The sequence below is a fragment of the Adelges cooleyi genome, unplaced genomic scaffold, assembly GCF_023614345.1.
Source record: "Adelges cooleyi isolate 19-005CV unplaced genomic scaffold, UGA_ACOO_1.1 ACOO_flye_CR_arks_rails_tigmint_CR_PRNA_23, whole genome shotgun sequence".
NCBI lineage: Eukaryota > Metazoa > Arthropoda > Insecta > Hemiptera > Adelgidae > Adelges > Adelges cooleyi.
The window spans coordinates 2,906,874-2,978,962 of record NW_026095893.1 but is presented as its reverse complement, the minus strand read 5'-3'; the positions used below and the strand labels follow the sequence as shown (position 1 = coordinate 2,978,962).

The following is a 72,089-nucleotide window of genomic DNA, read 5'->3' as shown; positions in this document are numbered from 1 at the left end:
ATTACCATGAAAAGAAGACCGCCGTCGCTTCCCGTCTTCGCCGCATATACGCCCGTCGTGGGAATCGGGCACATTTATACACATAGAACGATGCGGCTGCTTATGGAGGAACAACGCGTAGGTGGACGTACAAAACCAGAGCAGATCGTTCATATAATAATAATAATAATAATAATAATAGTAATAATCTCATATACCTACATACATTATAATATAGGACCGCACGTCCTGTCATGTCCCGAATATAGCTGAATAATAGACAAATAGTAATATAAGTAAGATAATTAATTTAGGGTGGTCTAAACAATTTTTTTTTCTGTTCTTCTCTTGACATTATGTTTATTGGAATTGATATTTGTTTTAATTTGTTTATAAATAATTTTTTTTATTATTGTAGAAATAATGTGTTATTTAAGTATATCAGATTTCTTCGCAAATAAATGAGAAATAAGTTTAAAATATTATGTTCAACCAATAAAAAAGTATTGTAGGGTACTATTAAGGGTTAATTTAATAATGTTTTCATACATTTTACTTTCTAAGGCCCAAATTAGTTCGATAATAGTAATTTTTGTAAAATAAAAAATACTTGTTTATCATTATTTTTCTACTGATGATTTTCTTGTACAAACAACATCTTTTTAAAATTAATATGTATACCTTAAAAAAATTAAAAACTAAGAAACAAACATTTTTTTTTTTTTTTGAAACTGAAGTATCAAAAAATAATTTTAAAAATCTGAAAAATAGGGTAATATTTTCCAATGAACATAATGATCCCAATGACCACTCTAATAATTATATAAAATATTGTGTTGTCAAAAGTTTAGGCATGTTGAGATGTTTCACGTCTCAACCGCAGCGAATTTAACAAATTCCGTTTGAGACAAATCGCCAATGCAAATCGTTTGGTCGGTTTCGTATTACAGCAACAACAATAATTCAATTTTTATCGATTAGTAATAATTAATATTAATAATAGTAGTTTTACTTGTCACGATTTGAACGTTTAAGAAATGGACATCCAAAAACATAATAACATATTTTGGATATTCGATTCTCAGTAGGTACTAAAATTTTAAACTTATCGCCAGTATACATAATCACAGTGTACTCTATAGTCTATATTATACAATATTTTTCAAAAAATATTGTAGTATAGTAATTATTATTTTAACGAAACGTTTCACACAAAATTGTAGGATGTCTCGTTGAAAAATATTGTTCTCATTTATAATAGCGTTAAAATGTAAACTAGATAGGTTTTACTAAATTGAGGTTATTCAAGTCTCCCTACGTCTTTTTGAAATTCTACTCGTACATTATTTTAATTTATATTTTTATTGAAAGCTAATCACTTACAACAAAATTAATATTTATAATTTATGAATTATTCAAATTGTTTGTTTTTGCAAAAAAAACAAATTTATAGTAAACGATGTTTTAATAAAAAAAATACTAATAGACTTGAGTTATTGATATAAGGCATTAGCCTGTTAATTTTATACTGCAGTCCGACTAAGATTAATCTATGATTTTGTTACGAGTAATTATTTTTTAAAGATAAAGTAATTTAATAATATTCGTACTACGATTAGCATAGATTAAAAAACAGCAAACTTGTAAATATTATTCCATAAATGTAAATTAAACGTACTACATGATGGTTTGAATGTGTTAAATTAAAAAAGCTGCTAACGTGATTTTACCATACTTTTTTTTACGATATTTTTAGTTTCGAATTGCTTATAATACCTAAAAAATATACATGTACAATATGCAATTTACACCAACCTAATCTTTCATATAATAAACATATGGGCTTATAAACTCAAAGTGAATAATATTAAATTTATTATTTAGCTTTGATGCGATTTTGAGAAAGTAGTTTAATCAAAATTAATTAATAATTTAAACAGTGTTTTGAACTTCTTAACACTTCATTGAGCGGATGCCCTACTCATGAAGTTTTTTTGTACAAAAACAAGGTAAATATTCTGTGTACAATGTTTCACATATTTATCATATATAAACATGATTTTGACATTATTAAGAACTAGAAAGATCACGATTTTTTTCCAATTTTTTTTTTTTTGGTTTACACTAAGTTAAAAAAACAGGGACCTGTCTTAAAAATATACATGAATCAAGATTGTGATAGTCTGATAAAAGAAGTGATTACTAATAAATAATTCTTATTACTAATATACAATAAATAATAAATATACTATGTAATTTAAGCTCTAAATTAGGTTTTTACGAAACACATCATCATACATCTATAAATAGTTTGACATGTTTCTTAAATTTTGTTAGTAAACAGAGTTTTAAGATGCTTTTAATAAAACAACAGTTTTAATATATTTTTATTTATATTTAAAGTAAAAAACACAACATTTATATCAATTAACTCATCTATTGTAGGTATGAGAAAAGGTTAAAATATAAAGCACAGAAATCAAATAACTTTCAAAACACGGTCAAATTAATATCTTACAAGCATTACTAGTTAAATTCCTTAATACCTACTAATGATTAAAAGTAATAAAACGCTTTCGATCTTTGTTTTGTTTTTCTCAAAATAAACTTTGCCGACAAGAGGTGTTTTTCCGCATCACATATTATGTCGTCGCCAATTATTCACATACGACTGAGGTAGAGGCGGCCTACATGTTAATACGACTACAGAACAGACATTTAATAATGGATAATAGTAGTATAGCTACAGTAGTTATAGTATAACTTACATGTATGGGATTTTCTTAAACCGGGAAAAAGGCGAGAACACAACAATATACGTCTCATCTCACGCGTTCAAGCAATGACGGCCAGTCCGGGATCCTAACCCGGTTGATAAAGTCCATGAGAACAAAGCGTTTTATTTCTACATTATTTACTGTACTCGCTAGAATGACGCGACTTGTTAACGCAAGACAACAGCCCGGACCAAATACAGCCGACTTGCATGCGACCGTCCGCGGTTTGGTCGGAAATGGCTATGTTGGCGACGAGACGGACAGCATTATATTATTATTATTATTATTATTATATATAGTTATACTCGAGAAACAATAGTATCATACAGCAAGGGACGAGCAGAGAGAGAGAGAGAGAGGACGCTCTAAGCAGAAGTAATACATTGGGAATAAATAAGACAACGGGCCTCCTCATTAAGTCATTGGCCACGCATACATACATACATACATATATTGTATAGTGTGTGCACTTAGCAGTCAGCATGGGTCTTTTACCGCGCGATCACGACAGCTATCGGTCATTTTATGTCGCGTCCTACAGGCCATCTCACCTTTGATGGAGTTCTGTTGAACGCACATAAGACGTTATTGCGGCACGTTTACGTTTATGGCCATTGCCTTACGTTATGTGTAACGCGCTTTGACAACCGTTGTTTGCGTGTATTTATATATATATAAATGTATCTCCTAAAGGGAAAAAAACTCGAGCACGACTCGAAACAGGCTTTTTTTTTTTTTTTTTAGAAGTAATAAAGTCATAAAACACGTGTAATCAACGCCGCCGCTGCTGCCGGACGGCCGCGCAGAGATTGTTACGCCGAGACCAAACTTGGAGGCGACTCTTCTTGGGACAATAGACAAACGTGTACCAATACCGGATCATTGCGACAAACGCGGTTCAAATATTTGCCACGTGGAAAAAACCAGCGCGCTCATATTTTATTGCCGAACAACAACTTACGGTTTACATAAGAATTTATAATAATGTATATAGACGTATATAACCTAATCAAAAAACAAGCAGCCAACACTTCGAGACAATTAATTCTGGCCAGCCGTGGCCTATAAGAGAATTATAAATTGGAAAGAAATATGCACGGTGATTTTAAAACAAAAAACCCGCCATCCGTCTAATCGATAACGATTATTTATCCGATGTAGGACATACCCGTGTATAGAATATAAGTCTGATATATTTAAAATTAAAACTCGACTTTATAGATTTCGTATTTAATTTATTTTCGTTACATATATAAATTATGATAATATCAAACTCGGAGTGCATACAAGGTAGCGCAAGTGTAGTCCCGACACCGTAATAGGATTTTTAATTTTAGGAGTTTGTGTGTTTTGGGAACCAAACCTCTATTAGGTATATTAATTGTCTATGCAGCGGATGTAGTATGTAAATTCGGAATAGAATTACTCTACACGAATCAATGAAACGCGGTGTTTGGTGATGTTTTTTTCTCTAAAATATTTCCATCGTATTAATATGATTTATATTCTAGAATTCGTTGCAAAACCGCTACTCCGTTTAACATGAAATTTCACGTTGCATCTGGACGGTATATAATTACCGGTCGGAGTCTTCGAATTTCATCCCAGTCCTGGTTTAATATAATTATTATCATTTATGCGCATTCACCTAAAAATGTCTATACGACCCAGTGCATTCAGTGTCATAACTCGTCGGGCTGCTCCCAAATAACTGTCAACCGAGATGAGTAGAAGTTCTCTCTCTCTCTCTCTCTCTTTAAATTATTATACCGACCATGTTTTCGGTTTCGTACTACATATTATTATTATCTTCAAACGGAACAAGTTTGTCGTACACTCTATTTAATCGGAGCAAAAACAAACCAGATCATATCGCTTGTCCGGTTTCACGAAATTTGCCGCTACCCCTCCTACACGCACAATCCTGTATCCTCCCTTTCTTTAACACCTTACCCCTACTTCGCCGGCCCGCATAGTGTTGATTTATAATTCAAGTATAATAAAAAATGTATGTGTGTTAGTATGTTTTTTTTTCACAGCCGGTACCTCACTTTTACTGCACCGTCTCGTTTTGTACCTCTACTCTTCGGGATTTTGTAAAAAGAACGGATTTGATACGATTTCTCTCCTGACTTCCGACAATGACTGGTTAAACCAAAGTGCGAACACGTTTGGGTCATTGTTTCGTTACCGTTTTTTGCAGATTCCAAATAACGGATCGTGAATCCACTATAGGCATTTTAAGGTTTTTTTTTTTACTGAGCGCTCTTTTATTGTGGGAAACAGATACGGTCAGCGACGGATTTTGTTTCTTGTTTTTTACTTATTTTTTTTTTTTATCATTTACCACGTCAAAGAGAAGCGTTTATCCGGCAGATTTAATTGGATTTCACGGAGGGTATACATAAGAAAAATGACACCGATGACAATAGGTTATATACATTATTATACCTAGTTTATGAAACACACAAAAAATCTGATATCAATAGATAACATGAAAACGCTATTGTGTTAATCCGCGGATTCCGCAAAGTAACCACGAATGCTTCTTCATGCTCTAAAATATATTCATCCTCGTCATCACAAAATATACGGAAAATTCTTAAAACAGTTCGCATCATTCGTTTGTGCTGGAATCATCCTAACGGTTGCTATTATACCCACGACGAACAAACATTTTTTAAATATTATTATTAGTTTTACAAGCGTGTTTATTTGATCGTCTTGCTTTAGAATAGTTGTCGACTGTTAAATTAAATATCGTTAAGAAAAGGGTTATATTTATACTTAAAATAATTTACTATCGTAATAACAATAGGTATATTATTAAAATGTGTGTAACAAAATGTAAAATAGGTTAATTTGCATTAATTAAAAATGCTGAACGTTAAAAAAGGGTAATTTCGGGACGCACTCGGGATATCTCCGTAATAATAATGAACAAAACTTTAAATAATAAATTATAAATCTGTGACTTAGGTCAAGAAGGGCCAAACGAGTAAAGAAATAAACATGTTAATGTTACCTAACGGTTTTCATATTGTGTAAAAAAAAAATTGACACTGCCAAAAAAAAATTGTTAAAAACGGATGAAGAGTTTTGTAAATAATTAACAAAGAGCCTTATGAAAAAGTAAAACTTTAAAGCTCGTTTGCCAAAAATTTACAAAAAGTGAAATTGATATTGAACTACAGTAAAAAAAAGTAAGTATAATTGTAACACTTAAATTATTATTAATTGTTTTAAAAATAGAAAAACATGTTCTCTTAAGATGTTGATATGCTTTATTTTTTTAGAACAAACTTTACAAAAAAACAATGACAAAGGAATAGTTTTTAACATTATAGTTGTTTAAGTTAAGTAAAACCAAAACAAATTTTTGATAAATCAATTGTTGGGACGAAAAAGCACGTATTATTTAGAACAGTCGGTTAAAATAATTGTATTGGAACGAAATCTTGGGTGGTCACGTTTCACAACAGGGGATCGTTTAGAACAATAAATTATATCGGTAGTTTTGAATTGAGATAGTTATATCCATTTGTCTTTAACGGGGTGTGTACTAGAAATAATAATTACGGTTGGAGCTCTTGATGACTAAAATCCATATATCTATTATATAACAATATTTACAAAGTAATTTATATCCACGATGCCAGGACTTGTATTAGGACATCACATTAGTTCGGTTTCGATAAAATTAGCCATACAAACACACAATCTTTTAACGGTACAGCGTGAAATTAAGTTATTATACCGTTTATTGATTCCTGATTGGCTCTGTAGGATGCTGACTTTGGTGATGTCAGTATAAATAGAAACTTTTCGTTTAGCTTGCTTACTCAATGAAACGTTCTGGACGGACGTCACATTTGTGTTTGTTTCATTCCAAATTGATACACACTATCAAACTAAATTATTAAACTCCACAGGATTTAATTTTTACGAAAGTTACATTTCAACGTAGTAGGTATGAGTTATGATTTGAGCGTTTTCGATATTTTTTAGGGCATACGTAAACTGCGCCCAAATTACCTTGTTTTAGGTAAACTGCGCCCAGATTATAATTTCGTTCAAAAAGGGTATATATGTAAACTGCGCCCGAGTTTTTATCAAGTGGAAAAAGGTTACATGTAAACTGCGCCCAGGTTCTTATCATCGGTGTGAAATGCAAACAGCGCCCGAATCAATAAAATCACAGAAATATTAATATATTAGGAGTGCTACCACTTTTATCGAATTGCATAAATTACCAATGTCTATGCTGTTTAGCCTCAGATAAACTAAAGATACACGGATGTCGCTTTCATCTAACACAATCGTGGAATAGAAATATCCAACAAAATGGCTTGAGTATTGACTATAAAAATAAGAACAGTGATACTAAAAGGGTGTTAGTTCATGCTACGGTGTACCATTTTTAAGGCCAGAAAGTTTATCTGAGTATTTTGTAAATTATTTAATGAAATCTAAGCCCGACGACGAAAGAGTGACACGGTTTGCGGATTATTTAGTAGATGTATATATATAAGTAAAGAGCTCAGTATCCACCTGAAATATGGGCTCAAGCTTCAGCAGAGCTAACTTTAACCACCAATGCATGCGAGTCATTCCATTCCCACTTTAATTCTAGCTTTTATACAACTCATCCAAATAATTTTATGCTTATAGAAAATTTAAAAGAAATTCAAATAGAAACATAAACTAAATTAAATAATTTAAATGAACCTTTTTAATTTTTAAGTTCTAAAACAAAACAAGAACATGAAAAATTACAAAGTTTTCATATCACCTTTTTCCACTTGATAAGAACTCGGGCGCAGTTTACATGTCACCTTTTTCCACTTGATAAGAACTCGGGCGCAGTTTACATATAAGATTTTGTGTTTACCTGTGCCTTTGGCGCATTTTACAATCGCCGATTTTTTAGACACTAGGCTAGTGTAAATTTAGCCGTAGGTTTTGCGTTTTAGAGTTTTTCAATTATACATTACGCGTACCTACTACGATTCCAAAATACGCAAAATAAAAATACAAACCGGGATTCGTGGCTGAAAATACCAACAACACGTCTTTAATTGGATTGCAGCTCGCAGGCGGTTTTTGCACATTTGTTTTTGTGTGCATCGAATATTTGCATAATAACCCGTTTAGACAGATTGACGTCACATAAAAAAACACACAGGCACCCATTTACCGGGAGTCCGAGCTGTCCGTTTCGGGAAAATAATGGCTGCACGGGTCCATTGCACCAGTACATATTGTATGCTTACTTATACATACATTTATAAGTATTACCGTATTGTGTGTACATGAGGAATTGAAAGGGAGGAGCACGCGCTCTTATTTATACATAAACGTGTGTATAATATTATATACTTATATGCGTTGAACGTGAAAAAACTGTCCGTGTAAAAAATAAAAAACCGGGCGACACAATACCCGGCGTATTATATCGGAAGTAACCGCCGTGCTGCGGTTGTGATTTTTTTTTTTTTTTAATTGTAAGCAATTGTTTTGTCGGGAACGCAGCCCGGTGACCATACGAATTATTATAATAATAGCTATAATATGGTACACATGCATTTGCTGCCGTGTACATAATGAACCGGCGGCGGTGAAGAAGTAAAGACGCGCCGCCGATGTTCGCGATACACATTATTTCCTATAGTATTGAACAAACGGCAGTGTTCGTGTTTTGCACGTGGCCCGTATACGTAATTTATACCAACTGTTTATACCTGTAGTATCTAGTCCTTACCATCGCGGTCCTATTTAACACTATGCGATCACCGTCCACGGCGCATTGTTTTTGTTACTACGTACATCGCCCCGGTTATTATTAGATTGGACACAATACGTTTAGCGTGATTTTTTTAAAAATGTTATGTAATTTATGTTATTATTATTTATACAACAGACCGTGTACTTGATTTCGAGTTGGTAGACCCTGAAATCAAATTAGCCTTCAAAATTGACTTTTTCAACTTTTCGACTTATCAAAGTACCAATTGCATACGACTTCGGATTAATAGACGTATTATAGTTGTTACTCGAGTAAATCGGGCTAGTGGAAAAAAGTTATTGTGTTTACAAAAAAAAAAAAAACAACATACATACATTGTAAGACCTTCTGAGGTTCACATCAAAGCTATAAATATAACATATTTCGCCAATATTCTTCGTGCACTGCCGTTCGTTGACCGTAAGATATCGTACTTATACGGGATGATCAATAATTATACACAGGACACTACATTTCTCTTAAAATAATTGAAATTTTTTAGTTTTTCTTTTTGAAAACATTATTATATATTATGTTATTACTTATTTTATAATATTATAAAATTAAATATTTACCTTTTTTAAGGGCGCTACCAACTTTCGAAACTTAAATGGTAACGTACATAATATATACTTAATACATTTTTTTCAAAAAGAAATAATTTGAATCTTGACTGATCGATAATTAGTTTTAAACTTTAATAAAACATAATTATTCAAAACTATGTATGGACCAGTCTACATTTTTAGAAAACAATTCTTCTTAATTTAAAAAGTATGTTACCATTTGAAGTGTCAATAGTTATTATAGCTCTGAAATTAAAAAAAAAAAAATAAATAAATAATAATAATAATTCGTATGTATTGTCGGTATTTTGAAAATATAAAATAAATAAAAACCATTTTCAAACGTCATTTAGTTTTGGAAAAATGTAGCGTCTTGCGTTAAATTAATCACTCTGTATGAATGTTTTTACCGACTGTATCCTGGTCAAAACGATTTGAAGACTTTATGAAAGATCGTTAACCGAGTGGGTGTCAAAATAAATGAAATTCAATTTGTCGGTCGGGTTGAAAAAGATTCTGCGTGCGTTAACGTCGTCGGTTCGTCCATTAGTAACTATTAGTTTGTAAGACGTGTAACTCATACAGTGTTATATTATCATAATAAGTGTAATGTGTAAATGTTTTTATTTTTTATTTAATATATTCATAAACGTTTAGTCTGACAAAGAAATTAATATTTAAAAAAAAATGTATCGGGGGCAAAGATCGTAATAATATAATATTAATATTACAACACATTTTCAATATTTTGCTGGTACAAATTTAAACGGTTTCGAACCTCGGCGGATATTATACTATCTTGGCGAACTAACATATTATATGTGTGTGTGTGTGTGTGTAAAGCTGGTTACCACTGCGGCCAATGTCGTGTTGCTGAAACCCGTTGACGTGTAACGTGTAAAATTCTCCTAATAGAGTGGTCAATCGATTATTATTGTGTGCATGTGTACCTACCTATGTGTGTATCAATGTTTCTAAATGCGCGTGTAAAAAAAAAAAAAAAAAATACACACACGAATACTGAGATTCACGGTTCGATTACATTATTATGCGTTGACGGGATTTTAAGTAAATTTGTAGTGTTCGCATGTCGTTACGCCGTTACCTTTTTTACACGACTGCAGTTGCGTTATTTTTTTTTTAACACATAATATCATGACCGTTGGAGAAAAAAATATATGTATATTTTGATAGTGATCACGGTACACGCGAAAACTTTGGACTACTAGCTTGGTATACATACCGCGGGGATCACGCACTGCAAAGATAGTTACAGTATCTCAAAAGTAAAGGGGTTGCTACGCTAAAATATATATATATATACATATATTCTGTAAACGACATTAGCAAACGTATAAATACATAATGTATACGTCACATATAAACAGGGTTAGTTAGGCTTTACTGCAGCTGTTGTACGCTATTATGAAGAGCGTAGGTATTCGCACCGAGGCAAATTTAAATACTAAAACAAGTTTTTCCGTTTTCGCAATCTTCGAGAGATTGCATAGGTATTTCATTAAAAAAAAAAAAAAAATGGAAATTTTTACTGTGCCCTGAAGTTAAATTTATAATGACAGGCTGTGGACGTGAAACAATTTTTGTTTTTTTTCGCTCTAATTTAAATGAAATTATATGCCACACGTTGACTTTCTCGAAGCTTAATGTTTATATAAGGTCAGCCATTAATACATTTTCAGTATTCAATCATTTTTTTTTTTTGCGATGCACATTAACATATCAGTTTATGGACGAAATCCGTGTAATAATTGTTTTATTTTTATTAATTTTTCTAGAGACACGTGTAAACTAGATTTATTTTATTTTTTACTTACCAGAGACCATATGTTAATTAATATTTAAAGTACTTTATTTTAATATATACTATACATTAAAAATTAATTATGTGTTAAAAAATTAATAACCATATAAATTTAATTGATGTAATATTTATGTACTGAATTAAAAGGTTGTGGTTCTTCGTCGGAGCGTTCTTTTTTAGCTGCGATGTGAAATTGAGAAGGCACTTATTTTTTTACTTTTGAGGTCAAACGATTTTTAAATTTGTATTAAAATGTATAAACAACATTATAAAAATCATAAACTTTTTAATAATAAATTTGAATCATGTTGATATCATTTTTTTATTTATTGATTTATATAACATAATTAATCAATGTCTTATCAGCACTAAGGTCAAACTGCTTAAAAAATGTAAAAGAAAAATAGATTTTACGTTGTGACTCTTGAGGTGCTATTGATTTTTAATGCTTTCAACGACTTGTAAACAGTTAACCGTGTTCCGATATATGATTAACATTTGTATGTATACTTGAGCTATTTGAAATCGTTTAATAGTTGTCTCTAGATAAAAATGTTTGAACTGTAATACATGACTTTTCTATATGTATATCTACTACGATGTTTATGATATCAGTCGCAAGATGGAAAGTGATAAAATAGAAATGCAGGAGACAGGAAGTCATTTTTGGTGTGTATTCCAGTTTTTAAGTTTCTCGTCGAGTGTTTTTCCGCTTCAATTAGTAATTGGAGTGCAAAAAATATGTTTATCAGTCTTCCCGTATTTAGTAGTACATAGGTCTATGGTGTGGATGAGGAGACTTTGGGAAAAATGTGTTGTGCATTGTCTTTGTCGATGAAGACGGAACGAATCTATTGTGCGGTGCTGGTGTGTCTATGTGACGCTTGGAAGAGACAAAAGACAATTAACGCGGTACATTGTCATTAAAAAAAAAAAAAAAAACAACAATTTAAGAAAAACGTTGTTCGGACATCTTCAAAGCGCTGCGCGATTCATCTATTCGATTGAATAGATCTTACGATATTATTTGTCGAACAACGTGATTGGTAAAAATGTTGCATGCCGCAACAGAAATCTGTGTACACCTCTGTTGAGACATTTTTGCCGATTTCCACTTGGGTTTGAAGACCGTCTGTTGCGCGGGACCTATATGGAGAAGCCCCGTTTTGGTAGAGCACACATCGGTCTTATATGTGATTTATCATTGGATGTGATCCAGATTAAGACATTTTCGTGCGATTTAGACGTACATGGACAACAGAAACGTGGACCAGACCGGCTTTTAGATGTATACGTTCCGCTGCCGTTTATCAACAAGCTTTGATAGCGCTTTTGGCCGCGACGCGTCTGAAACAGATTTGCCATGTGTTTCCCTACGCCGACGGTTTTGTTTTATGTCACCGACGCATGTTTTGTCAGTACCAGTGTAATTCTATAGTATGCGTATAACATTCTTAGTAACCAATCGTTATTGATATGTTTCATGTATAATTAATGTAGTCAAGGTTTATTGTTACGCGTTAAATTTGATAACTTAAGAATACAAATGTATTAACTTGTCTATCAGTTCATAGTATAAATAAATTAACTGAAAATAAAATTAAAACTCAATTAATTTATCACTAAATGTTTATTATAATCTTTGTAATTACAAAATAATTTACTTTGAAGAAAAATAACATAATACTGTTTTTCGGAAAACCCCACATTATTTTTATAATTATTAGTATGATTGTATAATGCAATACCTACCCATAATATTTACACAATGCGTTTAGCAATACACGAACTTTTTTTTAAATTTTCTAATTAATTCATCGTGATTGATAAAATGATAAGCTGCTTTATGTAGACGATTAGGAAAATACGAGCATCTAAATGTAAACAGCTCAACTGACGTTTTACGCCGATGGTCGTTTGCAGGAGGGATAACGATGATTACTTACAAAATGTATGCATTATTATGTAATGATAATACAAATGTTAAATTAATATATTTAATGTATTATAATCGTTTAAAATAGTGCAAATCCGCAACATAGAATATGCGCAAGTTAATAATCTCAAAGACGGAAAAACTGGTTTTCCCAAGTGCCATCAATTGTTATTGTAAGTGTGTAAGTAAAACTAATAAATAAAATAATATATTATTTAGTATACTATGTATAATATATATGGCGTATGATACATATTAAAATATCAACGACACCCATTATATATTCAAACAGTCACGGAAGATGAACGATTTTAACACGTCCATAGACTATTTATGTTATACTTTAGCTGATGTAAAAGTGAATTATCTAAAAATTATGCCTGAATGGATTGACAAAAATATTACGTCCTATTTTGGACGTAATATTTTGCTTATCTCCTTCTTTCGTCGTGTATTGCATATTTTAATGTAATTTGAAAATATTTCTAAAACTTATTTATACTGTATATTGATGTACTCGAAACAATGAGTAATACAATAATTATTTTAAAAAAAATATTGATCATTGGGGTTTTAACTTATTTTTAATAATTATTACTAGCTATTATGAATGGATTTTTTTTTTTGCTACAACTATCTTTAACTTAAATTTAAGGTTTAATACCGGTTCTTTTTTTACTCGGTTTCAATCTCTTATCCTAAATAAGGCACGTTCAAGTAAAAATAGTTTTTTTGGTAAATAAGTCTACATAGTTACATAAAATTAAATTTACTCACTTGTAAATCAGTTGTATAATTTAATGCGTTTTACACTGTTTGTACTGAATTTCATAATGTAGTTCTGAATAGACGAATAGATATAGTTACTGTTATTATTAAGTATTAACTTGTAAATTAGTTATGCGCTTTTCAGAGCGCTGGTCGTCAGTTCCGGTTACACGGAAGATTATCATAATTTATGGTGTCGTAAGGTCAACAACAGTGGTGATTGTCACTTCCTTCCCATATACACGGCGAAAATGGTAATTTCTTTAGCGTGGGTACACGCGGTTAACCCTTTCGGCGTGTACTACACCTGCGCACAGATGTTATGGAAACGTCAACTTTTGACCTAATGCAAGTAACGAGCCTGTCTGTATGCGCTAGTAGAAAAAAAAAAAATAGTACGAGTATTGTATAATGACAACGTTGATGTATGTTTCGTATAATCCAAACGACTCTATAGTAGCGTATATATATATATATATATATATATATGTACATGTACAATATATACATTTATAAAAAAAAAAACGTTGAACGACCGAATAACCCGACCGCGCGAGGACCTATTGTTTTCTTGTGTATAGGAAATGTCGTAAAATGTTTAGTTTTTCCCACTGGCACAACCAACGTCTCAACTACATTTACACCTCATTGGTCACGTCCACGCTTAGAGTGTCCGTAATACATCCTACAATCGAGATTTGCCTAACTATATCCAATGTAAAAGAACTTGAATAATCATAATCATAAAAAAAATATACAACGGTCAGTGGTTTACCGAACGGTGACCGCCGCCTTATGCATAGCGGGTCATTTTTAATAATATACAGGTTTACCGTGTACCGATTTGTGTTCTTTTGTTCTATCTCAATTAGTTCAAGCTAGATTTTGTTGTTGTGTTTTACTTTAAAAAGTCCAACATATTTTTTCCAACAGAAACAAAACGTATAAGTTTATCTCCATTTTGGCATGTTTATGAACGCAGATGACTTATTTTTACGCTGCACGTGACACCTACGCACGGAGGTAAAAAAAAAAAAACAAACTCAAATAATTATAATATGTTTCATTCACAAACTACACGCGATACCGCCACCCAGGCGACCGATTCGATTTATTCGCGCTGGAAATGGGATAGTCTGATTACACTTTGGCACGTTAAAAACATTACATATTATTATTATACAGTATGTGTGCGATTAGTATTCCAGTTATCTATCTTGTCGTTACAACTATATGGTTGTATGACTTCAAAGTATCTCTCGGGGAACACACACACACACAACTCGACGGATTTATAAGCGTTTGTATATTATGTATTATTATATCGTGGTACACCACTATCTTACCCGGCCCGAGCACAACAAACCGTGAGCGTCTTCTTGCATGATTCATCGGTCATCAATGCACTAAGGTCTAAACGCAATTATATTGTCCAGTCGACGTTCCTACTATTTTGGACATGTAAAGCTATAGGTATAATATAATAGCTATCATAACTATTTTTTGTGTAATCCTCTTGTTTGGTCTACATAATTGCTAGGCATAAGCAATTGATCTTCATAAATAGAAAAAAAAAATGTTGAAGACAATTTTCATGTGATTTTCAATATTGACAAAAATATAAATTTTAACTGCGTAAAACGGATATTTTAAAATTTAGGTATATTTATTTACTTATATATTTTATACAAAAACAGAGTTCGATATGTGAAAGTTTATCATTATATTTTATTGTTATGTATACATTGTAACTGATTTACATGGTTATTGTATATTAAAACGTATAATAGACTAAGAATATGGAATTTTTTTTTTAGTTGTATAAAAACGTTTACTACAGTTCTTGGAAAACCGATGATGAGCATAATATTATATTTTACACGTTATAAATCGAAATAAAAACTAAAAAGTGTATTTATATAAGTGTATACGATTGTTTGACGTATAAAATGAAACGTTTTGACAGTTTCAACAAAAAAAAAAACATTTTTAGAATCTGACGTTTTACAAAAAATATGTGTACCTAGTTTAACTGCGATTGATTTTTATCGTATACAGAATATCTAAGTACGTGTATACAAAAATAAAACAATACCAATACCAACATAAACGTATCCCAAAAACTGTATACTTATATCGGCCGTTTTCGATTATTTACTACGTATCATCCCTTTTCCAACCCCCTCCTCTACTGGTTTAAATGCCATCGGGACTGTAACCAATCAGCATAGTGATCTCGAAAATTCGATACTAATATCGAACGTTTTTTATTTTTCTACGTGTCACCCCTTATAAGTTATCCTTATAAGTACTAATGGTGTCTTAACTACACCCGTGCACTCTCAAAGTTCCAAAAGATATACATATGCTAAGTTTGATCCAAAAAAGTGCAGCTTATAAATAATATATGAATGACAAGCGCATGGGTATTATGTCATTTCCATAATTAGTTTTGATTGTCTATGTAGGTAACTGTAAGATATGGATATTAGAAAGGTTGCGATGATGTCGATTCAAAATAAAAATGTTATTCTTTATGAAACGTATGGGTTTAAAAAAATCGTCTATATATTATTAAAATAAACAGCCTACAGGTTGCCCACGTAACAGACCCATAAGAATTTTTAAATTATTTTTTATGTGACAGTACTACTCTAGGTCATCGACACTTTAAAACTCGATCACTGATTTTTTTTCCTTCTCTGAGGTAGCAGTGATTTAAAATAAGGAAAAACTATTCACCGGGCCATTAGAGCAAACAGAATGTATTGACTTCTGAAGAGGTTAAGGCGTTTAAAGTACTTCCGACTTGTAGATAATGTATCGGTGAATAATTGTATTGTCTAAAAAATGTAGAGGGATATAACCTCTAAAACTGCTTCATCTGGTCAGGCCACTGTCCCAGATGTGTAAAACACCGGAAAACTGCAACACCTAAACACTTATTTCTAAGACACCACGTTTGTGTTTATAACAAACGAACAACGGATGTAAAGAAAAAGATCAATAGATTTCAATTACAAATGTTTGCAAAGTAGCTGAATATAAAATTAAATGCGTACCAATTAAATAATAAGCACAATAGTAACCTAAGAACATGCCTTGTGTTTTAGAACTAGCAGAAATTATTACTAAAAATAAAAACCTGGTAAACCATAACCGCACAATCATTATAATTGTGTGTTTTAATCAATTAAAGCTAAAGTCGTACTTGAGGTGTTATGAGAATTGCTAACCCAACAGATGTTTTGCCTGATAAAATTACAATAATGCCATATGAAAATAATCGTACGATGCATTTAAAAACAACTTCCTCAATAATGAGTATATTAATACTTGTAGTTTATAGGTTATCATTTAACTGTGGTGTTACTGTGATGTAGGTAGATGTACTTTTATGACAATATACAATCTGATCATCGTCAATGATTAGATTAAAAATTGTCTATGCCAGTTTCGACATAATATTATAATTGATTATTCATTAATGTAATACAGGTAGCTGTCCGAGACTGAGCTATTGACTTTTCCAATATAAGATAACTGCTGTTGTGATAGTATACAACTGCCGGAGTGTATATGATTATTTAATATTTACAAACAAATAATATAATTGATGTTACCATGGTTTATTACAAGTGTTTTGTGTCTGGAACAATACGTTTTAGATGTGATTAAAAATGCTATTCCAATGATCAAATCATGAAGAATTCCAAAGTAGAACACAACATAATAATTGATTTTTACAAAAAAAAACATTTATACGTCCCGTGTTCCAGTAGCAATGAAAAAAATAAGTATTCGTCGTGCATTGTAGATAACTGCATGTCAGTATTCAGACCAAAAACTCCACCGGACATGCAAAGAAAAGTAAAAAAAACATCAATAAGACAACTTGTTTTTACATGGTTTACCTTCGAAAAATAAACATAGATTACGCTTTTAACAAATCCCTATGATATTTTTAGTCTGTCCAACGGAAATTGATTAGCTTAGAAATCGTTTTAGGTAAAACATTATTTTGGAGAAGGTATATTATTTTCTTACAATAAGGTTTTTTTTTTTAAATGTGGGTCTGGGCCCACGATATCTCTTAGTCGCTGAATCGATTACTTCATTAAGCTAATCTATAAATCAGTAATCAAACCAGAAAGGTACTCTATTGGACCAAAAAGTTCACTCTTTCCCATTCAAAATTGAAAAAAGGTCTTTTTATCCGTATAAGGATAATTGTTCATTAGTTTTCTTCTTTTATTTTTTTTAATGTAGCTTACTATATTATTGTTATACTATTAGTCGCTCTGACCTACGTCTGTTATGATTATTAATACTTTAACAATATTGGTAGCTGCTAGGTAAGTATATAAATTATGAATGAAAAAAATTCAATTTTTAACACGTAAATATTCATACCTAACATAATATATTATATTATGGTTGTACATATACAGGTGTCCCATATAGATTTGACAAGTGAAATAATTTTTGTTCTAGTGAATATTTTAAGATTTGTTTTCAAATATATTTATACTCTATACTGTTATAGTTTATAGATGTGTAGTAAAAAAAATCCTAAAAATATTTACTAGAACAAATTTGTTTTATTCTTTAAAACATTGTGGGACACCTGTATAAATATACAGCTAACATGTATGCTAATAGCGAGTCAACATGGACTTACTAAATAAAACAACCTGTATCTTAGTATAATTAAACACATTTAACACAGTACTTGTGTGCAATTACAATTTTAAACACATATACACCGTCTAAATACTGTAATAACAACCATAATCTGTGTTCTGTTATTATAGTAATTATAAATCGATTTTGTTCGACAGTAATAACATACTTGTATTATATATATATACAGTAATAATACCTATATTATCTTAAGGGCATTGCAAAAGTAATATGCCTTTATATTTTAATATTATTATTATCATTATATTGTTGCTTGATTGATATTACTCACACTGACTTTTTTTTTACATGGTATATTATGTTTTAGCGCTACAGAGTTTATAATCAATTATGTCCAGCACTGACCTTTTGTAATAAGGTGTATAGCTGTAGGCTATTACATATAGTTTTTAGCTGTTGTGTATATTTTTTAAAATATATTTAGTTATCTCTTTCTGAAAAAAAAGATAGGCGAAATTTCAGACATTATTTTCTAGTATCCACAAGTGAGCTGAGGCAGTCTTTATTTTTTAATGACAATAAAAGACATAACAGACTCTTTCGCCTTGTTTAGATGTGCGGGTCATAACTCGTAAGTAAAATGTAAATTAAGCTTATTGTAGATCATCATCATCGGTGGTTAAGGAATAAGTTCTTATATGTGTGTTATATAATATATTATACATGTATACACTATATGTATATAATATATTTTTAAAATTATATAAAGTCAGCTCAACCTTTCACACAAAAAATGTTTAATAAGTTGTAGCATTTTACAGTTGTATGATAGGGTATCTGCATTTTTATACTTTGCAAATATTGTGTATATATATATATATAAGATATTATGTATATTATGTATTATATACCTACATAGGTACAAAATATACACGTGTATTTTTTATCAAAATATTGTTGGTATTACAAAATTAAAACAAATTAAACCCACTTACATTTTTAATGTTGACAATTTAGAAGATAAAAATATAATTTGTATAATATACATAATTATTGTTACCAGCTTATAATAATAATTATTAAAACCAAAAATTCATCATAATGAATTGAGACTATACTGATCATAATCTCTAAACCTATTTAAAGTAATCGATTAATTAATAATTTCAAAACCATCGTGCCTTGAACCCGTTAGTGCGTCGTGTAGCGTGCATTGGCTTGTCTATTATAATAATAGGTATTTACTATTTACTACATTGTTTATCATGTATTTATTATAATATATCCATGAAAGTTTTAATACATTCATACAATTATAACTTTACATATTTAGCAATATTTCTTGTAGCATAATGTTAAAAATCACCAAAGGTTTCCAAATTCACAGTAACCTTCAAAGCGAAGCCGCATGTTATTATATTTTGTACGTCTTTTGGCGACCTGATAATTTTCGCTGCACCTACTAAAATTCGGCGTAAAAATACTAATATTACAATTTAAGACGCAAAAGTGTGAAAACTTATAGATGGCCTACAGGACTATGCGTTCATCAATCAATGACTGTGTGGTTCAGTAAACGTGTAAAGTTTGCCGTTATATATTATGACAGCACGGCTGTTGGCTGTTTGTAATTGGATTAAACGCACATTACACGAGGAATAGATTAAGCAATATTGATTACAGCATTGGTCTGTATGACTGTATATATAATAAAGCGAGACGTATACAAAAATGAAACGTCTAAGGCTACATTCTACGACATGAGGTCAACATTACTATTATAATACTTTTAGGTTAGGTATATGATAATTTTTTATAATAAAAAATGTTAAAAAAAACAAACTTTTTCATATGAGGGCTTTAACTTTACAAGTGATTACCCAAACAGCAAACAAATGTTATATGTTTTCAGAACTTTGTTTGAATTATTAAATCTACGAAATCTTACAACCATCATATTTTAAATACAAGTAAAACATTATAACCATTATACTATAATGCTAATTATACTTCGTGAGTAGTATTTTTAAAACATTAACTATTATAAATAATAGTACCTACATATAATTTATTATACATTAAGTATTACAATATTCTTATTTATATTTGGAGACTTAAACGAACGCATATTTGTTTTATTATATACATATTATTATAAACTCTACTTAAGTAGGCATTAATCCCATACTATATCCATAATAATAATGTATACCATCCATCTCATATTTGTAATTAAAACATAATATACTTGTACCCGATTTCGGAGGGTATAATCTGTAAAGTAGCTAATTAATATGTATGTCAGTGGCAGTGTGAAAATATTATTTTTTATACTATCAATTTATTATATTTTAATTAACTTTTATAACGTATAATTGGTCCGATTTTTTTTTTCAAATTTGCGTGAAAACGAAAAAGAAATACATAGTTAGTCCAATTCAAATTATAATTAATATAGGGACACAATACATTTCTAGGCGTAATACCTAAATAAATAGTTAGGCCGACTAAATTTTTAATAAAAATTGCACGTTATTATCGACGCACATGAATAATGCAAAATATTTTCTTCACACTGAACACAACACACTATTGTCTTAAGATAACCATTAAACACATGTATAAATTATTTTATCTGTTTGACAATAATATTAAGATGAAGAGAGTATAAATGTATAGTTTACAATAATAAAAAAAATAATAGAGTTTAAAATCATTTGCAGATTTAAGATCATTTAACAAGATACAAATACTTGTTTTTATTATTATACTTATTAACAATTATAAAAAATCGTATAAAACAAAAAGAATATCAATATAAATTATAAATTGTACATTTCAATGTATGCAAAATTATTGTAACTTTAAATATTGGGCATTGATAATATTAATACCTACATTGGGATGGATTTTAACAAGTTGTCAAGTTTCTTATTAGCTTATCTATACATTGTTGGCTCATAAATCATGTTGCACTAAAAAAGTGACAACAAAATGTTGTATAGTTGACTTAATTTAAAAAATTGTAGTTATGTTTACTTTAATTTAGTTAGCTTAATGTTGGTTGTGGTATACTATAAAGTGTTTGATTGTCACTTATTTAAACAATTATATACTTGGTAAATAAACAAAAATTGGTTATATTAATGGACATAACCGTTTACCGCTAAATGAAGTAACAGTAGATTCCTTTTTGCGCCAAATTTGTACCTTGCCCTTTCCGCCAACAAAATATAATTCAAATCAGTCGATAAATTTCCTAATAAAAAGATGTTACATCAGTAGACCGCGGATATGAATGAATCACAGAAGAACTAGTTTTTTAAACAAAATTTATAATATAGCTATTTCATCTATATTTTTAGTGTTTTTAATTTTTATACTATTAGCCATTATCTGTAAAAAAAAGTTTTTGTAGTTTATTTATTTTTGAGGTTGATGTCTAATCTTACTTGAATAATTGATACACGATAAGAACGTTTATTAATAAATTATTAATTCCTTTTTTTTTTGTATCAAAGTGTCGCATTGATGCATAACCAATTCTGCTATGGCGTACTTACTTAGAGGGAAAGACCTCGCCCATAGCAGTTTTGTTTTACAAAAACGTCAATATTTACACTGTATGACCAAAAATACTTTTAATTTGTGGATTATTTCGATGAATCCGAATTTGGTCTCGGAATATCATTTATATAGTTATTATTTCAATCACCCCCAATGTTGTACAGACATTTATTTGATAAATTATATGTAACTCGTAAAAGATATATCTATCTTTAAGATATTTATCCATACAGTAATAATAATAATAATAAAATATAGAAATATTTGCCAACAATATTAGCCTGCTACAAATCGCGTATGCTGTACAGCGACAACCTGAACGATCGCGGCGGCAACGGCACACAAAAGCGCGGGCCAGGCAGTTTTCACGTCGGCCGGCCGCGCACTGAGCAAAGAGCACTGTACAACTCGCGGGACGTCTTTCGTCGGCGTTTTAGGGCGCCCCCCACCCCCGGGATGGCACCGTCTGCCCGGCCGAACGCGCGTATAGGGCCGCCGACCGGCGTCGAGCCAACCCGTTACCGTGCCCCACTGCCGAGACGACCCGGGCGCCGCCCCGTTTCGCCCCGCTCGCCGGCCGTCCGCAACGCCCCCCGAACGCGCCGCGACGGTACTCGGTCCCCTCCGCCGCCGCCGCCGCCCACTCGCGCCCGCAAACTGGGCCACATACCGTGGTAGGTACCTGTATGTGCGTGTGGCGGCGGCGGCGTTTGCGCGGGAGAGATGAGTCGCGTGTCACCCGGCGGAAAGCAAAAGTGCACAGCGCGGTGCCGTCGCGATCTACGCCGCCGGTCCGGCCGACACAGGGGTGGGGACGACGTCGACGGACAACGGTAACGGGCGCGGTGGCGGCCGAAGACGCGCCAGGCGAAACTGGGTTGTCCTCCGGGCCGGCAGTGGAACAGACGCATCCGATACGCGAACAACACACTCGGACTCACTGTAACGATATTGTACCGACCCGTTCGCTATTGTCGCTGTCTCGTCGTCGTGGTCGTTGTCGTTTTGTCGCCGTTGTTCGTGTTCGATATTATTGTTTTTCCCGTTGCGCTAAAAACGGCTAACACGTTATTTTCAACGCAATAATAATAATAACAACCTGACCGTCACCTGCAGCCGCCCGCACACATACCTACCTACCTACCTACCCTACAGCCGGTGACCGGCGCGGCGGTCTCTATATTGAAAACACCGCCCATAACAGCTATGTGTATTAAAAAACCGCACAAGTCAAAATTGGTTTTACTATAGCGAAATTTGTTGTTAATAATTTTTTCGCAACGGCTAGTGCCGATCATGTCGATCCGCTGTTGTGATCGCGTACGGTACCGCGCCTAAGTGTCCAGTGTACCGCTCTGTGTCAGGATAACAAAATCTTGGGATCAATTGTCATACCACAGGTAACGATCATTTTGTTTTATTACTGTCAGATCATATTATAGTATTCATTTTGTTATCTAGACTATAGTTCGGAACTTTATTATTCCATTTTTTTATCGTCTCAATTTACTTGTACCTATCCTATATTTCGTGGTAGTTTTCGAAAATGTATTTGAACAAAAACAATAACTAACAAATGTAAAATAATTATTAATTTTATAAAACACAACCAGCTAAAAGTGAAATCGCGCTTCAAATATTTCGTTTTGAAAAATTATGCTAAACAGGATTAATCCTAAAACCCTTATAAAAAAAAAATTATCCCATACAAATGTAAACGACTCTTAAAATATAATATTATTTTAAAAATAAATACGTCACTGCAAATTTTACATCGCAGAAAAATAAATAGTGTACTATTCTATTTATGTTGCTCGAACCCAAAATTTGTTTTTAATAAATTGGTTCAAAGTAATAATAGAGATGATAATAATTATTTTATAAAAAATAAAATTATAAAATAATTAATAGATAGTTATTAATCTGATATAAAAAAATTAACTAAAATTATCAAATTGTTCATCGACATAACTCACGTAAATTAACCGTTTTATTTTACCTAGTGCATATTTTAATAAACTATAATTTCCTCCCTTAAAAATAAAAATTTTAATTATTTTAAAACCACAAAATCAACTAATCAATTTTAATAAGAAAGTCAATGTTTTTCCAAATTTGTAATTGTTTATTGCTTGTATAAATAAGAATTATTACTACGTAATATTATTGTTGAATTAAAAACCAATAGATGGTAAATATAATAATGTAATACAATATTATTATAATATTATTTTTATTATAATACCTATTATTACAACGAAAAGTTAAAACAGTATTAAACCAGCTTAATTTACATTGTAGTATGACTTAATTCGTATCCATTGCTGTACCTCTTAATTATATTGTTATTTCATATTATTTATACTGCTACTAAATTTACTTACCGCCGAAACTGTGACAGAAATAATAAAAACATATTCTATTAAGACAACCTAACCTTTCAGAGTAAAATATTTAATATAAATATATTCGTTGATTTTAAAATGTATTTTATAATATAAATACAATTTTAACATTCATAATAATAACACTTTCAACCAAAATTAATTAAATTTAATAATATTATAAATATCTACGTTGTTTCACGAACAATATAATAGTATCTAATAATATCATAGTAATGGCTAAATAGAAATAAAAAGAAAACAATTTTTGTTGACAAATTAACTTTAATGATGTAATTGCCTTTTTAAAGTACTAATATTGTATATTATACATAAATAAATCAGTAAAAGATTGCTGATTTTTTATCGAGAGACAATAATCAGGTTCTGAAATGAATAAAATATCAATTGGATTCATTATAATATTAAGACTGTGCCTATTTTGTTTTAAAACAATGCTCTACGAAAATAGGGATGGACTTCACTCGTAAAATTGTCAAGTTTCAATGTTATTGTTTTTATAAAAAAAGAGGAGATAACAATAACGTTATGTATAAGTTATAGTCTTTTTAAAGTTATAATTACCGATGTTGCACCATAACCTCTTAAATATAAACTGTCCAGATTCATTAGCATTGTATGTAGTATAGTATAATTTGTTGAGATCAATTGGTCTTATTCAAAAACAACAACAGCAAACAAACATAATTATTTGCAATTTGCACCGTAATAAATAGTCGAAACTGGGCCACTTGAAAATCAATTTTAAATGTTACGACAGACAACATGAGTTGTGTTTATTATATTGTTTGAATTCTGTTTACGCGTTGTAATTAAAGAGTACAAATTAATATTATTTTTCTAATTTTTCAAAAATTATTATTAATTAAAATTGCCGTGTGTACACATTTTGCTATTGACTTAATTAGCGCGGAAAATCGGCGCCGTTCGGTTATGATTCGTTGGTTGGTCGCGTTGTATGTATATTATTGTCACAGATTTTTCATCCGTTCCCTTCGTCACTTTTGGTTTCGTTGACCGAGTTTTCTCATCCGAATTCACTTTTCCCAATCGTCGTCATTGTTCCCTGTCGTCTCCATTCTTCGCGCGGTTCTTTTGTCACGAATGATTGATTAGTTCTTTTTTGTAACGTTGCTAAATAACGATAATAAAAACCGCAAGTGTACCGAAGAAGCGAAAAAAAAAACCAGCCACTCTGTTTCGTAATGCGTGTACCTGTAAAAAAAAAAAGAAAAAAGAAACACGGGCTGTGACAAAGAACAATACGGAATTTGACGGATTTTCGGCCGCATATTAAATTCTTCACGAAAATTGTACATACAGCGATGCTGAGCATTAAGGCGTGTGTGTCACAGCAACGGGTCGTTGTGCAATAGGACTCGATTTTTTCCGCACGGCCGCTCCTAAACGGCACGTTTTTTTCTCTTTTTTTTTTTTGTTTTTTTGTCCTGCGCGCGATATCTTTCGCGAACATTGTTTAAAATAATAATAATATTATAATATATAATAATGATAAAATGCCGCCGACGCCGCGTCCATCCCAAACAAACAATGAGCGCAACACGGACGATGAGAATAGCACATCATGTCGGGGTCATTGCTAGGTTTAATACGGAGAACCTACGTGACCGAATGGGGTTTCACGATTTTTGAAACCTAAACCACTTGTCGCGAGATCCGTCTCGGACTTTGTCGAACTCGATGACCGCCCACGCGATAAGAAAAAATAATCGCCAGCCGTTGCCTACGTGTAATACCTACCTAATATTGTGTAGTAAACTCGGTTTTGGTAACCGTTAACCGGTCGAAATGAATCGCGGGTTTGATAAGGTAGGCACAATAAGGTACAAACAGAGCTCACGAAGACCCGGCTTACTTGGGGGGACCGTAAAAATTAAAATACAAGAAAACCCGCTAACGTGAACTAATATAAATGATAACAAATCTTGGTACATTCATAAATTACAATGAACGTATGTATAATATTTGCTGCTTGATACGTCATGTTTATGAGTTAATTGTTCAGCGTTTTATACAGACAAAAATGTGAAATTCAATGTATCGTTTATCGCGCACACAAACATATGAGATCGATTTGTTGGCTCTTATGTTTTAATGTTTGCATTAATTCGTGCTCTCTTAATTTTGAATACAAACCATTGCGTTCGGCACAAATAGGATGTGTACAACGGCGCATCTTAACAACAAAATATAGTAACTATAACGTCGTAGAAAAATATATGGGTTAATGTGTCCGTGTTATATAGCCGTACGGTACATACCTTACCTACGTTGTACCGAACGATCTCAGCTACAAACGAGGCATTGTTCTTGGGACGATCAAGAAGCGGCGTGTCCCTATCATCTTAGCCGTCGTCGCGGGGTTAATGATCGCCATGGCTACCTGTTACGTATACCGATCTAATATAATAATGATATTATTATTGTTATTATTATTATTATTGTTATTATTATCCTAGGGGAAAATCATTATGATTGTCTGCGGTTGCCCAATCGACGGTCTTGCGAGCCTTGTGTAAATATATATATATATATATATTTACCGTCCGTATACCGGTACCGTTTCGACACGTTCCTGGGTACTTATATTACACTGCGGCGATAATAATATATTCGTGTAATGTAATAATAACTATGCGTACAACACAATAATATAGTAATAATAATAGTCGTAATCATTCCGATTCGCAACGAACACCGACGACGGTGATAACATTACATTGTTGTGCTCAACCGATTTTCGACATTTTCTTCGACCTCCAAAAAGTAAGTGTTGATTGTAAAATTTGTTAAAAAGTTAAGTCGCGACGACCGCGAAACAATATACCGGCGGTGTGTCTAATACGACCGAAAGCATATTTTCCTCCTTTGTAATTTTTTTACCCACAGCAGCGTCGTCGTGCGTTTGTACTTGTAATAATTATACCGACGTACGCGCATTACATTAGTGAATAGTGGGTAGGTATTATATACCATGATCGCGGCGCTATGGGTGGCAAACAGATAATTTCCAAGCAGTAAAAAAAAAAACAAGAGTCGTTATTTACTCTTTATATTAAGGTCACGTTTTAATGAATTAACTAAAAGCCATTTAGTAATGTATATATATATATATATATATTGTTATACGGCATTCAACTTTATCGTCCGTGTGGCGCATGTTATAAATGTAAAAGCGGTATATATGCTTTTATCGAAAATAATAACGCGATAAATAATAGAAACAAAATGTTTTTTGGTACTAGGTTCAACTTTTAAATCTACTCTGAAACGGTGTATATTAAATTCCCGTTGAGAACGATACGGGTTAGGTCCTATCTCGTCTGAAATTTAGGTTTCAAAAATAAAACACCAATTTATTTAACTCCTTAGACGAGTTTGATTGTCAATTAAAAGACACTCGTTTACAATAATATTTACAAACCATTTACACGATTCGCGATAACTGGCAAGAATTCGTTAAACATAAAATGCACTGATAGTAAAGCGTCAAACTCCAATTAGAAAATGTATACATAGTTCCCGCGCCTATGCGAGGTACAGGACACGGAGTGTACATATGCACCTCGTCCGGGATCAAGCAGTGAAAGACACAGCTTAGACTCGCGTGCCGAGTGACAATTGAGGTAACCACTGCATGTCTCTGAACTATCCATTACAATATGCATCATGTTGAAACATTCGTTCCGAAATGATTGTTGCAATGTGTAACTGAATCATCATACATGCGCGTGTTTAGTCGACATTTAATTTATATAAATTATTTTGAGTTTGAAAATTCTGGAAGAAAATATACTTAAAAAACTGACGCAGTTCAAATACAGTTAATATAAAATATAATAAACTCGTATTCAAAATAGTTAAAAAGTGTATACATTTTATGTAGATAAAATCTAAAAATAGTTTACAAATGTAAATATAAGTCTATTATGTGCTACTAAAAGTTTAATTTAAGAAAATAAATCGTGTTAAGGCCCCTGGATACCGACCGGTTTTTTCAGCCAAAACACATCATTGTTTGGTCCATCGCACAGGCCGAACCAGTGATCCGATAAGCAATCTAAAAACAGATATGAATTTTCCATGAAGTTTACTTGAGATCGGTCAGAGTATTTTTTTCAATTTTTAATTTTAATCCTTTCCAAATTTTATAAAATGTTCAAACGTGTTTTATGCGTAGTAAGAACAAGATATCAAAAAAGTACGCTGACCGATCTCAAGTGAACTTCATGAGAAATTCAAATCTGTTTATAGATTACTTATCGCATCACTGGTTCAGCCTGTGCGATGTAACATTGTGGTACTGTGTTTTTTTTTTATTTTACTAGAAGTGCCTACTGCAGATACTGCAAAAGTATAGCAGTACAAGTTATGTAATCTACTATAAACAGTAAAATATTGTATCCTCGGAAGGAATTTTTTTTACATACATTTTCTATACGAAACGTGTGATTGCAAAACGCAAGTGATTACATTTTCTTAAAAAATGGCCGACTCCTAAAAAAACTAACAACTAATAATATAAATAACGGTTTCTAATTATAAACACTGCAAAGATCATTGTGGTAAATTAATATCAGATAAGTTAAAGTTGCAAAGGTTCGGGGGTACTTTGATATTACACAATTCACAGGAGCATTCCGCATTGTGGTTTGAGTTAGTCTGGGCGAATATTCGTAATTTTCTGGTTTTGGTTACACTGTTTGTATAATTTAAGCGTCAATAAACTGTTGCGTTTGGGAATGACAAAAAAGTGTTGGGGGGGAGGGGGGAGGAGGGGTCCGGGAATGAATTAGGACGTATAATATTAAGGCACGCGTTTAGACCGAGTTAGGTGGTATACCGAAAACACGAGGCGCCCAAAATTATAATAGAAAATGTACTGTTAGAAAATGTTATTATATCAACGCGCGCAGTGATATAAGCCAGCATTATACGAATTCACAGGATGGTAATTTTTAGGTCACTGACTACAGGTTTATTACATTAGAATTATATCGGATACGACTGATCAATTGCACGAATTGGCATAAAAACGACGTTAGCTGAATCGCGGCAGCGTTGACGATGATAATTCGGGCCGGCCGTTGCATTGTTTAGAATGCTCGCAATGTCAGAAGAGTCGTTTGAACGGGCAACGCCGTTGTACAGTAGCGGCTTAGGTGTATCATTTTGTTTTTTTAATACAAACAACTCGGGCGATATCGTCCGCGCTTCACTCTGATGGTCCTTTGCAAAAATCAATCGAAAACCACACGAATGTCGGTGGTTAATAGGTGTAATATAGTGCTATTGTATTATATTAACACGGATATAATATTTTTGTCGGTCACGTACGATAGCATAATGTTATTATTATTACATTATGTACTCAATATGTGTATATTTTTTACTTTTTTTTTGCTTTACCTACTAATATGTAACTCTGCAGACAACGCCGATTGACCGGTGTAAAAATGCAATAACAGTCATTCGGTACATTAATATTACTATTATTATTGCAGCATGTACGTACATATACATAAGCTAGGTATTTGTGACGTCACAAACGATTTGCATGCCGCTCCGGCCTATTGAGTATGTATTTATATAGGTATACACTGGCATGCGGGCGAGGGGAGTAATACAGTAAAAAACCTAAATAAAATCGAAAGTGTTACAGATTGGTTCCGTTGCGTCATCGTCTATTATTTGCCCATCGCGACGGCGGTCGTTTACGCCAGAACGAAAGAAAAATACAGTTTTCCGGGTTATGTCGTCTTTCGTAAGCGTACATCGTTGCCACTTGCCGCCGCCAATTTATTTCATTATATCACAACGCTATAACTTACATAGGACCCATATTATAATATATAAACCGTAAAAAAAAAGCCTAAATAAGACAGTTTATAGAAAAATATTTTACATTAATTTACCAGAGTGTTATATGTCATTCAGTATTTGTATTCATTAAAGCATATCATTTTGATGACGGGAGTAAACCAGGTAAAGTCCTATTTAAACCTAACATCGATTATAAACATCCGACGTCTGCAGATAGCATACCGTTCGTTGTGCCGCTCTGTATATGGTGTGTAGGTACACAATATCTCCTTTATTAGTGATCGTTATTAAAAAATACAAATGATTGATATTGAAAATATTAGACGGCTGTAGAGTATTTTTTTTAAATCTAATTATTTTCATAATTAGTAATAATACACCGTCTTTATTTTTCATGAAAACAAAATTCTGTTAACACAAAACGCATGGAAAAAATAACAGTTGCAGTGTTTCTCTAGTTGTGGAAGTACCTACAGATAATTTATTGTTATTATTCTTCGCAAGTTAATAATGACATTTGAACAAATAAACAGCTGTAATAATATAATAAATATGTTAATTCGAAAAACTCACCAAGTCGTTAGTGTCAACATTTATATAATTCCTTGTGCATTCATTCGATTCGGTTTTAATAATTCGGCTATCAAACGAGACCGTATTATAATATTGCTAGCTAGGTACTATATATATATATAGCCTAAAATACACACATATACATACGACCGGAAAACAAATATTATAATTTTTTATTATATTAGCGGTTTATAATATTATTATATTATAATCACCGACGATTTCTCTGCTCTGTATTAACGTATTATAATATATAGCGCGCATATTACAGTATTATAGACTCTATTATATTCTTATAATAGTGTGTAGGCATATTATATACATGAAAATCGTTTATGGACACGAGAATTTGGTATAAGCGTTACCATTATATGCCGCTAGAGATTTTTAGAACACAATGGTGTCTGTGTGTGTGTGTGTGTGTGTGTGTATGTATGAGAGATAAAGATATTTATCGAATACACGTCAATTTTCGCTAGGGACGGGTTTTCACTGTATTTTGACAAGGGCGTAGGCACAAGCGCGTATAATGTTAGATCGAAATTCAACGGCTACCGGTATTAAAAATTGTTGTACTTATGGTATAGGTACGTTTAGAACATAATATTATAATGTACGCAACGGTGGACCGAAAATATTAGCATAAAACGGCCCGCGATTAGGATCGACTTTCAATTTCAACCGGATTGATCGATCGGGTCCATTCATCTTTGATCCAATTTGTTTATTCCGACGAGGTACGGTTGTATTGTGACGTTTCCGACCGAGGTGGGGCAACCGTATTAGGTATATACCTACACGCGTATAAGCGCGCGTGTTTACATACTGAGCGTTGCTTATAAGCTCATATTTTATCTATCCATAATTTTTCTGGTCGTTGGCCCCTTATGGAGCACCGAGACGGCCGGACGTTTGTTAGATCACATGCACGTATGACACACGGTGATTGGTCAACCCCGACTCGGCGTATCTCTGTAGATGCTTTTAGTGGTTTAATAGTTTTTTTTTTTAATTATATTACTTAGCACCGGATATTGATATTATACCAAATTTAAATGTTCGTTCTAGTGCTTTGTCGAAAATAAAAAACGTTACCTTTTTAATCATAGATTTATTTAATGACAATTTCAATTATATAATCTTATTGAAACTATTATAAGCGCTGTAAGTCATTCGCTGCGTTTTCATTACATTTTAACGCTTAAAATTCGAGTTGGACAACGAGGCAAGTTAGTAGTCACGAAAAAATTAGGATAAGAGTCTTTTATTTTTTTCTTATCCAAACAAAATGAATTGCTAAGACCAACCGATATTGTTTAAACCAGATATTCATTCTATTGCGGTAGACCTAATTATTAAAATCTTACAGGATCTCTCATAATTTAGGCAAACAAAATTGGGGACTGCGATATTTGTACTGCTAGCCTTTTTCGACGCCATTACAAATTATCTTAATTTTAAAGCCCCACCTCTGTTCTGCTTCGCCTATATTGACTGTACATCAAATACGAGTACAATACCAAAACAACGAGTAGCAGTAATTTCGATGAATTATAAGTCAAATAAATAATGCCTATATGTGCAAATAGTGAGTCTAAATTTAGTCATATACGAAATGTTAAGTACCAAAATGAGCAAGACATATTAAAATTTCAAATAGGTATTTAGGTAATAATACAGAATTACTTTTTAAAGGGGAAATATACATCGAGTAAAGGTTATTTATCGGTTTGACCCTCCACTAAGGCAGTTAGTGTCTGCTGGGTGTTTGTGACATTTTATACATTCTGGGCTGTGTGTATTAAATCCTATTTAACACTGCCGAATTATTTAATAAAACGCATTTTGTACAATGACGTCGTTATTAATTGTTAATTTATGTTGTACTGTGTAGGTATACCAAATACCAATATAAACAAAATTTGTTTTGTTAGATAATGTAACTTTACCCATTACTATAACAAACAGCTATACAACTCACTACATACGCACGAATCAAATGATATTGATACGGTGAAAACTCGAACCGGTAATACACACACAGGTTAAAACCTAAAACTGGTCCAATGAGATAACAACAATGTGTTGACAAGATATTACTGTTTTTTTTTTGTAGAAAAAAGCCTTAGGGCTTACCCTTTTACTTTTTCTACTTCTACTTGTATGTATGTACTGGTATTTATGTATGGTTGTACACCAGCACAAAAACCATTGGATTTCGTTAACATGTATAATTAATTAATAAATTATATAATTTTGGACATTTTTTGGACACCTAAATAGTATTATCCGTACTATCTTATAGTCGACAACACATTACCTGTGCAGTACGCACTGTCATGCTAATAAAACGCGCATCCGCGTACCCATAATAATTGTAATATTATAATATATAAATATATATATAATATAATATGTACTATATTTTAGTACATATAGTCATATATCAAATATACCATAATAAGTTGTTATGATTGTACAATAACGTTTTAAAAAGCACATCTTTTCTTTAGATTGGTGGTATTATAAATTTGCTAAAGTACATCGATGTCGATTGTGCCCCAGTGGCCATGTAGTATGCGCTCATGCGGTGCTCTCAGATAACGTAAACCGGATGAATCCTATTAAACGCCCGCAATGTCGTTCATAATATTTTCCGTGATTATACCATAAAGACAGACGGTGTGGGGGCTAGTATGCGATACTAAAAAAAAAAAAAAAAAAGTAGTTGGTCTCACTTTAGGAAACGCGTAACTCTCCGGGGCATTAGGCGTGAGACAAGATTTTAGGTCAGAATAAAAAAAAACACACTGCGGAAATGTCACGGGTTATCTTTTTGCGATCATCGCGTTATAACCCACTACTACAGACTACTACTATTGCTGTCTTCTACTACACAGGTATGGTCGAACAAAAGACACACATTTTATGATATTGTCGCATAGTTCATTGTGTAGAAACACTACTGTTCAACGTAAAACCAACATAAACGTTTTGGTGAAAAAACTGTCACCTTTTCAGCTACGCATCGAGGCTAAAGTATTATTATAATAACATGTTATACACACTTGACTTAACCACTTATATTGGTTTACTTCGATCGTTTCAAAATATATTATAATAATTTCACAGCGCTTGCACACAAATAGGTAATACCATAGTTATTTCAGAACTCAAAAACAGTAACGCAGTGAACATGCCTTGTTTTTAAAGTGTAATAGTGATTAGTTATGTATTTATAAAGAGTATTAATACTAAAAGTATGACGATTAGTAAAAACATCAATACGAGTATTGCAACAAGAAAAAGATTATACTCATAACTCATAAGTATTTCGAACACAGTATAAACATTATACATTTATATCAACCAAATATGTATATAATATAATATACATAGATATAGGTTAGTATTTTAGTATTTTTCTAAGCTAGAGAATCGTAAGTAGGTATGTTTTTTACATTTATTCTATTTTAGTAATAAATGTGGTTTAAATTAAACTATAGTAGGAAATCATATAATAATTATCTCCTAATTATTTTTTATGACGATAAATGCAGATGAATAATCTTGTAAAAAGTAGATAAAAACATATAAATTTCCAAACCGAGTGTTTTAATTTAATTACTTATTAAAAAAATACGTGTTTCAAAAGCTGGTTTTCCTGCAGTGTAACTTTGCAACACTGCAATTTCTATCCGTGTTTTGAAAAAACAAGTTAAACTAATTAAATTTCCATGTACAGAGTCTATCACCAGAACAAATGTACGTAGAAACTAAACTAAAACTGTACTCCGCCCATCATGATACACCCAATATTATATTATATTACTCGCATTCTTTATAATATTGATAAAATGTTTTCAGGCGGTTGAAAAACAATTTTTGTTTCTAACTTATGACCGCAAATCAATCCATACAAAATTGTTTACTCAAACAAATATTCAAGTATAATAAAATTATAATATTATAATAATAATTTTGCGCGTTAAAGTCACTATACCGCGGGCACGGTCGTTTAAGTCTTTGTAAGACGTCAAAACCATACCGTATCTTAATCGTAAATTATTGGGCGACTATAATATATTACTGTATTATATAATACCCCCACGGCGTTATACTTGCACTAGATGTCCCTCAATAATTGGCGTACATGATACATCTAAAAACACCACTGGTTTGACAGCAGTCAAGTGGCGGCGGACCTTGGGCGATTATCAGCACGGGTCAAGTCAAGCAATAATTACGGATCACGACAGGGTATCAGAGATAAGTGCCGATTGTTTACACACACACATTTACCAATTTATATAGACTACAACTATCGGTGGTGACTATATTACAGCTTCGTTATGAGCACTCGTCCTCTAACAGGTTTTAAATACGCTACTCCTCTTCTAGGCGTATCTTGCATTGGAAATCAGGAAACGGCTACAAAATGAATGTACACAAAAATTATCTATAAGTAATTTTAAAAATCATTTTTTTCGCCTCTCAAATAGTTATTTCTCCTCATACTTCATTACACGTTGACATTAATTATGGCCAGTTTTCGTTTTCTAGAATATCAATATACTTATATATTTTATATTCATAGGTTAAATATTGTAAATATTTTTTCATTATTAATTACTCTACGCGCACGCAGTGTAGATAAGCTCCTACCGGTTAGGTGAAACCACACGTTAATATCTTAACTTCACAAACAGGTCATATTACACAGAATCGAAGATAGATAGCAGTATACATATAACATAATGTAATATTATAATTATTTACATTGCGGATGGTCGAAATCAATGCTTTTAATACATTCCTAAACGTATCTGCGTTGTACTGAGTACCTATACCTAATGGTTAATACTCAATGGCTTATACTAACCATCGGTTGCACGCGACGGACTATGGTGATATATCAATAGGTAATAGCAATAATTATTATGCACAGTTAGCGACAATATAGAATTGATGCGAGTCGATTAAACGTCTGCTGGCGCTCATTGGCAAACCGATAAATCTTATACCGTGGCCTATGGAAGCCTCGCGGTCGTCATCAATTAGTCAAACACACGTGTACAAGCTCCTACGAGCATGTTGTACTATAATAATATGAACGATGCGTCGCATATATTATACACTACCGGTGATTTTTTTTCTTCATTATTATTACCACCGAATAATGAGCAGTGCTGCCTCAATTCACGTACATCGCGTTCTTGTTATTGGATCACGTACACTTACATATTATTATATGCGAGCAGTTAATATTCACACACATATTATACATTCGTGATAGAAAAATACATTAGCATCCGAAGATCACAGCGAATAGAACACACACAGTATACTGTATATATATATATATATATATATATGCATACTATATAAGACATGTTATTATGATTTCGGTGAAAAGGCATGTGTACATATATTATAAATAATATACATTTCAGTATCGTGACCCACATGGATCACCGCGTGGACACACATAGATACGCGGCAAGATACCCAAGATTATATTGCCCAAACGCCGCGAACCACCCAGTGCGATTGTAATTTTAAGGAAAATCGGAACAGTTATTATACTTGGTTGCATAATCAACAATCTACAATCTACACGTTTAGCAAAATCCTTTGGGCATTCGCAATAGAAAAATCGGTAGATAAGCGTTTATACATTCAGTGTTAATATTGGTCGAAATAGTGAATTGGTGTGAAACTCACACATACATGTATTAATTAATTAATTGCTTAAACCGGTGCCGATTTCAAGTTGGGCAGGTATACCTGTTGTATATAAATATAGTCTGCGAAGGGTCAACGACAAGGTATATATTATATATAATAATTACTAATAAATTATGAAAACTACTTTTTTTCAAGTTTTAGACTAGGCATAGCATATATTATATTCTACATCGTCTTGATTAAAACATTGTTTGATTTAGATAGTTCCTATTTGTGTATGAAAATAATAGTCATACAATTTTTCAAAATACAAAATATTTCATTTAATTAATTGTTATTATTTTTGAATAATTTTTAAAATTCGCTTTTACTAGTAGTTAAAGTATTAAATCTTTTGCCAGTTCAAAAAGTTGTAAGCATTCAATTCATCAGAAAAATCAGTATGTACCTCTTAGGAAGTCTTCTCTGATTCAATTAGATTATGGAACTAAGTTATTTAATTAATTAAAATGTTATACGAGTAGTTAAAAAAGTTAAATAAAAATCCAAATAGTTAATAAATTATAACTCGAAAATGTATAAAAGTTCATTATCCAATAAAACAATACTGTTACATTTGTACTGAAGATTATGGCAAAATAGAATGCAGTGCAAGATCGGTACTTATTTGTAAAAAATTACATATTCTTTCTGGGAAAATATAAAAGTTTGTAAATTCGATAATATGTAATTTTGCATATTACTATATGTATACATATTCTCACTTTAATGATTTTATATACATAGTTTTAACGAGCAAAACTTAACTACTTATTTACGCGCGTTACCTATAAACGTGGTGGTAGTTTTGGGAATAACTACATAACAACGTATATCAATACATAATGTGAATCGATTAGCCTTGCAAAACGGTCCATGTATACACTGCACGTGGGTCGCTGGGAATTGACCAATTTTTATCGAAAACCGTGAGAAATAGATGCTCGAGGCCGATCGGTAGCTGCGATACGGGCAGCAAATTTTTTTCACCGAAAACCAGTTGTAACCATAATTAAACATTATAATACCCCGGTGCTAATTATTGTGAGAACCCGCGCTAAGACGACAGGCCGGAGCGAAGACATTATTTTCGCTGTTGTTCTAATGGTGCATAAAATATACATCGGGCACGTACGGGTTACCGTTTGCCAATATACACAGCCGTAGTCACTACAATACTATGCGCTGGCAGTCTGCGGTCGTCAACGGCTAAGGTTCTCACGGCGACGGCGGATCCCACAAAAAATACTATAACAGTGCCACCGTAAAAAAAAGGTCAGCCGTTATCGTTTTACTAACCAATTCATATATATATATATATAATTTTTTTCGAGCATCCAACGTGTCCGTCGTTAATCTTCTTGACTGCGTGTATCACTGGAATTGTTCTTGATAACACCTACATACGCTTTTAATACGTGACTATACTTGGTTTTTTTTTTCTAACACACGCGTCGGTTGAGTCGATTAACGATTTTTGTTTCCGTTTTTTTCGACTTTCTATAATGTATCGAGTGAAATCTACGCGGTTTGCTCCAAAATCAGACCGATTATTGTATACCTACATATACACCTGTATGCGATGCACAAAAGACGATCGTGGACGTTGGTAACTCTTATACATTAGCGGTGGCGAAAGCAGTCGTCTGTTCGTCACACACATAATACAAAAAAACAAACAATTTCACTGGCGTTGCGTCGTTGTTATTTACCCTTTTTTTTACTAAAAAAAAAAAAAACAACAAATAATTAAATTAACGATTATAATTCTCTTCACTGCCGTTATGCCGCTTTCGATTCGATCAAACGAGATGCAAATTCCTTTACTTTACCAAATAATATAAGTTATTGGATTAATGAACGCAGCAAAAGTCATAGCAAGCTTCGAACTATTCAAGAATATAACCATATTATATTATATATATATATATGTAAGTTATCTGTCATGTCTAGCCGACACGCTAAAGAAAAATACATAGTAACAACTGTATTTTATCGTAACTCTACAATTATTATTAGTATATATAAATAAATGGTCTATATTATATTGTCTACAGGTACGCTACAGGATTTGCATATAATACAAGTCAAATTAAGTATAACTCAACTGGAGCATCTCTTAGGTGTTTCATGTCTGTCGACCAACATGATTTTTAGGATCAATAAACGGCTCTTATCTGATGAGATGACATTATTACTACACACAGTTCCTACGCGAACAGCTTTTATAGGATAATATAATAAAACTGTTGGGTTAGAATTAGCCAGCAGCTGACAATCCGTTTAAACGATGTGTAGAAATGGGTACACGCGACCGCGGAAGTCATCATCATGAATAATATATTTTATAGTTTTATATGTACCGTATTAATAAAGCATAGGCTGGAGAGACATTAATCAAAGGAGCCTGTTTAATGTGTGACGATCACTAATTAAAACGTCGTCACGTATATTAGAATCAGGATCGGCCATCGATAAAATATAATATATATAGATACACACTAACATATATAAGTATACGTTATATTGTACACAATGTTCCCACGACACATAACTTGTTTGCGCTGAGTAACTCATCCGTGTGTTTCTTTTTTTACCATTTCAGATTCGTAAACCGCGGACCTCGTTGCGAACACTGCATCCATTTGCCCTGGATCTCGGCTGTCCGTAAATGATCTATTAATCAGGTATGCAAATATCATATTATCATACTATTGCAGCGCGCCAGTTGATAAATAACAAACGCGTTAATTACCTAAATGGCGACCGAAAAACAAACACGCCCTACGGAGAAATCTCCTTTAAGTCATTTTTATATTAATATTATAATATTAATGTGTCTTGTTATCAATACGCCCCAGGCAACTGTCTGTTTTTCAACTTTTATATACCTACTATTATATCTTTATATTCGAGCCGTTCCAATGATACGGTCATCATAATACGTTTGTGGCGGCTTATTACTCGGTTTACACCTTAATTTCCAAATACACACACAAGATGAGTGTAACAAATCGGCGTTAGTCCCAGCAGAAATATATTTTTCCAAAGATTTATGCATTCCGTAAGCCTACTTATATATGTATACATAATTTGTTTTATATGCAACCGCGTCTAGCTTTCTTAGCTGTGTCGGTCGATTAATCATCGAACTCCGATCGCTAAAACATAATAATGAAAATATTATATACTTTTTAAAATAGGCAAATACACTTGCAACAAAGTAGGTATAATATAGGCACCCCCGGTGACTTGGCTGGGAAACAGAGAGAGAGCTCCTATAGGAAGTACGCAATTTATACACTTGACATAATAAATTAAATAAGTATGTTGTGTATGTATTAGCTATTACTTGTAATATGTAGAAATATTATTTTGCCAAAATTACATAAATTTACCACGTTCTTCATTTTGAGAGTCGCTGGATTTGATTAAATTCGAGAATAAAGCTGTGTACAGGAAATAATGTATTAGTGCATGTATATAACGTTATTGAATATTAGACATGATATATTTTATTTCCTCACGGACTCGTTCATTGATAAAATATACATTCGCGTGCAACCTATATTAACGTGGGTTTGGTTTTTAACTAAACCTAATACATATGCATTATTTATTATAAATAATGTATTAAATGCACTACATTCAAACTAGTTTTCAAATATTATCAACGCAAAATATATAATTTATTTACTCGCTTATCCACGAGATGAGCCACAGATTTTCACGTGTACTCGTGAATCATATTATTCTAGAAAAAAACTATACATAAATAACAATAGTATGCATAATACACATACTACGGAATAGAGATGGCTTAGTGCCTCGAGATTTATTAATGAACCTTGGCTGCCGCGCTTGTTTATAATAATATTTACTTACGTATTATAAAAAGAATATATTATATTACATTAAACAGGATGGGTTTTTTTTAAGTGATCCACTCAATATCTTGTAGGTTTTAATCAGTTATTGATTTTTCCCCCTAGTGTTTTTATACAATGTGAGTTAAGTAATAAGTTATTGTTATTTGACTTGTGAAACTTAAATGATCAAATATATTATATTTCATTAACTTGTGTTAAATTAAGTATAATTTACTGACTGAATTTTGACTGGTCGATAACCAGTTTAAGAAAATAATTCCTAGTTATTAATGTTTAAAGTTTAAAATGAGAGGAAGGGTAGTGAGTAGTACTATTTTTTTCCACGCGCATTACTCAACCGCATTTCCCATTTTTGTCGTAACTTTTAAACTTTAATAATATTCAAAAAACTAGTTATAGATCAGTCGACATTTTCGGTAAATTATTCTTAATTTGAAAAGTCAATAAAATATAATACACATTAACATATTTTTTTATTTTTATTTTTATTATTTTTTTTTTTTAATCATTTACAATCTGTACATAAAATATACAATAAGCAAATATGTTAACAATGTAAATATGTGACTTGGAGACTTTGGGTAGGGAACCTATCCAGTGATAGGGCCCTATGACATGTTACGGCTAGAAATTAAACGGTAGCATTGCAATTTACATTAACATTTAAATTTCAAAAATTGTAAAAAATTACGAACACGCTGTTTAAAACACTATGGGGAAAAAACTCGATGACTGATTAAGCCGCTATGAGATTAAACTGCTTTTTGAGTGGATCACTTTAACAAAAAAATTACTTTGTATAGATAAATCAATGCGTCGCAGTGGGAATGCAAGCGATTAAAATTGTGTACATGTATTGTATTATAAGTATATTGTTTTGTTATAACGTGTAACGTTGTAGGGTTGCGTGCTCACAAGAAAATACCGTTTAAATTTTAATTGGCTTATTATGTGTATGTATGTAATAACATCATCTTCTCTCTTTGGGATCATCTTCGATTGAAATTTAGCCGACCGTGGCTCTATGTGTATTTCGGTATGTTAATGAACACGCCGCAGAGTATATTATGTATAATTGACGCCGCCGCCATCGCTGCTGCCGGTGCACGAACTGGATATGTGCATGTTCGTGTGACCGGCTTTGAATTGGTGGCCAGTGTATAATAATATGTATATTATGGCGTGTATGTGAATATGATACGCGTTGTATTTTAGCCGGCCGGAACTTCCATAACGTGGGTGGCTTAAGTCGGCGTGCAAAACTCGAACTGGCCTCCGGATAAAAATGAAATCAACCGAGATTTCGGTTCGGCCCGTGCACTAGATCACGTTTGAATGATATAGGTTTTTTTTATTTTCATCAATCCTCTCCGTTTGTAGTAGAAGTCAGTCGGGATGCTTAATCTGTGTAAAAACCGCAAGGCAAACCCGCCCGAAAAGGGAGCGCTCGCTTTAATATCCGGTCCGGCCGCGACATGTGTCTTTAGTGTAGGTAATTTTTTTTTTTTTTTTTATCATTGGCGTCCTTCTCTTACGAGACTGGTCTTTGCTCGGAAGACGACTCACAGCTACCGTTCATAGATACGTATATATAAATAACCGCTAGTAGACTTACATTAAAACAAATTAGATTTTACTTTTATAATTAGTTCTACTAAAATACTCGATGTATACGGCGACGGTTAACGAAATTGATTGCTCATAATAGCTTCCATGAAGTATGGTAGAGTATAAACAATTTGATGAACATCGAGAACGTTTAAAATCAAGTCAATTTATGTACGAATTTTCTAACCATTTCGATTGATACAGTTTTACGCAGGACTGACTACAGTATATATACTTTCTGAACATTCTTTTAGCAACGCCATAAAATAATTTTTATTAAATTAGCTGTTTATACAATTTTTCCTGATACAGAATATATTTGATTATACTTAGAGTAACTTATAAGTAATAAAAAATACGGATGTACCTAATCTAAATCCGCACAGCCGTCCACCTGTTTTGTAGCAGGTACTCTGCTGATAAGAAACTCAATATTTCAAGATGCCGAGAAAGCTGGATAAATATTTGTCAGTATTAAGTTCGTGGAGACTTACATGCATAAGATACCAAACCGGGGCACGTCAAGAAGGTTGGTGTCTAATAATAATCACCCACCCTATACGCCTGTATGTTTGTATATAACATGGAAATGCACTTACCGCGCACGTCGATCCAGATACACGTTGCAAGGATGCACTGTATGCACGTCATGTGCATAGAAATGTGTACTGCACGCGCCTGGCAACGTTCCTGGGTATCCATTGATAATATATTATTTTTTATCATCCGGCAGTGTACAATTATAATCGTATAGACCAGAAATTTCGCCATAACACGAGAATTGCGCGTCATTAAAATATGACCCTGTATAATATTATGCAGTTAATTACACATTATTCCGAACACAGCTCCTTCCTCAAAATTCGAAGCTTTTGACTATATAATGACACACTTTCATAAATATATAGGTATATATACTCTGTTTTGCCAAGTATTGTAAAAATGTGTTAAGACTCGGCGATGCTTAGAAAATAATTTGGTCACTTATGCTAATAGCAATGCTATACAGTTTTGTTCAATACCGCGTGTACTAGTGTATTCATTTATAAGTTGGTTCATAAAATATCATTAAAAAAATAATTTGATAGTTTGTATGTAACATTTTTTTTTTTTTTAAACATCATTTTAAAAATTATTATTGTAATTTTAAATAAATGTAGTAGACTCATTAATTATAATGAGGACTACTGTTGTCAAATCTCAAATATATTTGAGATTTATTATATTTTTAATTAAACTTCTGGGTCTCGTTCCACATGAATCGAGTTTAGGTCAGTTTTCGATTAATTAAAATAGTAATAAATCGCTACAATAAAATAATTTATATCAAACAGAGTTACCACTTATTATTTATTATTGCTACCCACGCGCTGGTTTTCCTTGCGATTAATTCTCCTCTTTGGTGTACATTTATGACGATACAATAACTATATTATAATATTTTTTAACGACAAGTATCGCAGTCGTTAATAGGACGCAGCAATATTAATACTAATGATGTGTTCGAACAGAATTTAATGTACTTGATCAAAACGTGTTTGTTTTCACTTTTGTGTAATTATTCAACCAAATCATCGCACAGTTAATATATGCCAAACCTAATTGCAGTTCTAATAAACAATATCATACTAATATATTTACTAGCAAGAAAATGAAATCGAAACATACCAACGCATTATTATTGGTATTGTTCGTCTTAATTAATCTTTTTTGTTTTTTTAAATTAAATTAGGAGCGAATGCGTACCGCGCCAAGAAATACCCTTATATTCCCGGTGTCGTCTATTTATTCAAGCATGTAGTATTAAACGCTGCGTGCCTCGTCGTGCTCGATTTTAATTGACACAACTGCGTCGATACAATCTCATATTATACACGTTGGTAGTAGGTATGGGGTCTATTTATAATTAATATATAAAATGTTAAGTGTCCGTTTAATCTCAAGTATATACAAGTATTACAGGTATATACTATTATAATGCATGGCTAACGCAAAGCGCTTTTTTTTTATTTCAACACGAACTCGTCTTCCACTTGGCCGTATCGCGTTTTTGGATTGCCCGTCACATTAAAGAACAACAGCACCTCTTCATACTCTTTAGGTACACCTGTGTGCGCGAGCATAACATTATTACTATTATTATTATTATTTATAAAACGCGTTTGTAATCGGCGTGCGGTCGTTGAGAGCGCAATAAAACGTTTAAGATACCGTGGTCTTACAAATGGGTCCCATTACGGTACGCGGTAGGTTAAAAAAAAAAGGCGCACGGTGACTCGGCGGTGTGTTTTACTCGGACCTTATTATCCTCTTGAAATATTATATTGTTCTCAACTGAATGCTTCTACAGCCGCCACGACTGCGCTACCACTGTTTGAACGTGCTCTGTCCCTATACTGGGGTTCGTTGCCACACCGCTAACGTATAGTGCCGGCTTGTTTGATGGTGGACTAAAAAATACCGGTAACATAATGAGCTTCTGTAACGCGATAGCATGTGGTATTGTGTATTAAGTCTTCCCGAGTGTCCGCAAAACTATGATAGTATAACGTTATCTTTATGAGCGAAAATCTGCAATAATACTTTTACGTCAAGAGTAAGAAAGAGATCAAAACAACTCTAAAACTTAAAATAGTAATAAATGTTTAAAAAAAAAAAATTATTATTTCGAGGTAGTTATTGATGGCGAAACATTTTGTGATCATTGGAAACGATATGGCCAAATACGCGTTATCAAAACAAACATCAAGTAATACAAAGTTATGTATTTACATTATTTTCGAACAGATATCTCTCAACATCTCCATAATACATTTTTGTGTTACACATTTTAGAAATTTCAATAACCACATTAACCGGTTTTTATTTTTATCTTTTTTGTTTTGTTTCACAAAAGTTGCCCTTAAATTTCTTTTCTTAAACGAATTTTGTATTATTTATTTTTGTGTCACTTTAGTAAGCACGTTTAGTACAATACACATTCGAATATAGTAGGTACATTGTATTAGCTGTACTATTACGTAGTATGTAATTTATGATGTGACTCCACGGCATTACGTCTTCTTCTATATACATGCGAAATCCGGATCCAGTATGTGCACTTATCAATCATATTAGCCGAGACGACGCTGCTAATTGAACGAGAATTATTATGATGGTTGCGCATAGCTTTCATGAAAAAAATTCGCGTAAACGGAGATGTGTACCTACATGCCGGGGTCTATAGTGTAAGAAAAAAACCGCTGCCACAAAATGATTGATTTATACTAGCAGTGTCGCGGATAGGATTGGACGTACAGTATATAATAATACACAGAAAATGAATAGGTACGGGTAATGTATAATGAAAACAACCACGGCTGTATTGTATAAGATGGCAGACTATGTTGGCTGTTAATGTGTGCGTCCAATTGGAACATAAGTAACCGCAAGATTACATGCGAAACACAGATCATTTCAGATGTATACGAAGGGCGATAGCGAGAAGGTGCAACCGACAACATTGAAACAATAATTCGTCAGCGCCAAAGCTATATTATTATTATACCTACCTAAGTGTATTCGCAGTACAATTTTGACGGGTGGAACGAGGCAAGTCTTCACCGGTCGAAAGCATCGACTCTTGACGGGAAAATTCTACACCAAAAATGAATGTGTTTATTGTACAGAAAAAATAAATGTAAAATATTATTATAATAACGCAGAGCTATGGGACAGCCAGTTTAGAGCCCCCCGGCGCCATCGCTACCCGGTCAGTCCGGTATTAGCGCTCCGCCCCGGCAGTAGTCACCTTACCGAAAATTCTCTACCAGTATAGATACATATAAATATACACACACACACACACAAAAAGTGGTATTTAAGTATACAGTCGGCGTATCCGAGGTGTACCGATCTACGGAGAATTTCGTATAGGTACGGTATACGGCTCGAGGCCTATGAAAGTCGGACCGTGCGCGTTTTTCCCTGCGGTGAGCTCCGCCAAAACACAATAACAATACGTCTTAATATTATTATCTACAGCGTATATCTACCTACGCAAACCGTTTACTATTCGCCCGCATATCTAGTACGCGGTATGGCAGCGATCAGTGAGAGTAATTCCGCCCCAAGCCAATAATGATCCCTTCAGAGGCACAGCTGCCTTCTTGTCTCGTCTTTATAATATGGTATACAATTTTGCATAATATGTATACACTCTGAATAATGATAATAATACGGACGATTGTATCTGCGGCCACACTTTATCACAATAAACGTATATCCTTCATCGCACTCGGGTTTCGGGGCCCGAAACTAAGCGTTTCATAGCAAGTAGAATATTAGATATTATGTATATTATATTATTGTTTCTAGAGCACTTGGAAATTCGGTTACTCGCGTGTGTTGCCCGTAAACGGTTCACACTGCCCACGGAATATTATGAAGTATACAGATAACCCGCGATGATACAGCGACGTTTTTGTTTCAAAGAAATATTATTATTATAGTATGACTTTCAGTAATCGATTTTCGCGTTGGACGTCCAAAATCTTGATTTGATTTTTCCCCCCACCGATCGCACCCCCACGGATTTTGCCCACATCGTGACTGGCACCTAGTGATGCAATGACGTCGTTAAAAACGTTTCAGTCGTTCCAAATGCGTTTAGGCAGATCATTAGATGGTATGTCTCTGACGAACAGCGATGAGGATCGTCTTGTCCGTGACCCGGATTTCCAACCAACAAGGGCCTAAAACGAATCAAAATCGATTTCAAAACCTAAACAATCCATTAGACGTGGATGCGAAAGCCGTGACAAGGTTCTTTTTTTTCGTTCGATATAACTCTAAGGTGCGACCTTAGCGGCTGTCATTCAAAATTCCATCAATAAACACCTGGGTCCTTATTAGGGAACAAAGTTTAAAGCGCACATACATTGTTTGTTTATTAATTTTCGACAAAGCGGCGTTTTTAATATTGATATAATTACTACCAAAGTGACAAACGACTTATAAATCATCGCTGCTAGAGCATGTTACGTTCACGGGCTACAACAGCTGTTTGACCTTTGACTGGTTTGACAACAAGATAGTCTGTTTCAAAGATATTTGTCGATATCGCATTGCGTCCCAACATCCTGCAAAATAGTCAACGACCGCATGATTGACAAGCATCGCATGCCTATTAGATTTTCATCGTTATACAGCAGCTTTTTAGCAAAACGCAGAATTAGACTAGCGCAAACATGTTGGTAGGAATGTAAGATAAAAGACTATATAGGGTACATTACGATGAACCCAACAGATTTACATACAACACGTATGCAAATATTCTAGTTTATACGTGACGTATATGTTTAAAGCGTTGCAGATGGATAAAAAAAAAAAGGAGTCTCTCGTGAAAGCAAAAACCATTTTTCGAAATCGACCGTAACCGCGTCCAGATGAAGATAGGCGGTTGTCAACTCGCGTTCGCCGGCATTGTGGCAGTCGCGGGAAGCCTCGGAGGAGACGGTTATCGCAACCTTCATTTACGGTTTCTATACACAGGACCATGGTGTTCTGAAACGAAATGATGAAACGGCTGTTTGCCAACGAGTTACGACCGGAAATTATAATATAATAGTCATGATAATATTCTGCGAGTTGCTTTTGGGCAACGTCGATGCACGGGATTACGTTGTATACGATAAATCGATTTTAATATGCGAATGTGTCAAAATGCGCATAATATTATGCTGTTCAGGTGATTCGACGTAGAATTGTATATAATAATAATATGTTGATATTTCTCTGTTCAATACGCGGTGTACCTATAATGCCTTAACGAAAACGGAGCGCGATCCGTATAATATGCAAATGTGGAGAAATGCCGGTGTAGGACGAGGAGCGTTGACACGTTTGATTATTGTAATTTATCTCGAGCGCGGACGATTTGTCGCCGTTCCAACAAAATGATGAATCCGACGTTTGCGTGACAACTGTAGTAGGTATGCCAAAAAAAAAAAAAAAAATAACAATAATAATATTAAAAAATCATCATCATAATGCAACATTGTAATTTATGTACATGTATATTGCCGTACACCGTTATTTTCACCCAATCGAGCTGCTGTGCACGCGCCCCGCGCCCTCTTAATTGTCTCACGGCCGGCCGCGCTTAAGAAAATTGGTAAATCACATGCAGATACCGATCGCCGTGGTCAGCATAAGCATGCCTACGTACTCGCACAGTCATATCACATAGATTTTTACATGTATTGTTTGAACAGCGCATTCGGATTTCACGTGCACTGCCGCGGTCATGTCTAAACACGCAATCGCCGAGAAAGAAAACTTCTACCGCCGCCGTACCTACGCGTGTACCGTTATCCGAAATTGAATATTATACGTATACACACATAATATTGTCCCGGGACGACGACAACGACGACGGTAGCCAATAGATAACGACCATTGTTGTTATTCATCTCATTGTCGGCGGACCGGACCCCGCGACACATGATTTTGCCCGGCTCGATCTGTTCCGTTCTTTTTTCTCTCTCTTTCATTATTAATGATCGCAACCGCCGGACCACACTGTACTTTCACTATGTAAGCGATTCGCTCGGAAGATGCGGCCGGGGGTGTACATAATACAAACTTACAATACACAAAAAGCGCGTGCGCCGAGCAAAACACGCGCATGACGGTGGCGTGTGCTTGAGAGGTCGTGACGGCTGAGGTACGCGTGTACCCAAGTCTCTTTATATTATTATACATAGTAAGTATCCACACTGTATACAGTACACCTATACCTATGGTGTGTTGTTCGGGACTAGCGACGTCATGCCCGTTGTTGTTCTTTCCGCGTGAATTGCACATACACACACACACACACACCACGTGCCATCGCACGACGGCTATCCGCTGCCGAAGCCCCATTATTCATCTTCGGGGCGAAAACGCGTGCGCACACGCCGACAGAAAGACAGATAGACGCGAAAATCATTATCATAGTAATAATAATAATAATAATAATAATGATAATACAGGGTTTCATTGTCCGAACGCGTGAAAGCGTTCAACAAAATAAAATTCCCCGGAGCGACAAAAAAATTAACTGTTCGTTGTCGTTTTGCTTAAACACCTCTTTGGCTCGCTGTACTTATGTATACAGTCTGAAGAATTCCTCATCGCCGATCGCATTATACGCATTTTGCGTTAAACAATTACCCTATGTACGCTTTTTATGGCCTATGCTCATGTTGAACTAATAATTATACATTAAACAGTCATTAGATGCAGCGAGCGTGCGTGCGAGGGAACGAATTTAAAACGACTCGTTTATGGTTTTTTATTAACGACACCTCAGCCTACACTCGTTTGAATCGCTAACAGTTTTGTTGAATTACAGCGCTTGCCAATCCGCCGTGAACAACAATAATTAAGATTCGTATAAATTAACACTAATGAAGATCGAGTACTCGTTTTTTTTTTTTTTGTATCATTCAATTATACACCGATCTGTTGGCACTGCTGACACAAGGCGTTCAAGTTCCTGTGGACCATTAACGGCAAACAGTATCGATGAAATTAATTTGTTTTAGAGGTCGCGGCGTTGAAATATAATAACGATGTAGTATATTATAAAATTACGGATAACCTAGATCAATAAATAAGAAATAGCCAACGAAGCAACCGCTGTATAGCTGTTTCGATTCCAACACCGCCGCTCATACAAAACAACCAACCGCGTGGATCGCAAAACTCTAGTTATATAGGTACAGGTACAACAATGATATAGTAAATCCCGCAGGAGTTGAAACAGCCGTAGAAGGATTAGTTATTATGCGGCTAGATTTCCGCGGACCCGGCTTGTGTGTTAGAAATACCATTGAAACAATTTTAATCGTACAACACCAGCGGACCGACTGCATTTTATATGTGTTCCGATGCGTAAATGTATAAGTACGGCAATTATTGTGACAATCCGAAGCGGTCGATTGTGCTTAGATACACAAGCCGAAAAATTATGCACTTTTGCGAGAACGTCGAACATTGCTTACATTGCTTGAGAAAACCCATAGAACAAGAACGACGCATTATAATTCCAGTTGGCTACATCTTCAAATGAACATAGACAAATATGTAGACAAACGTCTATAGGTACATAATAGACAGCCATAGGAATTAGTTGGATAAACAAACAGATGAACAATAAGTTTATAAGGTGTAGGTGGATGTATGAATTAGGTACATTAGCCCTATTATGAAAAGTAGATTACAAAATAGTCAATTAATCAAGTACCTAACTACATTAAATCAAAGTAAAGTGTGTCCCAAAAATAGCGCAACCGTTTAAATGGCGCAACCATAATATATATTAGAACATAACATACCATCTCAACTTTTCGTCAAACATAATAAGTTGAAATTGCGCCACAGTCCTAGTCGTAGTAGTCAGAGCAGTTGTTTGAACGGAAACTAAAAATGTTTTAATATATTTTCCACGGTTAAAGCAAACTGTAAAACCATATTAATTATCATTAGTTCTCTAAAACGCTGATGTACATATAAAATCTACAAAAGTTGCCACCGTTTAATATTATCACATTTAGCTCAGTACTGACTACTGCTTATGTAAACTAATAGTCTATATTTATAGACTACTTTTATTCATACACAATGTAATAATATGTAAAGACTACATTTTATTTGGGTTCAGACAATGTTTAAACATAATTCTTTTTAAAGAATGAACGAAACAAATAATCATTAAAATAGCTGTTTTCAAAATAGCAAGAATATTTTTATAAATGATTTTAAGAATAATAATATTAAATTTTGAATAAATTACAGCAGTGGTTCTGTGATATAATTATTGAACTACTATGTTTTATGTACAATTTTTTTTTTTTTAAATGAGATGTTAGCTGTCCGTTTTGCTTTATTATAATACAGTCATAATATGCATAATATCGACGGACGCCTTCCACGGTCGCCAATAATAATATACCGTTGCTAGACTTGCTACTAGCTGCAGTCGGCTGTACATCGGCAGTATAATAAGGGCGGTGGCAAAATTGCTCGGATTTCTCGAAGGTGAACCGGGGTAAGTACCAGCACTTATATATAAAGCGTGTATGTTATATAATATGTTATTTCGTTTGCACGCCAGTCGTCTCGTCCGTCAACATCATCTTCTGATCCATTTAGAGATTGTTCAAGGTCGGCAGGCTGATCCAAAAAAGATTGGAATAGGGGAAAATATCACTCAAGAACGCGCCAAATACCGAGCGCTTATTATATATTATTACTTCCGCAAGGTCTCTCTTGGAAATATTTTACAGAAAAATACCGCACAATTTTCTACACGTATGAGATGTAGTAGTATAATATATTTTTCAAAATATTATATATATATATATATATATGTACGTGAACGCATATATATATATTTATATATAATATATATAAATCTATAATATGTGCTACAGATGATCGAGAAAGCGCAAAGGAATTCGCTATGATACAAATACATATAAATATAATATAATGTTGTGTTCGCATGGAGAGAAAAAAAATTAATATAAAAACAATGAGCATATGCTCGCATACGGGGGAGATACACGGAGAGATAATGTTGGAAGTTTTCACGGTCCGTCAAGCGTAGCGCAAAAAAAAAAAATATAAATAAAACCTTTCATCGTGCTTTCTTACCCGTCCGTATTGTGTCTACCGTTACTCCGGCTTGCTACCGCCACCTCTACCTAGTAAAACAATAATTATGATAATAATAATAATAATAATAATGATAATAGTAGTGCAGTAGTACGCGCGTAAAACGAAAAAGTGACGACGCGAGCAAGTACACAAAAAAAAAACCAATTAATCGTTTAGAAAGTACACCGGTGGCGTTTAATAGTTCAAAAAGTATAATACACGAGTACTATACATACTATATGTAAGCATCGACCGCATATAAATAATTTTTTTTCGAACGACTGCGGCGGCGCTAATGACGAGATTCGCGTTAAGTGTGTGTGTGTGTGTGTGCGTGTGTGCGATGGCCCAAAACGATTTCGCGGTCTAAACTACTTGGAAAGATTTGAACACCAGTTTGGCATTATTATCGTCCTCGTCAGCAGCATCTAATTCTGATCGATATGAAACTCAATCTAAAAAAAAAAAAATCAATACCATTTCAGGTTCTCGTAGAAGCCAAAAAGTGACGATCTTATCGCCAGTAATATTGAACTGCACCGGTAATAATAATAGTTGTGTATTATGTAAAGCGTATTAGGAAATGCAGTGTCGTCGCGTTGGGTACGATAATAAAGCATCGTCCCACGCGGCCCGGTCGCTTAATATTGTATTATTATTTATATTGTTTCAAAAACCGTCCGTGGGCTCTAATACTATTATTATTACCACCAGACGGTGTTAGTGGAATGTTCGGTTCGAGAGGAAGAGCCATATCTATAGTTATAACCATCATCATCATCATTATCATTATCGTATAGTACAGAATTGTATGTTTGGCAAACGAGTTTAATAAAAATTACCAGTGGTTCCTCTACAGTGCTAAATAGCGCACTTTTTTTTATCAACCTCAAACGCCTCATTATAATTTTCGTTCGATCCTCGCATGATCCGTTTGATTGTAATTTATTTGTATTATTGCTGTGAATGTACATTTACCGAAAACGTCGTTTTTTCCTATAATATAATATGAAAACATGACGTGTACGATAATAACGTATATTTATAGTTAAACACCACTTAATGTATAATATAACAACAAAATTGTAATTTGTATAGTATACAAAATTGTAATTTGTATAATATAATATGGCTTATATTAAAAAATCCCGTTCGAAGGGAAATAATAAAGCATTTTTTATATTGCAAAAAAAAAAACTGCGGAACTGGACTGCGGTTTTTTACGAGCAAAATAATTATACTTTCAATGATTTAAGTGACACTTATATGTACTCGTTATTATGATATGAACAAGCTATCGCTGTACTTGAACGTTATTATTTTTCAAAACCACCTACGCTATACTTGTACAACAGGTGTAACATACAATTGTATAATATTTAAAGGCTGGTTACACCTATATGACTGTTTCTCCGATTGAAAAAAACTGATGTATAGTTACGTACCTAGTTCAGCTTTCAAACGATTTAAAACTGATAATGCAAATTATCGCAATTAGTTGAATTTACTATGTACACTATTTTAATTGTTTTTTTTTTGTGTTTATTCTAACGAAAAATATATTCAATAGCTAGTTTTACAATAATATTATTCAATAATAATCAAATTACTTTTTATTTTTACATATTTTTGGAGACTTAAGACGTTGATAAACACTTCCGACTTCTGTTGTAGTTATTATTTCGATATTTAATTTTCGACGTTTATTTATATTTTTCACATCGCTACTCTAAACCGAATTAGCTGTGAGTGATGTATGCGAGCATAATATACAGATTTATATTATGAATATAATTAAATGTTTTGGACATAAATTTAATTTAATTTGTATTTGAACATGTTTTATAACTGAAATAATTGTTTTGCGTGAGGGTCTCAAGAAGATTAATAATAATATTGCAACAATAACAATTTATTTCTATTAGTTATATTGAAACAATAATAATTTGTTTACTAATATTGTCATTCAAATATTGAGTATTCAACCCAACTTTTGAACAATATACAATTTTTTCGGCCAACTTTGGCTGATCATTTTAATCATATCACTAACCATTTGCGATGAATATTGGAATATTATCAAAGATGGATTCGTTGTGGTTAAGAGCGACATCCCGTGTGAGCAAGATATTTGTTGAACTTTTTTTATTGTCTTCTGGTGGGTGGAATTGCACAACGAGTGTAAAGCCACACAACATAAGAACCAGTTAAACCTGAAAAAATAACGCGATATCGCGGTGTTCGCACTTTCTTTCGATAATAATTGCTCTACATGATGTACACTCTACTGTATATTATAATCATTTACAACCTTGTATAATCTATATATATATATTATATAAAGCGATTCTGTACCATTATTGGTTCAGTCCAGGCTGCAATATAATACATAAACATAATATACACGCTATAGCGAACCATCTTCATAACGTATTTGCCTGTTCAATCCTGAAATATACATAGACGGATAATATAAATAGATATAAACGATGGTGAGTAGAACGATTATATCGTTACAACACTCAATATACATATCTACCCGCGGATGAGTATAATATATTATGTATCTCTTATATTTTATATAGGTTGGTACGAGCACGTGTGTTGAAATGTGTAACATTAGTTATTATTATTTATTCTTAATGCGCGTGTTAAACAGACATAAATGTGCTTATACAAGAACACAATAATAAAAATAAAAAACTGATGGCCACAACATCAAATGCCGCACATTTCAGTTGTACGACAACTCAGTGATATTATAGTTTATTATTTTTTTTTTTTTAATCCATTTATTTTTCTGGTAATATGGTTTTGTAGAAATAATCATACACAAAACTAGAAAAAACCCCTACGATGTATATCCAGTGATTGCATAGACATGTGAAACATAAAATAGCTGTGACGCAAATGGGTATAGAAATCATTTTTTTTTTATACAAACATATAATATTCAATATATTCGAATAGAAGACCAAAATACACGAAGAACTATACACATTATTACGTACAGTATATTTGTTTTTTTTTTATTTAGGTGTAGGTACTAAAAGATAATAATAACTTATTAAATAGTTGTAATTTGTAAAATAATGAACTTAAATGCCAGTAGGTAAATATTATTATACATATATTTTTTTACTGAACTCATTTGAGCCATGAGGTATTAGTTGGAATATCTATTCAATTTCTTTCAGTTTACAATTTATCATTTCATATCTGTTGTGTAATAATTACTCGGTCATGCGCGAGTTCTAGATATTTTGTCGGTACTTCCAATAACGCGCGTTATTGCTTTTTTTTTTTTTTTTTGTCGAAGATTGCCTACTTTATTGTAGTTAATTGTTTCTCAGAGAATCGATTCCTCCTTTATAACAAGAATAAATTGTTAAGTGCCCACAAGACGATATCCATATATAATAAAGAAGACGCGATTCGCAATGTAAAGAGAGCAGAACCAAATCCATATAATTAACTGGACGAAATATGTCTTGTAAATTATAGGTTTGTTCATTAAAATACCTAAAAATAAAGAGGTTACATAATATTTCCTAGTTAATAGTAAACTTATCTTAACCGTTCTCTTTTCTTGGGCGAAGTCAGTATAGACAGAATTATTTAAAACATTATTATACAGAAGTATAGACATTATTAAAAAAACAAAAAAAAAACTGGAGAATATATTCCATTTTTATAAATGTTTTTTTGAACTTCAGCGCCTCTTGAGACTATTGTGTTATGAAAAAATATAATACAAATTTAAATAATATCTAACAAAAATATTATAAAAATATAAGTTATTAATTATTTAATTAATAAATAATTGACCAATAATTTGTGTGAGTTTTTGCGACGAGGATCAAATTGCTTTTATTCATCTCGATTTGCGTCTTGTTGTCGCATTAAGAAGAAAAAACGACCATTATTATTTAATTTTTATCATTATGAAAAATATAGAGCTAAAAGAACGACAGCATTATTAAGCGTAGGACAATTATATGAAATTGGAATCCACTCAAAAACTCGAAATTCCTGAATTCATGTAAAAAATCTCGCCTGTTGTCTGTCTTCGGGAAATCGATGACAATTATAATGTTATTATTATATTATCAATTTGAAGAAAAAAAACACTTTTTCTCGGACACATTATTCGTCGTTTACGGCGGCGGAGACTACAATCTCTGCAGTAGTAGCAGCAGCAGCAACAGCTATAATACAATTTAATAAATACAGTAACAACAAACGGTAGGCGTTGGGTTAATGAAATAAATTGCGCACAAACCGGGCAAACGCGACACCGCGGGCACGTCGCGCATAAATAGATAAGAGCAAAATAATAAAATGCATACACAGAGGAAAGCGATAAATAACCCAATAGCTAAGGCAGCCACCCGCGGTGTGGTAATTATTATTATTATGTAAATATACGCTGTATACGTTTCCGTCAAACACCAACCGCAATTGGCGAGCTGCACGTGCTGTTTCATTAATGTAATAATAAAAATTTTAAAAACACACTCAAAACGAAAATATCGCATTATTACTTCCATTTAATACAGAGAAAACAAAATAATAATAATAATAAGCGTAAAATACTAAATGCTACACCAAAGCCGCCATCATTGCAAAAACGTTATTCGGCCGCACGTGGCGTTTGATTTTCACTAATAAAAAAAATATATATATATATATATATATAAAAAAACAGTAACAACATAATTTAATGTGAGGAAGTTGACTTTCGCCCGGTCCAGTTTCTGAACCGACGTGATAGAGTTTGTCGAAAACGTACGCTTTTCCTTGTAGGCCAATTTTACTAAGAAACAACCAACAAGCACAGTTGGCTCGATAAAATATCCCGGCTAACCGCTAATACGTTTTATTAAAACATTATTTAATATTTTAAAAGGCCAGCCTATTGGAGCCGGAATATAATGAAGTCGTCAGAGTTGCAGGACTGTAGAAATTATTAGCGTGATGAAATCATTCTCAAATAAAACCCTTCGATGTAAATCTGTAGTCGATACAAACAGTAAATATTGATAATAATAATTGATGATAATTATACTTACTATAGCTCCTCTCTAGATCTACCTTTATTCTGAGATTCAGACCTTAAGTCCCAAAAATATCGTCACAAAGTAAAAATAAAGAACAAGTGTCTACCTCTTCTGGGAAATAGAGTTTTCGATATTGTTTTGATTTGTCAGCGTATATAGATAATACTACGAAGTCTCTCAATTTTAAAGTGTTTCTATGTACTTATCGTATGTTATTGTATGTGTTTATGTCAATTGCGAGATTGATTAAGTGGCGGGTGGCCTATGTCGTCCGGCAACGCAAAATATCGGATGAACTTTTTGGTACAATAGAGTACTTTTGAGGAGGTACGATTTCTGATCTATAGACTTATGCTACACGAAGAAATCGCGCAGCTACTTACAACAAACATATCTGAGCTCTGCATCGAAGCTAAAAATAACAAAAAGAATATTTTATAGTTTAATGTTATTTTTTCTACGGGCACGAAATGAGTTCTCACGGACTCGGAAGTGTGTCCGGGGTCGGTAAGGTGCGGCACGTGTGTTGAGCTGCAACACATTGATCCGGGCCGGCGCTGGCGACAGCTTGAAACAAATAACAGTTTGGTGTTGTTTTTAACAAGTATTCAAACCCGCGTTTTGTATTTGTTTAAATTATTTCTTATATTTTCTAATATTTCTAATATTTGTATAAACTTTTTCCGCCCTGCCATTGAGGCTTGGATCGATATCCGGTCATTGAGCTTTGAAGGTTTTTCGGTTTCCGGTGAAGTTAAGCTGTTTATGTTGACAAGTGCACACATACGTTTTCTAAAATGTGTAATTGATTTAAAACCCATATTAATGTGTATATATTACCAACGAACCATTACAACTTGTTTTGCCTAAAAACAGACGTGCGCCGTTTAGCATGCTCGTTCCGAGTCACACATTTATATTTTACCGCGGCAGCACATTATGATAATATATAGTGTCACTCGGCGCGGAAGCTGGAAGAGCTATGATAATATACTCGCTAACCGATTACGATATTAATTTGTAACCTGTTTTTATGATAGCCGTCGTCTGGCGTGGAGTAACTTGCACAATACTATCACAAATAAAACGAATTCGTTAAATTCTATCTGGACGCTTGTGGTGTTGTCTACATGTATATTAATATTGTATTTATATTAATACATGCATATTATTACGAATGCTGGGAATGCCTATTTGGCAGCCCGTGTGATCCTCCGAGTAGGCATAATATAAACTGCAGCGGCGACCGGTGAATTTATTAGTACCGTTTACTATTACTGTCGCGCCTCCAGCGTCTTAATACCTATTCACATGCGCCGAAATCAGTGTAAACGAAATCATTGGAGAACCTATCCCAGATCGGCTAATATATTATAAACACAAAATTGTTATATTAACTTCCGAGGTGGTGATTGCAGGCCAAACTTCAAACGTCAGATACTCACGGAGGTTTCCTAGAACAGTCCAACGCCGCTGGCCCTGTCTTCTCTTGTACTTAATATATTATACGTAGTAGTATTAAATACTAAATAGGTATGTTGTTTTACGGGCCGTTTCGAATATTCAAGTACAACGTTCCAAACTCATTGACTCGTTTTACCTATGTCCGATATCGCTTAAATTTCAAAGAAACGGATAACGAGGAATAAGCTCCATACATAGTTAGATGACAGTGATTTGAAGTAACAATTAACATTCACGCCTCTTTTGGATGCAGGCTGGTCCTTATAGTAGAAGTTTAATGAACCGTTGTATCAATGTCATGATATTAGGCCCATTTTCAGTTTAAATTCCACTTCCTGAAATTGAGTTAAAGAAATAAAGTAACTACTTTAGTGAACAAAAGTTCACCTCGGAATTACACCGCATGAGGAGTTCTACTTGAACTTTCCCACTCCATTCTGATAGCGTCAATACAATTGAAAAATTGTCAATAACCTGTGAAATAGATCACAGCTTTAAGACTTTCATAATGATGGCTAGATTTCGTTGCCGATACTTTTTGCAGTTGCCAACTGACGTTCAAAAATCGGACTTTAAACAATTTCATCATATGCGACGCAATGATGTAACGCGTTGTGATAAGTCATCCACGATGCAATCTGAACGGGCGAAGAGGTGTATAAAGTATAACACATTGGACAGGGCGGTCTACGGACTACAGCGACGTTATAATATTATTGTATCTAACCGCGGTCGTGTAAAGTTTACCTAACATTTGACGAGTGACGGGTCGGAGAGCAAAGCACGGTTATATTATATAGCATAGAATATTATTATATTACAACAGCTATAGTATACATACAGCAACCGCTACTATGGCGGTCGCATAATAACAATAAATAATACAGGAAAGGTCGGCGAACGAGCGCGACGGCGAAGACGTTATCTCCTTTTGTGTCGGGGCGCGTTCATTAGCGCCACCTTTTCCCTCCTTTGGTCCGCATTCACACTCAACGGTCGTGTACCTCCTTTATACACAATATAATATACAATATATGTATGTATGTGTAAGTACAAACGGTCGCGCGCGCGACATGTTTATGCGCAATAAATATGTATGACGCGCTCGGCGGTGTGGTGCTGCTGTGTGTGTGTGTGTGTGGATATTCGCGGTGGGATAAGAACGCGACGAGAAGCAAAAATAATAATCATAAAAATAAAATAAAAAACGCCACACCAATTAGACGCCACGGCCGCGGCGGGGAAAACGAAAGTACACAATAAAATCATAAAATATATTATTATAACCCCTTGTGTACACACGCCATTGGTATGGGTACTCCCGCGTGCTTGTCTTTGCGCCACGTTACCTGTATAAATCACACACGGTTCGCATACAAAGTGTGATGGACTCTCGATAGGTATATGGAACGCGGTCCACCCGGCGGACGGTGTAAATTATATGTAACGAACCGTGTCTTGTTATTTTATTACACACACATACACTACGAACACGGCCGTGTCCTGCTGGATCTTCGGGTAGGTATATAATATGCGCGTACACGGCCAAGGAATCCGACGGGGCTGCTATAATTTCGAATTCCGTCTGCGTTTATAATAATATAACGCACCACAGAGTGCATATCCCATACAATGCGAGCTCGTGACGTCGGAGCAACTAGCATAATAATATTATAATGTACCTATATTATAATTTATAATAATATGGTAGCGATTTATGCACTGTCGCCGTCGCCACCGCGGTAGACTTGACGCACGACGACGGCAGCTTGAACAACGTATGGACCCGCCCGAGAGAAACACCATTGTATAATGGTTGCTAATTGTTTACAGGGTTACTTTTTTTTTTTAAAGTAGTCCACTCAATATTTAATAAGGTTTAATTGGCGATTGAATTGTTTTTTTTTTTTAGTGTTATTATATAAAATGATCTCGATTTCTCACAAACTTTTGCGTTTTTAACCGACTCCCAAAATTAATTATTTTTATAGCAACTTTTGGACCGTTAATGGTAACGTTTATATTTTATCAAATTTTGAATGTAATAAATATAATACTAAAAATGTTGACTGGTCGATATTCAATAATGGATAGTTTATTTTAAAGTACGGTTTCAAATGTAGGACGGGAGGTAGAGTGCGGTTGAGTAATGAGTAATGCATGCTGATAAAAAAAAAACTACACTCCACCCTTCCTTTCATGGTAAGCTTTAGGAGGGGCTAAAATCATACAAGTTTGAGAAAATCAAAATCACATTGTACAAAATCGCTACAAAAAAAAAAAATATTCGCTGAACGATATGCATGTTGCTTTCAATACATTCTATTTTCTCCGGACGGACTAAGTCGGTGAAAAGCTCTAGGTTAACAATGAAGGTTACGGCCGCGTCATAATATGTTTATCATATAGGGAAATGTTGAAACGTTTCAGTTATAATCAGCTGTACTATAAAAAAAAATTAATACTAAACAAACGTTGAGTATTTTAAATATAGTATTTTTTTTTTTTTTTTTATTAACTTTTATTTGAAAAAAAAAAATGATATATTTTACCGCAATCAATAATCATACAATACGGATGACTATTTTCGATGAGATGGATTAATGCGATGGATATTGTCGTTTCGGTGCGTAGCATACACTGCCGTATGCGATCCGGTGGCGATTAAAGCAACGATTGTTTTCTTCGAGTGGATATGAGTTGTTTTTTTGTTTCTCTTTCAAACTCACCGAGTGACGAGTGTGGTCGGCCGCGCGCGCAAAAAAGGTCATCCGCGGCAAAGAGGCGAGCGAATAGGAGAAAAATCGGTTGGGAAAATAGCGCGGTGGCGGTCGAAGAGCGCGGCTCGCGGATGAGGTCTATACATCACGGGCCGGCCGACAGGTCTGACAGCGCCGAATCTGAGATTGATGGTACCACTGCCGCCGACCCGTTCATTCACAACACCAATCATCCGGCCCACGGACGGTAATTATTATTATTATTATCATCATCTCGGTGCCAGCTTATACGACAACGACGCATGACGAAAATCGCCAAAAATTGTCGTATCTACCAGTTGCGTTAGTCGGCCGCACGCGCGTTGCCTCGGCACCGCCATGATTTATCGTCCAATTTTTTTTTTTATAATAATAATTATCCGTAAAAGAAAAAAATACTCATCAACGAAAAACACAATATTTCGGACCCGTCGATTGAGTTTCATACCGCGAATTCACTCCGGACGGACGGACCTAGCTAAATACTGATTTCCCGCTAACTAATGTCGGGCAAAAATGGGCGTGGCGATGACCTACTGCGTGAAATTTGAACGAAATAACATTTTGGTACTCCTTATCGTTCCGTGTAACTGATATCCGGAACTACGCATTATAACAACTCCAATTTGCTCACAACCGCCACGACAGATGGGTAGCCAAACGGTCTAACGAGGTTTCATTCAGCAGTGTCGCGGTTACCGTCGATTTGTGGGCGCTTAAGTGATATGCCCAACTATAATAGCAAAAAAAAACTTTCACTAAGTCTTTCAATCTCATCAAATCACACATGAATTGTCATTATTTATTCTTCTGTTGTTTTTATTGAACATCTCGAAAGGATTCGGATGATTCAGTAGGGTTTAGCCCTCTATAGACAACCTTAACAATTATTGCGCCATTTTAAATAAAGTAGTCAGTGCGGACGGGTAATCATAAACAATCGATCAATAAGTGTCAATATGATTCTGAATTAATAAACTAATCAACAACGTATTCAAGTGTAATTAAAACCATAATGTCTATTAGTCATATATTAGATATAAGTTGATTATGCATTACAAAATTGATTTAATACAAAAAAGACTGCATTTACATTTAGTCATTTTGTTTCAGGGAAAACCTAAGTAAGATTAGAACTAGCGGTAAATGTGAAATTGATTTTTATCGAACACATTTTAACAAACAGTTTTCCTATCTTGAGTATAGTCCTTATTCAAGACTCCCCTAATTACTGCTTCAGATCCTATAATTAGATGATTCAAAGATTTATATGGCTATATATGGTACCTTCAACTGTTTTAAATAACTTTTGAAATAGGAAATTGCATGTAAAATGTATCAAATATGAAATAATTATTAAAATGTAACTTTTCGACAAATTACTGCATGTCGTTCAAGTTTTGCTCCAAAGCCTGGACGGTTATTTATTATTTCCAGCAAGTAAACCAATTTAGTCTTTTACTAAATCGAGATATATGGCGTTTACGATCGCCATATCGCCTCTCTTGCACCAAAAAAAAACAAGAAAACGGATTGATGAATAACAGTCTTGTGGGTTTTGTCGGTTTTGAGGAATATCCGACGACTGCTGTGGGGGATTTTTTTTTTTACTCACACACACATAACCGCGGGTTATTTGAGCCTAACAAATATAGTATAATATGCGATTATAATTATACACGGGTATCGCGTGTCTCGGTGTAGTTACTATATAATATAATATAATATTAGTAGGTATATGGATTGCGGATGGCTTGTGGGCGAATTGCGCGTGCATATAGGAAGGTAACATAGGTTTTAATTTCGACATAACCGTCGCGTCGCCGCGAAGTGTGCGGGTGAAAAAAAAACAAGACGAAAAATGGGTATTTCTGAAATATATAACGATACTGTATGTAAATAGCATGTCGAACAGATTAAAGCCGATCGTAAATTTCAGATTTCACTCGGTTGATGTAAGTATATATGAGGACTATTCAAATTAAAAACAAAAATTAAAATATTATTTTACGGGAGGATCCGGATTTTTGGTGCAGGACCCCGGAGGGCAAACGGTGCCGCCACCGCCGCTTATTTACTGCTTTACGGTGGTCGTCGATGACGGTCCGAAATGATTTATATAATATTTTTTTTTTTGTTTTTGTGGCGTGTGCATGTATGCCGCCAGTGTCGGACGATAGTATTGCCGTCGCCGCCGAAATCTCAACGGCCCCGGGGAAGTTTTGAAAAAATCCAAGGCGACGGTGGCGTGGCGAGAAACGAATCGCCAAACCGACTTTCATACATATTTATCAACCGCTGCTGTAAATACCGACCTGCACGGCCGAAACCAAAAAATACTGAAAATAAAAATTACATCAGCGTTCCGACCGTCAGAAATGTATAAAAATGCGTTTATAGATATTAAATGGAAAAATTAGAGAGTGAGTGTTGTGGTACGCCGGCTTTGGGACTTACCTAGACGTTAACTTTTTAAAAAACAAAAGATAACTTTGAAAAACGTCGGATTGATAGTCCTTTAATTTTTAGAACGTAATTTGGAAGCCACGGTATTTTACAAAGACCGAAAAAGTAAACATATCTTGAACAACTCGAAATTAACTCTTTGCAAATGCAAACTTTTACACAGCTAACGGCATAATGTTAGTTCCGTCTCACACATAAGATAAGGTATTTTCGGTACTTGAAATCAATGTAAAAACAGAGTTTGCCGCCCTCCTCTAGGCTCTATGAGCGCCTATGAGTACGTATCGCAAACCGCACGTTTTTCTCATCCGAATAACCTTCTTCTGCTCCTGGTCTTCCGTTCACACCGCTGTACACTCTATTCGACAGTAAATAACTGATATAATAAAAAAAAGTCATTGTTATATTTTGTTGCAATAGTCGTAACCGTCCCAGTTCCCAATGTATACATATATATATATATAATTACATTGCATATTATATCTAATACACCGCAGAGTTAGGTATAGCACGTACAACAACGAGTAGTAATACCAAACCAATTATTATTCGAATAAAATCATATTAGGTATATATTATGTATAATATATATATATATATATCATTATAAAACCGTTTTTGTTGTTGTTGTGGATGCGACGATTGCAAAATGTGTTTGCGAAACAAAAACCTAATAATATTAAATACATACGTATTAGTGCGACATTATTGTTAAATTACAACGATACAGTGTTGGTAATGTACTTGTAGCGCGCGGGCCGAGAGAAGAGTAAGTACCATTGTAGAGAAGAAGAGGAGGCACGTGGTGGTGTGCCGCAATCATAACCAAGGCAAAGCACGTGCCCGGTAAAATATGTCCAACAATGCCCCATATAGCACCTGTTCTGTACACACACTGGAAACGGCGGCGGTGGCTGTTGCGAGGTTGAGCAACAATTACACACAGACCTGTGCCGCCGGTTAATCTCATATTTACAGACCCGTAATCGGTTTTTATAAGTATGCATTTTTTTTTCATTTTTTTTTTGTGTTCCGAGTGCATTGAAAACGCGCTTTTTTACCACCACCGCCACCGCCCTCGCACACAGGTGTCTTGCGTACGTCACTATGGATTACAACGAAACTGACTTGTGATTTTATTTTGCGCTATTATGATTGATGCGAGCGCGTGGCATTCGAGTGTGAGACCGGCAACGAGAATCGAGCATACATAATGTATAATACATAAACGTGTGTATAGTACAGCGAAGAAGAGCACTTGCGGTGGTGCACGACCTCTCGGGTCGACGTGAAAAACGCCGAGAAGATTTACGACGTTTGTGGTCGATCCGAAACGCTTGTAATTGATTATATCCGTCCGTGTATGTAGGTACACTTGGGTATAATATAATAAATAATAATATATAAATAATTATCGTCGTCGTTGGCCGTCGCGCACTCGCGTTTTTTTTTTCTTTTCATCCGTTTACCCGTACTTGGCTGTACACTCCCCCGCGTGACATTTTCACTGGAAACTTCAGATACGTCAGGCGCCATGGCGAGGAACCACTCTGGAGGCGATCGGACGACGAATCGTGAGTTTACTATTAGATTAAAAAAAAAAAATTAAATAACCATAAATATATTATAATAAAATTAATTCTTTAGAAAAATAATAATAATAACGTTTGTTGCGCTTAAAGTGATTTTCTCTTTTTGTAATAAATGCTCAACAGACCGCTATAGTGTTTAGTCGCGACGATTCTTGTAGTTTTTGTAGGTGTTATTAATTTTATTCGAATTCTGGTAGGAGTTAATAATATCTGTTAAAAATATCGAAAAACTGGTAAAAAGCCAAACTCGTATTTTTTTTTAGAAAGAACATTAACTAAAAGATAATTATTGTAATAAACATAAAAACGTTTGAATAATTACTTTTTATAAAAGTATTATTTTAATCTGCGAGCATTATTCAACTGTAATTGAACACCTCCTATCCTAAGTTGTAAACTCTTATAACCTCAAAAGTAATTATTCAAGACTCAGTAATCGACCAGTCAACATTTTCATCAAATTATTTTCATTTTAAAAGATTAATTAAATATTTACGTTATCATTAAAATGGCAACAGTTGATAGCGTTCTGGGTAACACTAAAAACGGTATCATAATTGGTACCTATTACTATAATATATTTTACGGTAACATGAATAAAATAAATGTTTAAAAAAAAAACTGCAAAATTGTAATTATTTTTTCAGAGAAATTGAGTAGGTCCCATGGATTATCCTGTATAAGCTATTAAACAGCATAGATATATAAATCTATTCAGGTTTATACACAAATAAAAAAAATATTTTATTACCTTGAAGCGGTTTTATAAACTAAAACACGATTAAACACACATTTTGGTTGTGTGAACATAGATAATGACTATATTATATTATCGACTATCTCTTAGAGGACACTACACTATCCATATTTTGGCGGTAAAACTCGTGTTTTTTCTGGAATGAATTTTCGGATGGAAGATTAAAATATTTTTACAGTACACAGAGAAGAAGCGTTTATATATGTATGTACATTTTTTTTTTTGATAACTTAAACACAATCAAAAATATTCATTCGTAAAAATTTGTGAGTATTTACATAAAAAAAAATAATAATAAAAACACTGCGACACAGGTAAAGCTTTCTTCTATGTATTGTGCAAATTTGGTAAATTTACTGTGAGTAGTAAAACCGTTAAAGTATCCTCATTATAGAAAGCTCTTAACTAAGATTTTGTCAAAGGTTGTCTTTACTTTACTCTATAATAAATGGGTGTTTTTTCGTTCTCTTAAAATGCTAATTTGACACAGACACCTTTCGATCGTGACTATTTTTGAAAATATTAATAAAACAAACGATGTTCTATATGACGTGTGTAGAATAATGTGTTTGGCAAACTTATACGTGTAATATATAGATAAAACAATGTTAAACGTTTAAAGAAAATATGACTTGTTGAGCTCGCAGATTAAATGATAGATACATACATACATGTTATTATATTATGTATGTCACATTGTATTGTCGTTGTTTCTCGCGGTTTTCGGTAGTCATGTATAGGTAACATAATATTATTGTGTAATTTGTATTTTATTGATATAAAGTATAAACTGTATAATAATGGTCCCGGCATAAGGACGGCGTCGGTAAACGCGAGAGTGCGTTCAACTATTTTCGGGTTTATTGTTTTCGACAAAAAAAAAAAAGATCATTTGGATTTTCAAAAAGGAAAATTGACTTTACTTTAAATCGACGGGTTTGAAAGCGCGCGTTAAATCTTATGATAGGTACGGTTTCGTGGGGGGCGGATACATTCTACGTTGTGCGATGACTTATTAGCGGTGATTTATTGCGCTATGCGATTGGAAAAACATTTTTAAAAAAAACCGCCGGCTACTCTATACGATATGCTTTCAGACGGCGCACTCCTGTCAGTGTGTTTTGGTAATAATTAATATTCGTCGGTTAATCATGCGTTTTTTTTTACACACAATATTAGTGTGTATTATATGGTTTCGCAAGCGGTATTTTTTTTTTTTTATGGCAGTCGGGTGGATCCAAAGAGGTTTTTCGGCCGGAATAGAAATCGGCGTCGACCGTTTAAGGAGTCAGGCCGGCCGTCGGATAAGAGCAAATAACGAGAGCGGTCCAGTTTGTCGAAAAAAAAAAGCGGCATAATGACCTCTCAAAGTCGACTACTCAATGCCTTTTTACGAAAAAAATGTACGCAAACATATAAATACATATACATATAAATAATAACGGAGAAGAAGAACTCGTGCGTCGGTTACGCAAAACGCCCGTTTGGGTTTTTTTTTTTCGCTTTCCCGAAACAGATTTGGAAATGTGATAAACGGGTTTGGTCGCGGGGCGCTCGTTAGCGAAAAAAGTCCAAATACGAGAGAGGAGATGAGCGCAGCAGCGACAACGACAAAAAAAATAAAAATAATAATAATACAAACTGGGAAAAAATCGTCGCAATCCGCATTCAGACGCTAAAAAAAAAGTGTAACATAAAAAATACACGTTATATAATTGGAAGTTTCTTCGGTGCGGTGTATAATATGTGGCGGCGGAGGAGAAAATCGGAGCAACGAGTTATTCCTTTTTTTTTTTTTTTTTATATGTATATACTTTTTTTTTTTTACCGCAGCCGTGTCGTCAAACTTGGCGGATTTAATAATATCTCGCGATACACTTTCGAACACGACATGCGACAATATATAATAATTCTCTGCGGTGCTACCGGGTTTACTTGTGCACTGCACATGGCCCAAATTTTTGTTGCACTCCTCGTTAAAATTGTTGACTGTCGTTTGCAGGCCGACTGCAATTATTATTATTATTGTTATTACTATATCAGACGACGGCATTGCGACACGTCGTACTCGGGAAATTTATTGGCCTGTTCCGATTTTCGAAACGGCCACTGACAACAACAATTATTAATTATTATTGACGACTGTAATTTATAAATTTTAATTTATTTTGCCGTTCGTCCGCCGCGTATGTAGCGCTACCCATTTTAAAGCGTAGGCGTCCAATAATATTAGATAGCCAATGATAATAATATGGTAGTAAAGTATTTTATTTATTATCACTACTTATTATTACTAGGCATTCGTGTTTTACTTATAAGGATAATTTATCATATCAAAATAATAAGATAATATGTCGATACTTTTTTTTTTTTTGTATTTGATCGATACGTAAAAATGTTGTTGAAATCTCCTATGTCTGTAGGATAGAAACACACAACGCGGTTTTATAGACTTTTTCAGTACTAGTAGTGTAACAACACAAGAAAAACTTGACGTTAAATTAGATGGTACCTATATTTAAATAAACTCGAGTAAAACATTACTTAGGTGTATGATACAATATATTTAAGGGGCGCAGCGTACTGTACCAACGAATAGAACATCGAAATGTCTAATATAAACGGCCATTACCAAAGCTATAAAAATTGTTTTCACGAGGCTGACAAATTGTATATATATATATATACGTTTAACAGTGGTTTTCGTTTTTCAGACGGCGTGGCCAAAGTGATGAGCGTGGTGGACACGTCACCGGCGTGGTACACCTACTACCCACGACCAGCGACTCAGCCGCGTGACGCCAGCATGCGCGAGAAGCACTCGAGCCCTCGTAAAATGGTGATGCCTCCTTTGCCGTGCACGTCGCCCAAACAGGCGTCCGTCTACCCGACCGGCCGGCCGGCCGACCATCCGGACAACATGCCGTTCGACTTGTCCCGCAGCAGCAACACCGGCGGCAACAGCAACAACAACAACAACAACAACAACGGCAGCAGTGGCCGACGTACGCCATCGCCGCTGCACCGCATGTCGCCGGCCGCGTTCAAGCCGTACGAGAACAACAACGACCAGCCACTGGACCTGCGAGTGGACCACAAGAAGTCCCACCGCGACGAGATGGAAGACGAGAACCAGAACCTGATCATCAGGACGCCGTCGCCCGAAGACATCCAGGTAGACAGCCCGGGACCGCCCCAACCGCATCCAGCCTCGCAGACTGCGCACAGCCCGTGTTCGTCAGACAAGGACGACGATCACAGACGGATAATGGACGAAGAGTGCTCCCGCCGGATGGTCAACTACCCGGTGTTGTTCCCGCCGCAGCCGCTTCATCCTATGATGCTGGAAGCCATGTACCGCGTGGGCGACAAATCCCGGTTACCCGGGCTGGCCGGTTATCAGGCCGGCGGTGCCGGCGGCGGTTACCACAGACCGCCGCACTATCCGTTCATCAACGCGTCATTGCTCAACGGACACCACCACGTGCCACCGCCCACCTACGACGTCGTCAGGCCGCCAGCGCCCGTGACCAGATCTCCGCAAAAGACGTTCCAAGAAACGTCCGGCAAACCAAAAGACCGGTAAGATAATCTTTACTTTACATAACAGAGCACAAAAATTAAAGTTTTGTTGTATTACCAGAAGTTTTGGTCGCAACTATGTCGACCAAATTTTTAAGTTGTATTAACTGAATAGTAATTATTTTTATCCCGATTGTTAGTTGTCCAACAAAGGTAATATCGATGGTTAGAAGGTAAAAGGGCGTAAGCGATAATTTTTTCAAAATCGACTTTTTTGCATAATGGCCGTAAGCTGCATAATTATATATCAATTGATCCAACTTAGATATCGATATCATATGTTTATAATCAACAATTGATGTTTTAATATAAGGTCGTACGCGACATAGAATTGGCGGGATATTAGTTTTTCTAATCATCGATATCACGACAGCACCACAAAACTGTTAATTTTTGTCTAAAACTAGCTATTTCTCAAATTTATTGTTCTATTTAATGTTTAATTAGCGTACAATTTTAACACATACAAAACAATATTAAACACCGTATGTTATTGGGGTTGTTGCTCTAATAACTTTAGTAGGTTGTTTTTGTTTCACTTTTTCTACCATACTTCCATAAAAACTTATTTATTTTCAGTAAAAAAAAACAACGATATACGTCGTATAATATTGTTTTTTAAGTTTTGTAAACATTTTAAGACTGACCTGTACAAGCAAAATAAAATAGGTAATACCTAACCATAATAATGAAGAAAAATAGTAAAAAACGTTAGAAACAGACGCTATAAGAGTAAAATAATAATTACCTTTAAAGTCTCCTCATTGCTGTATTATTACACGTACACTAACGTTTTATTTTAAAATTAAGAGTTTGACAAAATTTGCCTATACGCAGATGTGGCGTCCTTTCAAAATATTAATTTGATGGACAATTAATGTTACTTGGTGGGTACGTATGAAAATCTGGCCGTCACAGATGCAACTGGCAAACCCCACATTGTATCTACAAATGTACAGTTTATTTTTCTTTAACTTCTGGCAAACTTTAAAAATCCATGGTATTTTGTTGTACAGCATTTATAATACAAATAATATATTTATGCATAATATATAGAAATTTACTCTCTATCACATAACTCGTATAAAACGTGATCGTTTTTAACACTGTTCGACGCGATAATAATTCTCTGTGTCGTTTAAGAGAACACCGCACCCGGAGCCGTCATAAAGACGTTCTTATAGCGCGCTGACGGGTCGCACGCAAACAAACGTGTGGAAAATTAAAATTGAAAAGCGAGACACTTCTTTGCAAGAGTACCGGTTTGGCATTGTGCCAAACGGCTATACTGGCGCGGCGAATTTTCACGCCTAATCCGGTCGGAGAGTTGTAGACGTGTGAATGTTACGCAGACAAACAAACAAAATAAGACCGAATGAGGTATATGTGAATGTTGGTAGGCGAGAGCTTCGTGAATTTTTCTGGAAAATTGATTAAAATTTAATAATACTAAACAAACAATATAATACTACATATAAGGGATCCCAGAGAGTACCGAATTAATTAATGAATTTTGATTTTTTACATACTTAGCGTTTTATGCACATTTATGGAACGTACCGTTCGCTTTTGTTTTTTGTGTTCAGATATTCATGCAAGTTCTGTCAAAAAGTATTTCCCCGGAGCGCCAACTTAACCAGGCATTTGCGCACACATACAGGGGAGCAGCCGTACAAGTGCAACTATTGCGAGAGGTCGTTCAGCATATCGTCCAACTTGCAAAGACACGTGCGGAACATACACAACAAAGAGAAACCTTTCAAGTGTCCGCTTTGCGAACGGTGCTTCGGTCAGCAGACCAACTTGGACAGGCATCTTAAAAAGCACGAGGCGGACGGACCGACGATCATGGACGACCGACTGGCGGCGGCCGCCGATCACAGGCGCTCCAGGCCCGGCGTCGGCGACGATTCCTACTTCGAGGAGATCCGGTCGTTCATGGGCAAAGTCAGCGAGGACGGCAGCCGGTTCGCCACCGCCGCGGCCGCCGCCGCCCTGGCCGCCCACAACCGGCACGCGCCCTATCCGCCGCCGCCGCAGCAACAGCAACAGCAACTCGTCCGGCCGCTGTGCCTTTACCGCCGCGGGTCCGCCGAAAACGAACGGTTCTCGTCGTCGTCGGCCGGCAGCGCGTCGTCCGAGTCGCCCAACAAGGATGTGGCCGCCTCGACGGTCGCGGCCACCGAGAAAGAGACCAACAACAACACCTGACGTCGCGTTTTCGCTTTCAGTGCGGATCGGCCGGAACGACACCACTGCCGCCACCGTCGGCCGTACCACCGCCGAGGCTAATGACACCGCCGCGTTATTGGGTCGATGCACTTGGGATTGCTACGGATCTCTCTCCAACAGTATGCTCTATATACTCGTTTATAATGTGTTATTATTATAATGTTTTATTATTTAAGAAACGCGTCCGAAAGCTCACTAACTTTTTCGGGACGGATATAAAACTTTCTCAATTATTATTACTATTATAATCTATTGTAGTTAATACTTGTATATACATTGCAAACGAGCTTTTTCAACTTGTGTTAAATTGTTCACGGTTACTATGACTTTGGCCAACGGATGGCCAACTGACGTCAAACGTGTGAGCTTTGGTCGTTTGTATAATATAATTATAGTCAACGCGAATATCAGCGACGATGTCAACCCGATGTTATTATTTTACAAGTATACATTTATAATTAAATTGCGCATTACGTGCATCTCCAAAACACGATTTTTCACTCGAGTTTCTCTTATAAATATCATTTGGACGACCTATATACGTCTCGTTAATTTTTTCATTTATTCGACTAATCATTATCTATTTAATTAGCGTGTTT

The 72,089-nt window shown here is 34.3% G+C and overlaps 1 protein-coding gene across 1 annotated transcript; it reads left to right on the top strand.

Moving 5' to 3' along the window:
• Positions 1-22,687: 22,687 nt before the first annotated feature.
• LOC126835852 (transcription factor hamlet-like) lies at positions 22,688-71,469 on the top strand. The gene is made up of 4 exons (XM_050568700.1): positions 22,688-23,244; positions 38,999-39,080; positions 68,391-69,258; positions 70,845-71,469. The coding sequence occupies exons 3-4, from the start codon at positions 68,408-68,410 to the stop codon at positions 71,467-71,469; spliced, it is 1,476 nt and encodes a 491-aa protein (XP_050424657.1). The 5' UTR covers positions 22,688-23,244; positions 38,999-39,080; positions 68,391-68,407.
• Positions 71,470-72,089: the final 620 nt, after the last annotated feature.

What these genes read in the sequence shown, in the direction of transcription:
- LOC126835852 (XM_050568700.1), top strand. Translation starts at nt 68,408, where the DNA reads ATGAGCGTGGTGGACACGTCACCGGCGTGGTACACCTACTACCCACGA. An exon ending in TCCGGCAAACCAAAAGACCG is followed by an intron (nt 69,259 to 70,844) that starts GTAAGATAATCT and finishes TTTTGTGTTCAG; the next exon opens with ATATTCATGCAAGTTCTGTC.